The sequence below is a fragment of the Pelodiscus sinensis genome, chromosome 1 (genome assembly GCF_049634645.1).
Source record: "Pelodiscus sinensis isolate JC-2024 chromosome 1, ASM4963464v1, whole genome shotgun sequence".
In the NCBI taxonomy this organism is placed as follows: domain Eukaryota; kingdom Metazoa; phylum Chordata; order Testudines; family Trionychidae; genus Pelodiscus; species Pelodiscus sinensis.
The window spans coordinates 144,316,771-144,368,121 of record NC_134711.1 but is presented as its reverse complement, the minus strand read 5'-3'; the positions used below and the strand labels follow the sequence as shown (position 1 = coordinate 144,368,121).

General features: G+C 46.0%; 1 protein-coding gene and 1 long non-coding RNA gene across 4 annotated transcripts; one reads left to right on the top strand and one right to left on the bottom strand.

The window, feature by feature from the left end:
• Positions 1–30,333: 30,333 nt before the first annotated feature.
• LOC112547197 (uncharacterized) lies at positions 30,334–47,629 on the bottom strand. Of its 2 annotated transcripts, XR_012897250.1 has the most exons (4): positions 47,321–47,629; positions 46,322–46,390; positions 32,129–32,446; positions 30,334–30,499 (listed from the first exon to the last, which is right to left on the bottom strand). It is a non-coding gene; the product is annotated as an uncharacterized LOC112547197 (long non-coding RNA). The 2 variants fall into 2 exon arrangements; XR_012897249.1 differs by lacking the exons at positions 30,334–30,499; positions 32,129–32,446 and adding an exon at positions 46,067–46,204 and having other exon boundaries at positions 47,321–47,618.
• Positions 41,859–50,110, top strand: TEX55 (testis expressed 55). 2 transcript variants are annotated; one of them, XM_075905908.1, is made up of 5 exons: positions 41,900–42,003; positions 44,226–44,391; positions 46,081–46,536; positions 49,225–49,287; positions 49,903–50,110. In XM_075905908.1, exons 2-5 carry the CDS (start codon positions 44,275–44,277, stop codon positions 50,014–50,016), a joined length of 750 nt encoding a protein of 249 aa, XP_075762023.1. In that variant the 5' UTR covers positions 41,900–42,003; positions 44,226–44,274; the 3' UTR covers positions 50,017–50,110. The 2 variants fall into 2 exon arrangements, with proteins under 2 accessions (XP_075762034.1, XP_075762023.1); XM_075905919.1 differs by lacking the exon at positions 44,226–44,391 and having other exon boundaries at positions 41,859–42,003.
• Positions 50,111–51,351: the final 1,241 nt, after the last annotated feature.

Genomic DNA, 51,351 nt, shown 5'->3' with positions numbered 1-51,351 from the left:
AGTCAAGGTATATCACATACACTGACTTTCCCACGTCCACAGAGCCAGTTACCTCATCATAGAAGCTAATCAGATTGGTCAGGCATGACTTTCCCTTTGTGAATCCATGCTGACTATTCCTAATCACTTTCCTCTCTTCCAAGTGCCTCAAAATGGATTCCTTAAGGATCCCTTCCATGATTTTTCCAGGGACTGAGGTAAGACTGACCGGCCTATAGTTCCCTGGATCATCCTTCTTCCCTTTTTTGAAGATGGGCACTACATTTGCCTTTTTCCAATCATCCGGGATTTCTCCCGATCTCCACGACTTTTCAAAGATAATGGACAAAGTGACATTTCCCAACTCCCTCAGTACCCTCGGATGCATTAAGTCCAGACCCGTGGATTTGTGTATGTTTATCTTTTCTAAATAGTTCCTAACCTGTTCTTTACCCACCAAGGGCTGTCCATCTTCATCCCATCTTGCGTCACCTAGCGCATTAGTCCGGGAGCCCACCTTGTCCGTGAATACAGAGGCAAAGAAAGCATTGAGTACTTCAGCTTTCCCTACATCATCTGTCACTAGGTTACCTCCTTCATCCAGTAGGGGCCGCACACCCTCTCTGATCACCTTCTTCTTGTTAACATGCCTGTAAATACCTTTCCTGTTGTCCTTCACATCCTTAGCCAGTCGCAATTCCATTTGTGCTTTCGCCTTCCTGATAACCCCCCAGCACTCTCGAGCTATACATTTAAACTCCTCCCTGGTCATTTGTCCAAGTTTCCACTTTTTGTAAGCTTCCTTTTTGTGCTTAAGTTCACCAAGGATTTCCCCTATAAGCCAGTCCGGTCTCCTACCATGTTTGTCTCTCTTGCTACACGTTGGGATGGCTACTTTCTGTGCCTTTAATAAGGCTTCTTTAAAATACTGCCAGCTGTCCTGGACTCCTTTCCCCTTCGTGTTAGCATCCCAGGGGATTCTGCCCATCAGGTCTCTGAGGGAGTAAAAATCTGCTTTTTTGAAGTCCAAGGTGAGTATTTTTCTACTCTTTTTTCTTTCTTTGGTCAGGATCCTGAAATCTACCATCTCATGATCACTGCTTCCCAGGTTATCACCCACCTCTACTTCCCCTATTAGTTCCTCCCTGTTTGTGAGCAGAAGGTCAAGCTGCGCTCGGCCCCTGGTCAGATTCTTCAGCACTTGTGTCAAGAAGTTATTGCCAACATTCTCCAAAAACTTCCTGGATTGCCTGCATACTGCCGTATTGGTTTCCCAACAGATGTCAGGGTGATTAAAAAGTCACCCATGAGAACCAGGGCCTGCAATCTGGAAGCTTCTCTCAGTTGTCCGAACAAAGCCTCATCTATCTCATCCACCTGATTCGGTGGCCTGTAGCAGACACCAACCACAACATCACTGCTGTTGTTTGCTCCTTTAAACTTAACCCATACTCTCAACAGGTTTTTCTCCCTCTTTATACTGGAGTTCAGAGCAATCATAGTGCTCTCTTACATATAGTGCAACTCTTCCTCCTTTTCTCCCCTGCCTGTTCTTCCTGAACAGTCTATACCCTTCCATGACAGCGCTCCAGTCATGCGAGTCATCCCACCAAGTCTCTGTTATCCCAATTAAATCATATTTCTTGGACTGGGCCAGGGCCAGGGCCTCCAGTTCTTCCTGTTTGTTGCCCAGGCTTCTCGCATTAGTGTACAAACACCTCAGGTAACCAGTTGATTGCCCTATCTTCTCCATTCGAATCAGGAGTCCTCCTTTCTTGCTCATTCCTCTCTGCATTTCTTCCCGGTATCCGACTTTCCCACTCCCACTTCCTGGTCAATACTATCATGGTAGAATGCATGTAGCAGCATTATATGCAAAGTTATGAATTCCCCCTAGATTATGCTGGAGGCGCATATTCAACCCATGTAACTCCACTGTGGCAGAATTGGTCAGGAAGGTCTTAAAAAGCGTGTTTGCCTCAATTTATAAATGTGGTATAAACCAGTGTTGTCTTCAAGTCGTCATTGTCAAGTCCAAGTTGAGTCTCAAGTCACTACATTTCAAGTCTCAAGTCGAGTCTCAAGTCTTAATTTAAAAAATGTCAAGTCACTTTGGTACAAGCCATCAATTTTTTGGACAATTTTTTCACCAAGTCGATTTAACAAAATTAGCAAGTCTCAAGTCAAGTCTCAAGTCACAAACAATGAACCCGAGTCTAGTCTCAAGTTGAGTCACATAGGCGACTTAAGTCGGACTCGAGTTCAAGTCATGGGACTCAAGTCAACAACTCTGGAATAAACAGCAAGAGGGGAAAGACAGAAGACAAAAGGAAACTGCATTTCAGCAAACTGGTGAGACGAAACTACATAGAGCCTCTTTCACCACCAGACACTATCTCACCTTCTTCACAGTTTGAATGAACTTTAACTAGGGATAACCCTTAGGAAAATGCATTTCAAAGGGCAACAAAAATGAGAAGCAAAACTTATCTGTCTGTGTCCATTTTCATTTTCCCACCTAAGACCACCATAGGCTGTTTCTTTTGATTTTGGGAGAACAGCCTGACCTGAAATTTGGCCAGCAATGCTACTGGGAACCCGAGTAAAGACTTCCCTTTAAACCCAATCCAATTTGCTAAATGTAGAAAGCATTTTATCTTTATTTTTGTAACCATTTCAGACTTTAATGCTGCATTACTTGTATTCACTTAAAATGGCTCTCCTTGTGGTTAACTAAACTTGTTCTATTCTTCAATTAAAGCTAATCCAGTCTTGTGAATTGTTTGGGGGAACTCCAGTTAAGGGAGCAGAGAATTGTATATGAAGATTTACTACATGAAGATTTTCCACAGACAGATTAAATTAAACAGTGGGCTGGATCCAGCCCATGGGCCCTCACACTCTGCATGCTGTTTGTGAGGGGCTCCGGTTGGAACTTATAGCAGCAAAGCGCTGTGAGGCACTTCTAGTTGCAAGGCAAGGTTGACATAGCCCCTCGCAGGTCTGGATTGCACCCTGGCATGCCATCGCCACCTACTGCAGTGGTTCCTGAAGTGTGACGTATGTGAGGGGGGACATGAAGGTTTAGCTGGGCACAGGGGCATGGAAGATTACATTAAGGTTTTTAAGGTGGCTGAAGGAGACCTTAGCTTTCAAATGTTTGAGAAATGAAGCATCCTCCTTAGAGGAAGTCTCTAGTCAATGCATTAGTCAGGCTTCTTTCTTTTTAGCTTGCTTCTTTTTAGCCACGTTACCCCACCTCGAGCAAACTTTGCCCTCCAATGCTCCTCAAGAAGGAAAGTGTCCAGCGTGCAAATTACTGTACATCTGGGGGATGTGAAGGGAGAAAAGAGTAGCCTAAGGGGACAGGTATCTTGTTGGACGCAGCATGCTGGGAGGCATTGGAGCAGCCAGTGGGGATGCATAGGACAGGTATCCCAGGGGGAGGGAGCAGCTCTTGGGGAGGAGCATTGGATGCAGTGTGGCAGACAGCAGTCAGCTAACTATGGAGAAAACACATGACAGAGTCTAATCACAGCAAAAATGGAAACATTATATGAAAAAACCATTGTCTCGCTCTTCTCTGTTGTTTAACAGCTCGATGTTGCCTCTGGTACACTGCAGCCTGAAGCATTGCCTATGTGGCCCATAGCAGTCTACACCCCTGCCGCTATTTTAACCACTCCCAGCCCAGCCTCAACCCATTGCCCAGTTGAATCCAGCCAGCGGGACCCATCACTGTTCCAGCATGGCATGTCTGATCAAGTTGTGCTGTCTGTGCACTGAGAGCATTTGCTCAGCAGGGAGAAAGGCTTCACCAAGAGCCCAGAGCAAACGTTCAGTAACCAGAATGAAGGAATGAATGAGAAGCATTGTGAGAAGAGAATCAGTACTGACAGTGTTGTATTGATAAAGCGACAGCAGGGGTGGAAAACTGACCCCTACAGCACCTCTCTCATTAGGAAGAGTCAGCTTGCACCTACCATGCGAGGCACTTCAACGAGGTGCTTATCTCCTGCCACTTCTCATAATAGCCCTGCTAATAGCATGAGCTAATAAAAACACTGCAACTAAAAATCGCTAGCAATGAATTAATTTGGATGTTCTTATATGATTGTGCAGCCTATGAGAGCATGGACAATCTAAGGCACAGGTCTGGATGTCACAAGATCTTGGATCTTTCCAGAGCTGTGATTGACTTGCTGCCTGCCTTTAGAAATCATCTTCCCACTATGTGCCTCAGCTTCCTCATCCGAAAAAATGAGGAGCACACTCCTCTCACCTTTAGGGGTGATATGAACTTTATTTGGTTCATAGTAAAAGTGTTTAAGATTCCTAGATTGGACATGCTTCTTAATGGGTTGAATCATAGAAGTCCTCTTAGGGTTGTCACCCAGTGTACTGATCATTCCACTAACACTTGCCTTCCTGTCCTCTGGGGCTCCCCAACACCCTGTCCTACTGGGCCAGATCCTCTGGCATCCCCCAGTCAAGACACAGAATTGGAATTACCAACCCCCTGCAGATCAACACAGACACTTGACCAGTTCAGCTCCGGGAGGGCTCACCTATGAGGATTTAGCACTCAGGAAATCAACATCCAAAAGGAACCAAAACTCCAAATAAACCTTGTGTAAAAGTTGTACAAAGAGAAAGATTATAAAAGCAGGTCAGCCCTCTTTATCAGTGAAAGAGAGTTATGCACAGTGGTTGCACCCCCGCTCTCCTAACAATTATTTACACTTGGCTTGATAATCAACAAGTGATTTTGTTAAAGAAAAAAAGTAAGATTTAAGTAGCTGCAAGTGAAAACAGTCAGATTAAAGCAAGTTATTAAATTAAAATGAACAAAAAAATACCGTTATCTAGTTCTAATCCACTAAGAAACTAGTTACCTGTAAATTCTTATCCTCAACAGTTGTTCTTATCTCAGGTAAAGAGCTTTGAGTTAGAGTTGATCTTTACTCTGGCCCAGGTCTACAGCTTCTTCAAAGTTCTTTGTATCCTCTTAAGGTGGGCCAAGCAGTTTCAAAGCTAAAGACAAAGGATTGATGGCTTCTCATTGCTTAAATAGACTTTCCCGCAAGGTGGAAACCCTTTGTTAAGCACCCCTTCATCTCCATGGAAAAATACCAGATTCAAGATGGATTCCAGTAGTACGGGGCATGGTCACATGTCTTTCTAGGACCAACCACTGTTTGGACTTATAGGACAAATATGACCATTCACAGGTCGTTGGTTTGAATATTGAGTCATTATGTTTCCGGAGCACCGGTAATGGCTCTTGTTAGCAAATTTAGAACTATAAACAGATTCACACTTCATGTTTCTAACTTCACATTCAAGAATGAAGCATGCACAAAAATAGGATATATAGATTCAGCAGACTGTAACTGTAAAATTGACATGTTACATGAGCTATTTTGCAGAAAGCATCTTTGAAATATGCATATTCATAAGCCAATTTTCATAAAGCATGGGGGGGTGACAGAAAGTGCTCTAGAGTGTACAGTCACAAAGTGCATTACCATATCTTCCATACTGTGCAGATAAAGACCTGGGGCTGAAGTGCATGTTTTAGGCAAACACTGAGTCCCTCGTATTTGTTATTTACACAGTGATTAATGAAAACCCACTTGGTTCGCCACTGTTATTTCAAGTGGGCCTCTTCAACACAAAACAACAGATCTAGTTCTGAAAGCGTGCCCCAGGCAGAAGTCCCCTTGACTTCAGTGGGAGATCCAGGCCTTGCGGAACTAGGTCCAATGATTGGAAACTAGAGTGAAGCTCCCAGCTGGAAATGTCTCCCTCTAATTACTACTCTCAGCCTGCACATTAACAAAATCAGTGAGAGGGTTTGGAATGCCTAAGCTTGTTATCATCATTCTCAGTGAAAGTCCCTGTCCAAGAAGCACTGTAAATAAGTAAAATTTTACAAATTAACGAGCTCTTCTAATTGAAGTTATCCTAGTAAATTAATAAAATTGCAGCAACTATGCAAACACAGTGCAGGGCTTTTGGAGGGTCTGTACTAGGCAGGCATTTTTGAAGGAACCCAGAGGTATTGGACAGCCAGATATCATTAAAGTTCAGTGGGATCTTCCTTAGTATCCCTTGAGACCCCTTGTCTCTGTTAATGGAGACCACCATTATCTTCTGCCATCAAGGTCATCAATTAACTATAAAACATTATGGCAAATCTAGGAGCACTGATCATGCTGTTGACATCTGGACCCACCTTTATTTAATAAGTCAGAGCAGCATCTGTGTCTGCCCATTCATACATTCAGAACTCCCACTATATATACAGGAGGGCCCCGCCCATATTCCAACTCAGACAAGTGCCGCTCTAACTCACTCTTCCTTCTTTTGCCCTGTTCTTGCACAACAGATGGGAGAAACAATTCATTCCCTCCATAAGATACCATGGCATAATAAAATCCCCCTGGTCTTTACAGGCAATGAGGCAAATCTAGGAGCACTGATCATGCTAAACAAATACCATTTTTTCAATTTTTCCTCATTGATCATATTTTCTAGATTTTTAATAATTTTTGTTGTGCTATTCTGGACTTTCTAATTTGTCCACATCTTTCCTGAAATGTGGCACCCAGAACAGGACATACCACTAGGGTTGCCAGATGGTTGAAACAAAAATACCAAACCCCCTCCCCCCAAAATGGGAAAAAATTCTGTTGAAGGGGGGAAAAAGGGGAAGGGAGACCAAAGTTGTTGAGAAAAACATAAATAAATAAAATAAAACAGTATTAAAACAGCATGTCCCCTTTAAAAGTGAGTGCGGGGATAGGAAAAGTTGAGCACTAAGACCCAGGGGAAAGCATTGTTTCCCCTAAGTCTTTTGGCCAACAGCCATTTTGTGCTGGCACCCTTGGGGAACCAGGTAAGCATGGATGCTAGGGTCAGGGGGTGTTGGGAGTCAGGCGGAGGCTCGGGGGGGAAGCCGGGCGCTGAGTGTTTGTAGAGTTGCCAGGTGCACGGCATTTTTACCTCCTGGCAGGGAAAAATTCAGAAAATACCGGACATTTTAGGTGTCCGGTATTCTCTGAATTTTTTTTTACCGGACAGGAGCCAAAAATACCAGACTGTCCGGGTGAATACCAGACACCTGGCAACCCTACATACTACTTCAACTGAGGCCTAATCAGCATGGAGTCGAGTGGAAGAATTATTTATCATGCTCTGCTTACAACATTCCTGCTAATACATCCCAGAATAATAGATATGTTTATTGCAACAGTGTTTCCACTGTTCACTGATATTTACCTGTTATCCACTATGACCCTCCTGTCCCTTCTTAGGCAGTGATTTTCCATTGTGCTTTTGTGCAACTGATCATGAAAAAGTCAGTATTCTAGCTACACTTTTCAGTTTCTTGCAAGTTGCTGCAAGTAGTAGGCTCCTGCAATGTCCTAAAGCTGGCACTGTAATTCAAGCATGTTAAAATAAACCATGGAAGGAAGGAATGGCTAGGGTGAACGTGTTTAAATATTGCACTCACACAAAATATTTTCCCCTGCCTTTTCAAAGATATATTGGTACAAGGAAATGTAACATGGCTAAGCAGCTAAAACTTGTGCCTAAAAAATTATACACAGAACTTAACAATCATTACCATCAAGTGGCTGGATTGCTCCATGATTCTTTAAGTAGAGAAGTGGCCTGAAACAAAACCCTAAAACCAGTGAAGTTCAGATCGGAAAACAAAACACACAAGTGACTCCTTCCTCTAATGAGCTGAGCCATAATCTCTGCTTCACATTCCAAAAAAGTTCAGAGATGGATTCCAATGTTCCAAACACTGAGTTTCAAAGTTACCCCATTTCCACCACATGACAGATTAGCCAGGATTTCACAGGAGTTGATGTCCACCTTAAAGCTCTTTAGACATGTTAGTTTCAACACCAAAACCACCAAAAATGGTTCTCAGCTCTCTCAGTAAACTAAAGGTGTTCAACACAGATCAGCCTATCACTTTCACATTCTTTCAGTTTCCTTCTATTTCTCTGCTGGAAAACCAGCAACAGCAGAGCTTGGCAGTGAAAACTTCAGGAAAGTGAAACACTATACTGGATTCTCTCTGCTTTTCATGCAACTACTTGGTCTAATTTCTCCTGACACTTCTTCCGTAATAGCAACAGCAACATGTCAGGAGTAATTAGACCAAATGGTGGTCGAGTCCCAGAGGAGAACATACATCTGCCATGATCTGCTCCTACTTAAAAATCAGGGAGCCTTTCCCCAACTGAGAGAGGGAGAAGAGAAAGGAGGAAGAATGGTGGAATGACTTCCTAGAGAAGGAACCCAGTCAACAGCCCCAAGATGGGAGAGACACTATGGCAGGGGTGGGAAACATTTTGGGTCAGGGGCCTCTGACCCACAGAAAAATCAATTGGAGGGCCGCACACATGTGAGAAGCTAAATAGAAAAACCAAACCCTCACTGATGTGGCCCCTTACTGAGGAGAAAGATACTCCTCACATTTCCCTCATACAGAAGAGCCTAGGAGGGCCCAGCCTAATAGATGTTGTGTGCTCCAGCCTCAGAGTGAAACAGCGGGGGGGCTGGCATGCCAGCACAGATTCCCCAGTGCTTGGGGGGAGCCCTGAGCCCTGGGGGCCAAATCCAGGGACGCCAAAGGCTGCATCTGACCCCCAAGCTTTAGGTTCCCCACCCCTGCACTATGGCAATGAAATTGAATGGGCTAGGACTGTGTTGTTTTATTTAAATGCTCAGATCTACTCAAGCAGTGATGATAATGCAATTAATGCACAGGCAGGGAGTGCTGCAGACAGCCACGGTATGCCCCTCAGATTGGTAACAAGACAGAAAAGTCCAGCAGAGTTTCCCTATGAAGTGTTGTTAGCTTCTGTCAAGGCTGTTCCCCACTCTGGCACTCCAAGTGCAGAAGGCGGGGGCCCACAAGAGAGCTTAAATACCTTGCCTCTACAGCCTCTGCTTACAACCCCCCTTCCCCACTTCCCGAGTCACAGATTCACTGACTTTTTGGGGGGTTAGCTGCCACCACCAAATGAAATAAAAGAAAAACCTCTTTCTTCTTGAACCCAGGAAGAAGCACTTGGACTTCTTCCAGAGGGGTACCCCCAAGCTCCTTTACCACAAAAGAGCTTGAAAAGAAAGAGAAAACAACTGCAGTCTCTGGTAGCTGACCTCTTAGTCTGAGGCATGCACACACACAGACCTCCTGTACTTTCCAAGACACAAGACTCTAATCATCGCCTTAAAAAGGGTGATTTTATTAACAAAACAAAAAGATATACTTGAGAACACATACTTGGTTGCTAGGTGTTATAGAGCACTCAGTGAAACAAATTAAAACACAGATAACATCTCTTAGGGTATGGCTACACTAGCCACCCTAGTTCGAACTAGGGTGGCTAATGTAGTCATTCAAACTTGCAAATGAAGCCCAGGATTTAAATATCCCGGGCTTTATTTGCATGTTCCCAGGCGCCACCATTTTTAAATGCCCGGTAGCTCGAACTACCTGCCTGCAGCTACACGTGGAACAGGCGAGGTAGTTCAAATTAACACTCTTAATTCGAACTACCGTTACTCCTCCTGCAATGAGGAACCAGGGCTGGACGGGGGGTGGGAGGGCTGGACAGGGGGTGGGAGGGCTGGCCAGGGGAGAACAGGAGGAAGAGGACAGGAGAACCAGCTGCAGGAAGCAGGGCTGGACGGGGGCAGCTGGGCTTGACTGGGAGATCGGGAGGAGAAGGGGGGGAGCGGGACTGACATGGACACATGCAGACCCTACAGACCCTGGCAGAGGAGTGAGTCTGCCTGGGGATTTCTTTTTGGCCCCGTCCTCCCACATACCCTCCCTCAAGTAGTTGCGAACTGCCTGGCAGGTAGACACACTCAGGCAGCGTGAGCACATCTACCAACCAGGCAGTTCGCAGCTAAGGACTGATACACCTAATTATAATAAAACTTACCTAATTAGAAAATACCGGACATTTTATATGTCTGGCAATTTCTCAATTTGTTTCTCAGACAAAACCCTCAAATACCAGATTGTCCAGTACAAAACCAGATACCTGGCAACCCTACCCCTTCTTGCACCCTCCTTCCTAGACAGCTACCCTACCCCCAGTCCGCTCCTGCTCCCACCTCCTGGAGTGGCTGTGCAGCTCCGGGTCCCCAGAACCCTGGCCCAGGCTGGGCAGAGGATGCAGCCAGGTGAAAACTGAAAATTTATTCATTTTTCATTTTTTTTATATGTGTTTATATTTTTGGGCTGCAAAAAACAGTACTAAAAGAACCAGGTTCCAACTAAAGTAAGAAGTTTGGAAAACCCTGGTCTAGCCATCTTTCTATCTATCTTACAGTCCATTTATCCAATTCATATTCCCTTAACTTGCTGGCAAGAATATTGTGGGTGACTGTATCAAAAACTTTGCTAGCGCTGGCACTGGGGGCTTTGGGAGGACCAGAAACAACTTATTTGAATATTCATCATTTGCTTAATGAATGTTACTGGTCCTCCAAAAGCTCATGAATGGATTTATTTGACACGGTTCCCGTGTCAAAAAGTTTGGGAACCCCTGTCCCAGATCATGATCTGTGGCTGAGGAGTGCAGAGCATAGCTCTGTAAGAAGAAAGTCACCTTGGCATTCTTCCAATTTTGGGATGTCTCTGCACCAGTCCAGTCCCTAGATCTAACTTACTAGCTGGCTAATAGGCTGCTCCAGCAGCCAATGTGGCAGGTACAGATATTAGAGCATTGGGATGTTCTAGTTACTTCTCCCCAACCATATTTCCCATGCTAGTAGTTGGAGGGCTGAGAATTTCTAGGAGCAGGTTCTACGTTATGTAAAGATCCACATACACCAGACGATCCTCCCAGAGCTGGCTTTACCAGTTTGACACTGTGGGCTAGAATCTAGCCCTTTGTCTCTGCACTTGAACACTTGGTTCCGGAAACTGGACACCATTTTAAGTTGTGCACAATCACAGATCCACATTCACAAATAGTGTAAGTAGGTGGGTATCCATGGAAGCCAAACTATTTGCACCTGCTTAAACAGAGCCCAAAGAGGGCTCATAGTATTTTCAATAATCTAATATTATTTTCAAGGCTATTTTTAAATCAGTGCCACAAAAGAAGAAACTCTATTTCCTTTATTGTCAATACTTCTGCCTTAACTGCTAATAATTCCCCTAGCAGCCACACAAACTCCCATATATGAACAGAAGAGTTCTCAACTCCAGCTTAAATAGAGCCGTGACATGTGTGTATGTGCACTTCTAGCAATATCAGTGGGGTTATGCTCACTTTCAGCAAGTCTGATTTTTGGCTCTGTATCTGGGAGATTGTGTCAGTATTTCAAGGTAAGGGAAGTATGTTTTGCTGGAAAAACAATTCTAAATAATTTACAACCAGTGCACTGTAGGCACACTTCAGTCACTACATCCTGCACCAATTACCTGCTTCGCACACACACATGAACATACCAAATCAGGGGTGGCCAAAATACAGTCCAAATCCAGCCTGCCAAACATTTTCCTCTGGCCTGTCATGAGCCTCCCAGCCTGGGCTGGAAGAAAATGTCTCATATCCCACGGGGCATACAGCAGCAGCTGACAGTTTTAAGCAGCATGAGACCACCATGGCATGCAGGCACCATGCCCGCCTGAGTGCCCTGCTGGCTGAAATCTGCCTATGATAAACAACTCCCAGCCAGAGCCAGGGCCTGCACCTGCACTCCCCTTTTCACCCCAACTCCATGCCCTCAATCAGAACCCCCTCCTGAATCCAAACTCTCTTCCAAACCATGCACCACCCCCCATTAATATAATAGAAAAGGGTGGCCTGTGTGACCACTTACCAACATTCATGGAGTGTCCCCCCTCTAAAAATTATTGTCCACTCCTAACCTAAATACTAGTATTGGTTAAATAGCAGAAGCCCTGCTTCAAGAATCAGAGCCCTGTATTTGATTTCCTTTAGTCATAATTGCTTATTGGTATTTACAGGTATTCGGACAATCACAGAGAGGATAATCATGAAAACATCCTTAATTTATCATTCATAACTATTTGGCCGGAAAATTTACAGACAACAATTATTTGTTATTTTCCTACTTTAGAAGTTCTTGTCATCTAGTCAAAAAGCAGAAATTCCACTCCTGAGACCAAACACACCTCACAAACCACATGCACTGTTTGCAACTGACCTACTGACACCATCTAAAAATGGTCCTGTTTGGGGAAATTCTTATGAACAGATGCATTCAAAGAGATTGTTACTGGGTCCCAAACAATTAATGAACAGGAAAGGAAGAAGTTAATTTGCAAATACTAACATTCACACTGAATGATCCATATATCTCCGCTATGTATTTCCACAAAAAACTATAGCCCGCAGTGTACAGAAGGTATGACGGTTGGTGTTAATTGCTTGAGTCTTATTTGCTGCCTTTGTCATAGTTTGTATTCTTAAATCACAAAGACATTGGAGACCAAGCAGAAGTGTAGCTACTTTATGGCTTCCTTCTCTGTGTGGAAGCTTTGACTGTTGAACTCTTTTGCAACAGTCTTCTTGGCACTCCAGTCAGTCCAACTGGGAGGCCTGAAGCAGATGAGGCGATGTGATCAAGTACTCACTTCACAGAAAATGTTCAGCATATTATACAGGCACTTACGGACTTTTATGGTAATTCTGAGCATGACATTGTTACGATCAGATGAACCACAACCGTCATTCCACAGCATGATTATTATCTTAATAACTATTCTCAGTAAAGCCACCATGAATTAGAGGGCTGTTTCCAAACAGTTCATAGAATGCAAGACTGAGTCCACTTCTGGAGCTTGGCTTGCCCCACAGCTGATGAACATGTCCATGTCAGGATCCAGGCTTAATGAACAATTTTATAGTTTTAGAGACAAGTTTGCCAACTGAAAAATATTGTTTTGAACTCTGCTGGACTACCAATGACTTCCTCTCTCACAGCTGACTGGGATCTAATGGGACTACATAGCTCTCTGTGTTGAATGTCCCCCAGATATCCCCCAGTCACCATTTTCTCCTATTCATCTGTTTAATGTTCTCTCATTCCCTAGGAAGCAGTTCTCCCCCTCAAAGCAGCATGTTCTGACATGGTCTCAGGTGTCAGGTCCTGCTTCTGCTGTTGCTTTTGGGGACTTGTGAACACATGCTGTGTGTGTCTGGTGCAATATGCATTAGCTGAAGTTTAGATACACAAGATTTCCATTTGACTGCTGCCCAGAGGGGAATTCGAAGTAGGTGACAAGAGCATGCCCTGAGTGGAGAATGCTGTTCAGAAGATCGAAAGAATACTCAAACCATCACACATCCATCATCTGGGGAAACTGAAATGCAGCAGATTCCTGAGGTATGGAAGCAGCCCACAAAGCAGATCAAGTCCTGAAATAAACGAGACCATATTCTGCATGGCACGGCTGAGTGCCAAGCAAGCTGCGATCTATGTGCCAGACACCAAAAGCTGCTTTCTGCTGCCTTCAAGTTGGGTTGCATTTTTGAATTTCCATAAGACATTGCTTCCTCTAGGGTTCATTAAAGTTCCCTTGATTGCCCTCCGGACAGGTCACTTTAGAGTCTCTCTCCTTCCATGGTATTCCACAAACAAAATGCAAGAGGAATTAACACAAACAAACAGTCCATAGGAAATAGGGGGGCATGATTCCCTCTTAAGGTATGTCAGAATCTGACCACGCCTTCTCTCAGGGAGAGGCCTTCAGGCAGTGGTGGCTGAGGAAGCTCCTGCCTTTGTCATGGGTTTTGTTCTCTCTCCTGGCCTGCCATCAAGCGAGCTGCTCTGTTCCTCTCTTACAGCTCTTCCTCCAGCCAGTGCATGCCTTCCATGTGTGGCAGGGTGGAGCTGCCTGAGCTCAGAGCAACTCCTCAACCCCTTGTTGTCCAGTGTGGGGTGTGTGTACCCCAACATACTGTGTAACTTCAGAGATAGTTTGTCTTCAGTGTACTGTGCCTTTAACTACAGAAGTGTCTCCATGGTTATATGCAGGGGCTGATGGAGGCGGCTGCCATTTTGGGTTCCTGTCTGGATGGGGAAGGGTGTGCGTTTAGCCCTTGCGTGTGATCTACGGATGTAATAGTGTAGCCAATTAACTGATTAACCGATAAGCTTTAGCTATAGACTACATAAATTTCCTCCTCCCCCCTCCCCCACCAGTAAATTTTTTAGCAGGTTGGCCAGCAGCCCGACACAGTCCTGGCTCACGCCAGGTCTGGGACCTATCCCTGCTGTGGCTCTGAATTTAAAGTGTATTAGGAGCCAGGCGGGCAGGCAGAGCCCTGGAAGCTCAGCCCCAACCCTCTACCTGGACAGGGCTGCTGCCACCCCATGCTGTGCAGCAGTGCGGGGTGACAGGCAGCCGATCCACAAGAGGAACTGCTTTTTAAACTGCCTTCCCTCATAGACCAGCTCCCACTTGGCACTCCACACTGCTGCCTCTGATACAGAAGCAGCAACACGGAGTGGCAGGGGGCTCCTCGGGAGTGGGGACGGAGCACACTGGCTGCCAGCCCATCCCTGGGGACTATAAAATAGTTGATTAACCAATAAAAATTCATGAGGTTAATCGACTATTCAATTAACCGATATTTAACATCCCTAGTGTGATCTCCTTTATGTTATACTGTTGACTAGTCTCCTTAGGCAGAGATAGAAATAATCTAGATTGAATGGAGCATCGTTTGTTCCTTATGTACAGGGGATGATATAACAGCTTCCTTTAAAATGCCCATCATTCCCTCTTCACAATGTTCTTGCTACCCATGTTCCCAAGAAAAGTTACACCTGGTCCCTTGCTGCAGAATTGAAGTTGGCAGGAATACAGATCTCAGGTAAAATGTTTAATAATGCCTAAGTGTCATTTTCCAACATGACTTGGGCACTTAAGAGTCCAAGTTTCATTGGAAGTCAAGGAGAATGAGGCATTTAAATCACTTATGAAAATGACATCTAGGTGTAAGTAAAATTTTTATCGCTGGTCAATTTGTGTACAATCTGTGGAACCACCAGGGCCGTGTCCACACTCAGGGGTTCTTTCGAAAAAAGTATCCTTTTTTCGAAAGAACTTCCCCTGCATCCAGACTCAAGCCGTGTTCTTTCGAAATTATTTCGAAAGAACGCGGCTTTTCTTTCGATGGCGGTAAACCTCGTTTCACAAGGAAGAACGCCTTCCTTCGAAAGTTCCTCTTTCGAAGGAAGGCGTTCTTCAATGTAAAGAGGCCGTCTTCTAAAGAGAGCATCCAGACTCGCTGGGTGCTCTCTTTCGAAAAAGCGGATTTCCTCTATCGAAAGATCCGCCTGCTGTCTAGACGCGATCTTTCGAAAGAGGCTCTTTCGAAAGATGCTTTCGAAAGAGCCTCTTTCGAAAGAAGCCTGCAGTCTAGACACAGCCCAGTTCTTACAGGGATGGTGGTAAGTTGTTATATCCCTCTGGGGCTATGGCTAGAAAGAGTACCTAGACTACACTCAAAAAAGAGTGTCTAGACTACAACCTGCACTTTTGAAAAAGCTAGCCACTTTTTCAAAAGAGAACACCCAGACAGTCTGGATGCTCTCTTTCGAAAAAGCACAGTTTGCATTACTAGTGCCTTTTTTCAAAAGAGTACTTTCAAAAAAAGGCGTTATTCCTCATAAAACTAGTTTTTCCGAAGTAAAAAAAACCTGCAGCGTTCTTTCAATTTACTTTTGAAAGAATGCAGCAGCAGTCTAGGTGCAGGGGAAGTTTTTTCTAAAAAAGGCCACTTTTTTCAAAAAAGCCTTGTAGTCTAGACACACCATGGAAGGCAGCAAGAATACCGCACCGGTGTCAGGGAGCACTGGGTATCACAACTCATTTTCTAAGCCTTGATTTCATAGCTGATGGTGAATTGTGGCAGAAGAATTCCCCTATCCCCACATGACATTATCAGCTTGGAGGTGACCATGTTAACTCTCCATAAATAATGAATACATTAGACACTCTTTTCGTAACTAATTTTTCATGGACTTTGAAAACAGTGAGGTCCATCGGTAAAGCCTTCCCATTTGGAACAGGAGGCTTTGATGTGGGCCGTTTTTGCATGGGTGATCACTCTGGGATCAGATAAGTGATTGTGAGAGACAGTGCATTCTGTAACAGCTATTAGAGGAAACCAATTTTTAATTTCAAATAGCGTTACACAGGAGCAGGATATTTGTGCACTTTGCAGCTCCCAAAAAGGGCGAGAGAGCAGTCCAAGACCTCACTTGTGCTGCTGGTTGTAACCATTTCTGTGGCATTATAAATGAGAATCACGGAAACAGAGGTGGCTCCTGAGCTTCTTGAAAGCCACGGGGTAATACGCTAGACTTCTACAGTTCAAACCCTTGTGTTAAGATTGCTCTGTTCATAGAGACAACAGGAGTCTTTGTACAACAGCTTATGGGTGCATTGTTCAATTCTTGGCAGTAAAGCCTCTGACAAAGCTAAGTTTGCTTGGAGGAAGGGTGTGTGCGCCAAGGGAAGTAAAAATCAAAATGGTCTTCTCTTGCCATTTGACATTCAAATGTTGTAATACTAGCAGTGCTCTCCTGTATTCTCTGACTGAGTCCCAATTAATTGTGAATTGACAAGTACTCAGCCTGCTTGTTTTAAGTTGCTTTCCTTTATTCTTACTAGACAGACAATCTCGGCCAAATTCTCAGTAGAGAATTAAGGATCTGGAATTTTACTTTTAAAGGGTGCCTAAGGCCCAAATGTTCCTGGTAAATAATATTAACACTCAATCCATATAGCTGCCTCAGGAAATGTGCACCCACTGGAGTCAGTGGGAATTTTGAATGTGCAGGATTAAGTTCTAGGTATTTATATACTAAGAAAATATTAAAACAAGTGGAAAGAGAGCTCTGCCCTCTTTCTCTATTGCAAAAATCCTCGGTTGTGAGATTTGATGTGAGTAACCCAGCTAGCCACAGCAGAATTATACCTGGTAACTCAGTTCCTACCCATGAAGAAAGCACTATCAGAAGCCCTTTTTATAATGCACAATCACCTCGAAATAACATTTGTAATAATTGTTTTGCTTCTCCGCTCATTAATTCCCACCCTGCCAATTCCCAAATATCACCAGCACAGTCCTGGGAAGCATTACCAGGGTGTTATTCTCTAGAGCAGGGCTACTCAACTTTGGAAGCCCCGTGGGCCACAATGATACTCACAGCACATGCCGAGGGCTGCAACTTAAGTATGGTTGCATATACATGCAAATATGTATGCAAATATATGCAAATAGCTTCTTAAACACTGACAGGCATGAATACAAAGATTAAGTCTTAAGCTGCAGTGCCGGGCCCAAACGTGGCCAGTGTGAGCCACTCAGCACCTCTCAGGCTCTGCCCCAAGGCTAAGCAGCCAGCATTTCCCACAATGCCCTGGCGCTTCTGGCACCTCTTCTCTGGGGGCTAAAAACACCAACACCCTGTACTTGTCTGTTCCAGCCAGCCCATCTGCTTGTGTCTTTCAGTGCTCACCCCACCTGGGAGACGCCTCCCCATTGTGGAGCGTGTTCCCAGTGGAGGCCATGTTCAAAGGATCCCACCCGCAGGCCACAAACCCAACCCAAACTGCACTACAGGCCACAAACAAACAGGCCATGGGCCACATGCAGCCCATTGACCGCATGTTGATTAGCCCTGCTCTAGAGCCAGGACTATGCTCACAAGTTCCGACAAGCAGAATTTGGCTGCCTTGCAGCAAAGTGATGAGGACAATAGCATTTCATCTAGCTAATAATAAGGGCTGAACGTTGGGAATTCCCCTGCTCTTACAGAAGAGGATCTTGGCTGGAGTTTCTTGGTGCTGTCCATGACATTTCTTTGTCCCTCTTACATCTGTCACGGTCAGTTGTCAACTTCTTGACGTGATGGAATGTGTAGGGAACCACAGAACAGGGCATGGGAAGGAGCCAGCCTGCTGTTCCCTACAGATGCCACATCAGCTGTGGTAAAGTTTTAGAGGGGGAGCCGTGTTAGTCTATAAGCAGAAAAACTTCCAAAAAAAAAAAAAGAGAGTTGTGCCCACAAAAGCTCATGATACCATCTACATTTTTTGTTAGTCTCTAAGGGTACGTCTACACAGCAACATTATTTCAAATAACTAGCGTTATTTCGAAATAACTGCCTGCTCTGTAAACGTAGACTAAGTTATTTCGAAATAGTGTTGAAATACTGTCAAGCTGGAGGACTTCTTACTCCAACTCCTGTAACCCTCATTGTACGAGGAGTAAGGGAAGTCGGAGGAAGAGTGCTCTATTTCTAAATAAGTTCTATGTAGATGCTCCCAATTTCGAAATTAGCTATTTCGAAATAAGCTACACAACTGACGTACCTCCATTTGTGTAGCTTATTTCAAGTTAAGCCCGGCTGTGTAGATACACCCTAAGGTGATGCAAGATTATTTGTTGTTCTTTAAGTTTTTCCAGCTGTGGTAAAGTTTGTTTAATGGAAGAGAGAGGCATAGGGGATGCTGAGGAACCACATAGAAAAAAAGATATGGAAGAGAAAACAGGTCATTCAGCTCTTTTTGCACAGGAGCTTCGGGGAGAACCCAGAAATAAGAAATAGGGTCAAGTTGACAAATTTGGATCCAGATATTTGTCATGATTTTGAACCATATCTAAGAAAAGTGGACTTGACCTTGCCAATCAGTGCAGCTAGCAACCAAGTTCCCTCTAATCTTTTCCATCCATGTGCGGAATAAATTGTTATGTGCACCAAGGCACATACAACTATGCATCATCAGTGGAAACAAAACACTTAGTTGTGAGTGCTCTGCTAATCAGCTGGGCAGCATATGAATCTCTCCTGAGTGGCTGCACAAGAGCACAGCTTATCAGGAACACTGTTAGTGCAAAGGTTTTTGAGCATTAGTGGTGAAAAAGCTAATCTCTTTGAAGCCATAAGACTGCCATTCCTAGTGTCTCTGAGGAGTTAAGCAAGGTGAACAATGGCAACCTGGGTTCCTAGACACTTTGATAACACAAATAATAAATAATCAATAATTGTTATGTCCTTTGTGACCACCTAACATCACAGTATCTGAAACAAAAAGTTACCCCTTCATACATCCATCCCGTTTATCTTGGGCTACTATTACCAACTCCAGTTTGAGCCGCTTGATGTCACTTGATGTAAAATAAGTTCAAAGAAACTATGTGGCATTTACCTCAGAAGTTCAAAGAAATGGTGGCTTCTCCGGGTTGCGCAGGGTGGCAGTTCTAGGACACACAGCTCTCTTGCTGTTCAGGTTCTTAGTAGCACACAGCTAGTTAGGATGGGCAATGAAGAAGACAGGATCTGACAGGTTGCCTGGGTATGTTAGAGTTTTTCTTTTCCTCTCATTCCCATCTTCTCCCTCATCCCTCATGAGTCGTTGCAAAAGAAAACCTGAATTTTTTCCCTAGCATGACATGGTAAGCAAATTTCATGCTGATTAGATTCGACAAAATATGGTCACTCAGAAGTGCAGGCGGACATGATGGTCAAACTTTAGCTTCACCCAACCCAACATCATGAGCATGCAGAAACTCAGCCATTGCTGCTAATGTACGATCTTGAGCATAGTCCTCCTGCTTCCCCCATCACTGGCACAGCCACTCTCAAGACATTGGGTTAGTAGCCATGCATGCTTAGTGTAATAGCATACACATGGAGACTTCACCTCCAAGGTTGCCCATCCATCCATCGATTACCTCTGTGTAATCTCAGTCCTGCAGAAAGTGAGGTGCCTAGTTTGTCGTTGCCATGACTACAAAGCTACAAAAGTGAAAATGTCCCTCCTGACAGAAAGAGGAACTGCCGACAAGTAACACCTCCTTAATTGGTGTCAAACTTGCTGCTTCTCCAATTCCCCGCTGCTCAGTCCATCTTTTCCATGGAATGGGGCAGATGACTATGGGACCAACAGCATTCTCAGTAGACACTCAGTTTATCAGTAATCTAGAACTGAACACATCAGGTCAGACCATGGCTCCTTCCTCAACTCCTGATATTTCAGAGGAAGCCCTGCGAACTATCCAGCTTAGTCAGAAAAGCTGGAGTGTGAGATCCAAGTTGATCCTGCACCATCAAAGACAGCTTGGTTTTACCATTCTGAAAATAAATTAAACTCATCAGAATGCTTTGTCATTATTGCTTTCTTCTTCATTATTGACATGAAGATGTAACATTTTGAATGACAAAGGACTGATGTTTCTAAGCTTTAAATATCACTGGTTTGGGGAGGATAAACTTTATGTGCACACTGCTTAGGCAAAAGAAAGTTTCAGCCATGAGCATTTCTGACTTACAGGGAAGTCAGATGTGACACTTCATCCATCTTCAGTGGGTATCGCACATATGTAAGTGGCAGGATGATAGAGCATCTAGAGCTTTAAAGAGTGTATATGAACTTTAACGAATGATTGTCAGTTTTTTCTGTGATTTACCTTAACTGATCCATTCTGAACTTCCTATTTATCTTTTAGCCACCACCACATCTTTTGAATTAAGTTTTTGTAATGGATTATAGGACCTAAGAATGTTTCTTCTCTGGGAAATATTAGAGATAGTAGCATGAGAGCAATCATTCCAGATCAGACCAGCAGTTCACCTAGATGGGTATGCCATCTCCATTAGCAACCAGTATCAGCTGCTTCAGAAGAAGGTATCAGAAACATTGTTGAGAATGCATATGGAACAATCTGCCGATGAGAGGTTTCTTCTTGATGCCTACAGGTTAGGGTTTGACATATGGCCTCAAGCATGAGGGCTGAGATCCCTCATCTATCTATCTATCTATATATATATAAAGAGAGAGAGAGAGAGAGAGTTTGTCTGTTTCATCAAGAACTCCTCCTAAACAGTAAGTCCTAGGACCAACAAATTTGGTATACAGTTTCCTCTTATCATAACTTACAGCAGCATACAGGTTTGGATGTGCCAGGAAAATGAAATGTGCCTGGAAAGGGATTGCTTCTTATTGAACCAAACAAAAAAGAAACAGACTCAGCTAATCAAGTACAGCCCTCAAAAGCTTGTCTCTCACCAGCAGAAGTTGGTCCAATACAAGATATTAGTTCACTCACCTTATCCCTCTAGAGAGAGCCTGTTAACTATATAAATATTTAATTTAAAAAAATTACTAAGCTCTTGATCTCCATGCTATTTTATGACAATGAGTTCTACATCAAGGAGAATGAGGGTTTTATTACTGTTCTTTCTCATGAAAGTAAAGGGAAACCCCAAAAATTCAGTGAAAAGGGGCTATTCCAAGGTCCACATATGTACGGAGTTAATTTCATCATCATCATCAACAACAATGGACCCAACGCTCATTGGTGTCCGATGCCTCCCTCACTAGTTCCTTCCATCTTTCCCTGTCCAGTGCGGAGTGGCTTAGTTTCTGTAGACTAGCTCTGCACCAAGCTCCTATCTCAACTACCTATTCTCTGTGGGGTCTGCCTCTCCTATTCGGACCATCCATAATGCCGAATACCGGGGTCTTAACTTTTCACTCGTTGTTCATTCTGCAGATATGTCCAAAGAGCTATAACTTCTATTGTATAACCTCCTGCAGTAGGTTCTCTTTCATCTGTATCTTCCTATATAATTCCTCATTGGTGACCTTCTACATCCATACTAGTCTCAGGATCTTTCTATAACAACTCCTTTTGAATGCCAATATCCTTCTCTTCAAATCTTTCATTATCACCTATGTCTCACATCTGTACAACATGCTGCTAAATACACACATTTTCAAGATGCTCAGCTTTGTACCTAAGCTAATCACTTACTTTTCTAGATCTTATCCATCGCCTTCAAACTCGCTCTTGCTTTTGCTATTCTAGTCGCTGTTTCCTTCTTAGAGTCTAGATCATACGTCATGTTGCTCCCCAAATATGTGAACTTCTCTACATTCTCTAGTTCGATCCCATGTATACTGATCTTCCTTCCTATTTCCTTATCTCTAAATACCATTGCCTTTGTTTTATCGATATTCATAATCAGTTCATACCTCATTTAGCACCTGCACCGTTCTTGCTAGCTTCTCTTCATCTTCCTCGATGATAACTATATCATCCGAACCTCAAGTTGTTAATTCTCATCCCGTGCACTAATATCCCTTCCACCTCTTCCTTGATCTTGTCCATAACTTTCTCTAGGTGCGTGATGAAGATACTCGGCAATATCGGATCTCCGTGTCTCATACCTCTACTCATTCTAAACCAACATCCTAACTCTCTGCACGTTCTCACCACTGCCTCCGCATTATCGTTGATATCCTTCAACAACCATATCAGTCTGCCATCCACTCCATATGAATCCAACACCACCCAAGTCACTTTCTGATCTATACTGTCAAATGCCTTCTGAAAATCGACAAAGCAATTGTAGACGTTCTTGTTCTTTCGCCAAGCTGTCTCTGCTATCAATCTTAGTGCCAATATCTGCTGTATGGTACTTTTGTCTTTCCTGAATCCTGCTTGTTCATCTGCTAGATGTTCTTCTATCTGCGATCTCAATCTCTCTGTCAGTATCATCATCAGCACCTTGCCTAGATTTACTCACTCTTAATTTAATAATTAAAACTGATGTTTTGCAAATGTGAGTATTCTGAGTTAGTTGAGGCAAGAACTCCTGTTACATTTTTTAAAGTATTTTGCTTCCCTAATCTTCCACTTTACCCTCTGTGAAAGAATGTTGCTCTATATTCACATCCTACATAACAGTGTAGTAATTTTGTACAAAGACTTCTTTGTAAAATATCATTTGAAAACTCAGAACTTGCTGATCAGTAGTATCTTGATAAATTACATGTGCCAACATTGTATGTGATGTAAGATTCCACTGCATGGTGTTATTAACATGTTCCAAACTAAGACTGGCACAGGTCTGTCCCAAACAAAGGAATATGTGATGTGCTTAATTTGCATTTAAGCAGTAAGCAGATTCATCAAAAGCAGGAAAGGAAGACAAAAGGATGCTCAAATAGGTGAGAAGAAACAACAGAGAACATCCTTCCCATAAAATTTTTTTTTCTTTTTTTTTTTGTCTCCTGAATTTCAACTGGAAATGTTTTTCAAGAAAGGGACTAAAACTGTAAAAAGATGGGACAAACACCCCAAAAGACCCCTCTTTCTCTCTCTGCTCTTAGTATTCATTGTACCTGAAACAACAAAGGAAGCTTTCACTGGACTATGGGATAAGGAGTCCTGACCTAAGAAGTTTGATCAGTAAGGTTGTTTAAAGTGCATTGTGAGAAACTGAATTAAACATAGTTGGTTTAAGTGAGGCACCAGTAGCATTTTATCTTTATTTTTTCTTGTAACCATTTCTGAATTTTATGCCTCATTACTTGTATTCACTTAAAACCTCTTTCTTTGTCGTTAATAAACTTGTTTTGTTGTGTGTTTAAATGGAAGTGTCTGGGAAACTCCATTTGGTGTGACAAGTTGTAGATATTTATTAAAGAAACAACAGACTTAATATAGCTTGTATTGTCCAAGAGAGTCCAGGCCATCCATTTCCAGAGGGAAATCTAACCCTGCAGTATAATTCCGGCTGGTGAGAAGCAGAATGTAACCCAGTTGTGGGTGGCAGACTGCAGTTACACACAAACACTCAAGGTATGACTTGAATGCTGAAAGTCTGTTTGTGAGAGGCCTAGGTAAGAGCTCTTTCATCAAGGCATTGTAAAATACCCAAAGGCGCAAGGCAGGGGGGACACAGCTGCTCATTGGTCTGGATTGTCCCCTGATATGTCACACCGTCCCTTTTCAAGGGACCAGAGAACCTAAAATTCCTAGGCAATGGTATGATGGGCTACTGTATCATGGCAGATGGCCATTGCTTCTTGACATCTGATTTTTATGAAGCAATTTTACCACCCACACATTAAATCCCAGTGGGTATACCTGCATTAACCCTCCAAGCTGTGCCCTTGTGTGGCCACTCAGGAGAGATTCAAGTGCCACCCAACTGATTAGAAGAGCAGCCGCAGCTTGGCCCCTGGGATGCAGCCACTAAAGCCCCTATATGCTATGACCCTGCCTGGGGGGGGGGGAAGTGTCTCTGCATGCTGCTATTCCCCACCCCCCGCCTTCTCCTGGCTGTTGCTTCAGGCATCCCATCAATGACACTTGCCTTCAAGCTCCCATTAGCCAGGAATCATGAGGAGTGGTGCCTGCAAGAGCAGGGCCACACACAACCACCTGTCCTTCCCCTCCCCCTGGAGCTGCGCTGGGATGCACCCCAGTGCACTGCCTGCTGTCTCTCTCCCTCCTGCCCAGACCCTGCACCCCCAACCTGCTCCTGCACCTTATCTCTCTCCCAGACTCCACACCTCCAGCCTGCTCCTATATCCTACTCCCCACTCCCCACCCCACGTGCTCCTGCACTTTTCCCTCCCTCTTGTCCAGACCCCACACCCCTATCCCTAGCCGCCCCCTGCAACCTACTTCCCATTAAGACCCTGCACTCCCACCCCATTCCTTGGCAGCCTCTTCCCAACTCTCTGAGCCTCTCATTTTTGCCTCTCTCCCTCAGAGCCTAGAGGGCCATATAAATCTTCCCATCTCCTGCACCCAGAAGAGTTGACCCAGCCCTGCTGGCAAGGCAGAGACATGTGGGGAGTCACGATGCAGGGATTAGGCAGCAGGAAGGACAGGGATTAGGGATGCAGGAAGAGCACAGGTAAGGGTCACAGGATGGGCGATCGGGAATTGTGAGAGCAGGAAGGGGCAAGGGTTGGGATGAAGGTATGCAAGGATTAGGGGCACATGAGGGGAGTGAAGTGGTTAGAGGTACAGGAGGCACAGTGTAGGGGTGGGGTGCAGGAGAGGGCAGAGATCAGGGACACAAGAGACCAGGGGTTGGGGGCACAGAAGGAGGCAGGGATTGGTGTGAAAGGAGTGCAGGGACTTGGGCACAGCAGGAGAGAGTAGAGGTACAATGTAGGGATTAGGAAGAGAAGAGAAGAATAAAAGTCAAATAACAGCAGTTCCTACAGCAAAAGCAAAAAATCTTTTTAAGACTACACTTGAAAGAGAATCCTCTGAACTGTCATTCATGCTTAAATTCGACACTTTACACCTAAGTTTGAATAAAGACTTTAATTATCTTACCCATCACAAAGATAGATTCCCCAATTATCACCTCTAATATCATTAGCTTGCAGACATTTACCTCCCCCCCATCCCTCTTGTGTTCTGAAATTTGATTTGTCCTTTTCATATGTGTTCATTTTTTTAATTGTATCCTTTGGTATATATGGTTGTGACAATTTTCTTCCACTATTTGATCTGAGGAAGTGGGTCTGTCCCACGAAAGCTCATCATCTATTAAACCTTCTTGTTAGTCTTTAAAGTGCTACATAGTCCTGTTTTTTGTTTCAGCTACACCAGACTAACACGGCTACATTTCTATCACTATATTTTGAAACTGACTCTAACCTGAAGCTAACTGGACCTAACTATATAGCTCACGGACTCCTCCCTCACCCAGCAGTCTCTGCAAGGCTTAGCTGTTAACTAGGGTTAGCTGGCCTATGCCTTGGTTCTAATTTCCTGCTTCTCAGAGGTCTTTCCCCCCCCCCCCGCCATGTGACAGTCCATTCTGTCACAAACTGAAATGTGTTGAATTAACTACTTGCTGTGAATCATTCATTTGGAGGTTCCTATGGTAATACCTTCCCTGGGGTTTGCTATAAAGCTGGTTCTAATTAGTCACTTATGTGATTGCCCTCTTAGTGCCTCACAGTTATTAATGGATTTTATCCTTACCACCAAAGTAGTAGTATCATCCCCATTTCACAGCGGGGAAACTGAAAGATAGGGTAAATTAAATTACTTGACCAAGGTCACACAGCAAATACGGTTGAATCAGAATGGGAACGTGCATCTTCTCTGTTGGAGAATAAGGCTGGGGCACTAGCTCCTAACCTCCTCAAACATGGTCGCTGAATGGCTTCAAACCACAGCTCATAACAGATATGTAAGAAAGACAAATAACAGCTATCTCCGCAACTCCTGCATAGAGACTTCTTTTTTCCCCTGTCTTCCTCTCCTTCCTACTTTCCTGGCCACTAGGATAGCTTACCATTAAGAAAGCAAACCCATCACATTTTGAAGAGACAACGCCAGAGCAGGGAGGGCGGCGACGGAGGCTGGCTAAGACAATGTATTTTTAGTCATTTCAATAAATTATGGAGACGTGAAGTTGATAATTTATTGAAGAAGGGAATCGGGGGATTCTATGTAAATGTTTTCAGATGAATAATTAATGTGGCTTTCTAACATCAGGGGGTCTTTAATTAAAGCCTCTGTTAAACAAGGCAAGGCAACAGACAGGCCCATTCTGCAGCAGCTAATTGCATCTTTCCCATGTATAGCAGCAATTCAGAGATGAAGCATCATTCGCATCCTTAGAGGAGGACAGATCCCTCCTGGGGTGAGTGATGTGATATTTTGTAGGCTAGCCCAGTGGCCTGTAGGAGATCACGTGTTAAATTTTGACATATATACCAGCTGCCAGGTGCTGGGTGGGGGCTAGAGGTTCAGGACTTCTAAGCAATGCAGAAAGCAAGATGTAACCTTAAAAAATAAGGAATGCAAGTGCCTTCCCTTTCTACCTGTGTGCATTTGCCCCCCTTCGTCTGCCTGGCTACCTCCCATCCCATGTCTGCCTACACCAGTGGTCCCCAACATGGTGCCCGTGGGCGCCATGGCACCAGCCAGAGCATTTATGTGTGCCTGCCTAGTGACCCGGGCCGGCCCGAGCCATTCTTGTGCCCCGGGCCCATGCGCTGCCCCACCCATGGACCCGGAAGCCCCAAAAGGTTGGGGACCACTGCCTGGTCCCTGCCTGCTCGGTATCTGCCTACCCTGAGTTGGCTCATGGTAAGTGTATAGGAAGAAGGGAGCATTTCCAGCAACAGGGTAGGAGTATAGGTCAGGATTTGTCCTACCCTTTCCTATCCCCGGCACAGCACCCCTAATGGCCCCTCACTGAGATTACAGCTCTCCTGAACTCCTTCGGGCCTCTTTGTTCTTGAGGATTTCAAATTAGGCGCCTCTTCCCATTATTTATTTAATTCAAATACCAGCAACTGAGTTAATGAGGGAGACTCCACCAAAGACAACAAAGGAGAACATAGTGAAGCCTCCTCCCCCTCCCCACGGCTCTTTCTGTAAAGAATTGGTGGCGACTGAGTAAGCTGTCCCTTCAAGACACTCTACATCATACCATCTGATATGCATTTGACTCTGTGTCAGTCTCATGAAGGAAAACATAAAAGCCTTGTTGCTTTGGATTGAGAATAAGAATAGAAAATATATGGAATGAAAGCAGTTGCTCCATAGTTCGGGTTGCAGCTGTGTTTCCAGTATAAAACCCAGTTATGATCCACTTCTTAAAATCCACAGTGAAAGTCAAAAGGACCTCAACATTGGTAAGTTAAGTCTAAGGCCAAAGTTGAATTTTTCTGGAAAATTTGAAGTGAATTAGCCCTAGGGCTCATTCGTTTTATTATCTTGTGTGAGAAGAGCTGTTAAAAGTTTTCTAACTCCCCTTTCCCCACTTTGTAGAAAAAACAAACACCCACAAAAAGACAGCTGAAACCTACTTTTACTGGCCTCTTCTTGCTGAGAGCTAGTCCCCAGGACCAACATTTACTTAATTAATTTGAAAACACAAAAGTTATTAACATTTTCTTCAGTAATGTTGCTAGGGAACATTGGCTCTGGTTAGCTATCATGAGATAGTCCTGCAATACACAATCTGTGTTCATGAGTCCAGCTAAGGCAGAAGAGAGTCAAGAGACGATGATTCACATATGTCATCTAATTCTGTGCCAGAACAAAGACCTATTTGGTCTGCATTCTAAAATTGAAATAAGATGTAATTTGCGCTATGCAAATTGCGTATCTTACTTGTTTTTTATTTTGAAATAGGCTATTTCGTAATTTGGCGCATCTACACAGCGCCAAATTTTGAAATAAAGCACTATTTTGAGACATCCCTTATTCCTCATGGAACAAGGTTTACAGGGATGCCAAAATAGCGCATGCATTATTTCAAAAATTATTTTGAAATAGCAGACACGATCCTTGGATGCGGGGTAGCTATTTCAGGATAACTCCAGTATCCCAAAATAGCTTTGCAGTCTAGATGTACCCCTTGTGGAGAAAGGAGATGCTTAAGAGTTGCTCAGGGATGCAGGAGAGGGCAAGGGGAAGGATCAGGGCCTCTCAATCTTCTTCATCCAACAAAGCTCACGGAATTCTTCAAAAAATGCTCCCAATGCTGTGGGCTGAAGGAGTTTCTTTGGCTGCCGAAGCTGTATTTGGTGGCACTACATGCAAAGCAGGGAAACTGCTAAAGGTCGGGTAGTTTGAATGTTTCCTTTACACATTCCTAGACTTCATAAATTAGGGTGTTTTTGTCCAGATGAGTTCTGCATTTCCTGGCTTTCTTTCTACCGTGTATTTGCTGCTTGTTTGTTCACACCAATGTGCTTGAGAGAAACTATATCCGCTTGCAACCGTAGCAAAGATTTGTGTGTGTGTGTGTGTGTGGCATACATGCACTATAAAAACTATGGGAGAATATATTGTCAGACCTAACATTGCAGTTCTGAGCCTCTGCTGCTCTCTTGTGGGAAGAGCTGGAATGGAGACTGCAAGTGGATATTTTCCTATCTGACAGAAGAGTTGGGTTTCTCCTCCCACTCAGGCCCCATCTGTCCCCAACAAATAGTCACATAATTGTATGAAAACTTACAGTTCATTCCAGCCCCTGGCAATACTGTTTTAATCATGCTCCTATTGTGTTACAACCTTTCAAAAGCTATGGGGTGCACCATGCAACCAGAATGCTGTTCAGAACCAGCCTACCAGGGGAACTCATGTGGTAACATCTCTGACCTAAATCTTTCCTTCCCCTTTCCCTGGCTTCAGCATGTTCAGGTGTATTATTTTCCTCCTTGAATTTCTCCCCCTATAACCATAGGGCAGTCTCTTTCTCACCATCGGGAGCTCAGCGTTTGTATCTGTCTATAGTACTTATATTGCAGCAGCACCATAGCATTTGAGCACTTCTTATTACATATTCTCCCAACATCCCCATGAGGCCAGGAAATGCTGTTCTCCCCCTTGTACAGATGGGAAACTGAGGAACAGTGGAATTAAGGCCCAGATCCACAAAGACATTTAGGCACTTAACTCCCATTGAGCTCTTGGGGAGCTAGGTGACCAGATGATAGGTTCTTGCAAGCTCAGAGAAGTGTTTTGTGGGGGGATCTTCTACAAAAGGCATGGGAGAAGACACTGCCAGACACAACCCTATGTTTATGAGTTCAGTGGGAGAGAGGGACCCAAAGACCTTTGAGAATCTGGGCCTAAATGATACAAGAAGTCCGGGATTCAGAAAGGATTTGAAGATAGGTCTCACAAGTCCTAAGCTAGTACCCTAACCATTGTTTCAGGGTGAATGCCCTGTTTAGGAAGGGAGAGGATCAGGGTTGGATGGGGCTTTTAATGCCATGCGCTCAGAATGTTTTCAGGTTAGACTTAAGATTGTATAGTACTAGAAGTGGGAGTAAGTGATTTAATGTAATTTAAAAAAATCAATGTTATGAATGTTATGTTTTGTAAAGGGACTCTGGAGTTTGCAATGGGCATGTCTGGTGTTTGTGTTGTACACATCTTACTGCATCAACAAATTAGGGATATTCAAAGGGAATACTGTGAAAGTTATTTGTTCAAAGTCTTCACTAAATACTTTCAAACCAACTAGGGAGCAGTTTGTTCATAATTTGCTAATCAAAAAGCAGTTACATTGCTAACCATTACGATCATAATAAATAAATCAACCAACTCTTCTAAATACCAAGTGTTTGATCACACAAGGACAAATGCTAGCAGTGACTTAGTACACAGACAGGACAAAACCAGCAGCAGATCTATGGTGCAGATGTTAAAGAAGTGTCCCCGGGAGACAGAGACAGACTCTATAATGGTTCTCTGATTTCTTTGACAACCTATTTAAGTTTCAACTTAATAGTGGGAAGGATGGTCATGGCTACACCATGCCTCCATAGGGACACAATAAAGGAGAGTGTTGCTGATCTGCAGCTGGTGTTTTCTTATCTATTTCCAAGTGTTTAAGTTCCAGACCTAGCATATGGTGTGATATAAATAATAATATAATAATACAGTTTTGCTTTCTGAATGCCTGAGTAGAAAAGCCATGTGATTTATGTAACATGACCATTGTATTTAAGACATTATTTTACTTAGAATTTTAATGCATTTAAAGCACATCTTCTGGTTTCTGTAATCCGTTCTTTTGAAAGAATGAGCAGAGCAGTGATGTATATTTAATGGAGTAATTCATCGTGCTTCCTTGTACAAAATCCTAGCTTTCCAGACCCAGCAGTCAGATCTCTGCAGGAGACATAATGCTGCAAATGGAGAGATTGGTTATTTACCAATGTGGCTGAGTTGAAGAAACATGCTAAAAGTGTCACATGGGGCTCAGGATTTACAGAAGACCAGTCTCTGCTTGAGGCCTACAGGTGGCAAAGGTCTGCTCAGAATTGCATAACAATGCGAGGAGAGTGAAACTGGACTGGAGGAAATGATATTGTGGAGGAACGTGCTAGTATGCTCCATCCACAATTGCCCAATCCACCCATAAATCCAGAGTATCTGCATGTTTCGGCTAAAATGGTAATGGTAGTAACTGCCAAAGATACTACCCCACCACGTGACACAGAAATTAAGAGCTTCACCTTTCTTACCAAAATGATGTTCTTCATAAAAACAGAAGCTTCAGGGGGTAGCCGAGTTAGTCTGTACAGGATAAACTAAAAAACAACAGATGGTCTGGTAGCACTGTATAGACTAACAAAACATGTAGATGGTATCAAGAAAGCTCATGATACCATCTACATGTTTTGTCTAGAAAGTGCTACCAGACCATTTGTTGTTTTTCAGTTTATCATAAAAACAGTTAACAATGAGGACATCTACAAGTACATCAACACTGTGGAAAAAAAAACTTGTAGCAGTGAGTTCCAGGGCCTAAGATGACAGACTTGGTCTTGCAGGCCTCAAGCTATGGTGCTATAACTGGAGTTAGGGCTATGAAACCCACACTATTCACCGGGTTTCAGAGCCTGAGCAGGAATGTTCATACTGCTATTTTCAGCACTGTAGCATGAGCTCTCTAAAGATACATCTACACTACATGCCAAAGTTGAATTAAGATATGCAACTTCAGTTACATTAACTGTGTAGTTGAAATCAAAGTAGCTTAACTTGGCTTTTGGCACTGTCCACACTGCAGGAAGTCGAAGGGAGAACACTCTTCCTTCCACTTCCCTTATTCCTCATGGAAGCAGGGTTACCGGCATCGACCAGAGTGCCCTTCTCACTTCGAATTACCTGTCTTAACTAGAGAGAGCGCTAATTCAAACCCTGGAAGATCAACAGTGGCTGCTTTGATCTTCCTCTGCAGTGGTGACCTACCATGAGTCTGAGCCTGTAGACCTAGGCTCTGAGTGATGTTCTACACTAAAGGTAGGTTGACCCAGCTAAGTTTCGAACAAGCATGAAAAAGTCACACCTTGAGAGACGTAGGTAAGCCAACCTAAGGCCATATAAACAGCACTAGGTCCACCGAAAAATTCTTCCATTGGATTTATTATAGGTGGATTTATTACAGCAAAGGAAAAAAAACCTTTCATCACTGTAGTGTCTGTACTCAAGTAGACTTAAGCTGAGAATTGGGGCAGCAGTTTTGGTTTCTGTTTTATTTGCTGTTGTAGCGTAAACATACCTTATATTGTCAGCTTTAGGTTTCAAAGTGAATGCCCTCTTGCTACTAAGGCAAACATTTCACACCTCTCTCAACGCTGTTGTTTCAGAATCTTTCCTCCTTTGCAGATTTAAAGCATGGTAGTAAATTGCATTTTTTAGGTTTCCTTGGCATCCAAAATAGTTAGAAACTAATTTTTTTTTAAATAAAAGCATGAAAGGATCACTAACATCTACACAAAGAAACAAGAACCTTGGATTTTAAGGTCTACCTGTAAATTCTTATGCTTCTTCAGGTGACGTCCCAGTGGGTGCTTCACTGTTGGTGACGGGTCATCCCGGAGCTGCAGATCGGACCTTTTTTGAGCAGCTGTCAGTGGGCCACACGTGCACGGAGAGTGCCTCGCACTGTCCTCACTTCGGTGCCTCACGCATGCAGTCCAACTCCTCTTCATTTCCTTGCTTACTGCCCTCGGTCGCAGACGGAGCTCTTTGTTCTCCTCAGAATTTCATTCTCTTCACAGAGATAGTTCAAGTTACACTTACCTTTTCCTCAAGTGTTTCCTTATTAAATATTCATCTTCCAGTTCCTATAAAAAAAAATTCTGTAAGCTCCGAAGTTGCCAGCAGTACCGGCGCTGGCTTGTCCAAGCAGCTGCATAATGCTTTTACCCTACCCTTCCTCCCCTTGTTTAAAAAAAAAAAAGAACGAGGTGGGGCAAAAGGAGATAAAAGGAAGTGGAGAGTGACAATCTCGGCAATTGAGATTTTAACAGCACTCGAGCCTCACACACACCCCGCAATGCCAGGCTCACCAGGCTTTAAGAAACATGAGACATGTCGTCAGCCAATGCCTGTATCGGACAAACATTTAGTGCGCAATAGCTTGGGGGAAGCTCATGTGTGATCACTGCCGCAGCCTCATGAACAGAGCCAGAAAAGACAGGGAGCTTCAGCGCTGAATGATTTTATTCAAGAAGGCTGTTCAGCCTAGTGAGGACTCTCAATCCTCCCTGCCACCAGGACAGGCTCCTAGGAAAAGGACTGCCTCCCCGTTGCCTCACAAGCTGTCAAAAAAGAGACTCTCCCCAACAAGTTTGTTGTCCCCCACCCTGTCTCCCAGGGTGATCCAGAGGGATACACCAGGGGAGTTCCCTACCGATTAACTCATCATCACCCCCATGAAGCTGTAATTCCAGAGGATATCCCCCCTACAGATGAATTGAAACAATTCCAAGAGATTTTCAAGAGGGTGGCTGCAAGTCAAGATGTTCAGTTACAGGAGGTCAAGGAAAAGCAACACCACCTCCTCAAGAACATCCTCCCTTCTTCGCAGGTAAGGATTGTGTTTGCCCACCAATGAGGCCATCATGGAAGTTTCAGATTAAATTTGGCAAACTCCCACCTCTATCCAACCAATATGGAGGAAAGACAACAGGAATTACTTTGTCCCTCTGAAGGACTTAGATTTCCTTTTCTCACCTCCACAACCAATCACTGCCAATCCTCAGTACAGATCAGTATCTAATGACAAGGAACACAAAAAATTAGACCTATTTGGAAGAAAGGTATACTCTTCAGCCACACTACAGCTGAGAATTGCTAATTATTCCACACTATTAGCGAACCATGACTTTAATAACTACTCTAAACTTGCCGAGCGCATGGAACACCACCCAGACTCTAAAAGACCCATTCTCAAACTGATTATTCATGAAGGGCATACCATTGCCCACATGGCCCTGCTCTCCTCAATGGACATAACTGAAACAGCAGCCAGAGCAACTGCCACAGCAGTGGTAATGAAAAGAGCCTCTTGGCTCCTCTCTGTGGGAGTGCCTGAGAAGCTCCTGTTGAAGGTGGAGGACCTCCCCTTCGATAAGCACAAACTCTTTGTGGCAAATTCAGATGAGGTCCTGCACAGCAGCAAAGAATCTTGAACCAGACTTCGGACAGATGGCATGTACAGCCCTCCATACCATGGAAAATATTATACCCAGTGTAACAGAAATAAAGATAGTTATTACAACTGCACAGAGCAGAAGCCTTATGAGTACAACTGGCCCAGGCAATGATCCCACAGGAAGCGCCCACCCCAATCTCGCTCCTTGGGTTGCCAGGCAACTAAGCAGCAGATTTGAAAATTTGGTCAAGGGACTACCCGACCTCCCTGTCCATCCACTGACAACAAACCAACACCATCTGTTCACCCACAGACTCCATCCCTTTTACCACCAATGGGACTCCATAACATCAGATCAGTGGGTGCTAGAAATCACCCATGCAGAATGTCACCCCCTTTACATTGCTTCCCCCTACTTTTTCCCGTTCCCCATCCCTCTTCAGGGACCCCTCCCACAAGATCCCTCTCAGACAAGAAATCGATCACCTCCCCCATCTAGGAGCAATAGAGAGGGTTCCAGATGCATTTCGGGGAAGGGGATTTTATTCCAAATACTTTCTGACTCAGAAGCGGACAGGGGGCTGGGGACCCATACTGGATCTCCGCAAGCAAAACAAATTCCTGCGGAAGCCACGATTCAAGATGGTAACTTTGGCTTCAATTATACTGGCACTAGATGAAGGGGACAGGTTCGCAGCCCTTGACCTACAGGACCCATACTTTCACATCGCCATACATCCATCACACAGACGGTACCTTCGATTCATGGCAGGCGATGACCACTTCCAGTACAGAGTCCTACCTTTTGGATTGTCTTCTGCCCCTTGGTATTCTCAAAGGTCCTTGCTGTAGTCACTGCCTACCTCCACCAGCAGGGGATCATGATTTTTCCATACTTAGACGACTACCTTATAAAAGGCCGGTCCCACGAGGAAACGACCAACATGTTTTTGAAAACCAGACACCTGTTCAATCATCTGGGCCTCCTGATAAACAAACAGAAATCAACTCTGAATCCCGCACAGGGCATAGAGTTCATTGGGGCCCATCTTGATCCATTAGCTGCCCGAGCTTATCTTCCACATCACCGCTTCATTGCGCTATGCAATCTCGTAGCCATGTTAACCACAAGCCCTTCCACTGCAGTACTTACCTGCCTCCAATTGTTGGGCCACATGGCCGACACTACTTTCTTCATCCAATATGCACGCCTCCATTTCCATGCCCTGCAACACTGGTTAGCATAAGTCTATACGCCATTTCGTCGTCCCCTACACAAACAGGTTACTGTTCCCAAGAGGGTGCTGGACTCTCTCAAATGGTGGACACTACTCAGCAATCTCCTAGCAGGGGTACCCTTCCCCCAACCTGAGCCATCAGTACACATTATTACGGATGCCTCTCTCCTGGGCTGGGGTGCACACCTGCACCAGCATGCTATTCAGGGCAGATGGTTCCCACTCAAAACTGTACTGCATATCAACCTCCTCAAACTCAGAACCATGAGAAATGCATGCAGCCACTGCACCCCCATGATCACCAACCTTGTCATTTGCATATTTATGAACAACATGACAACCATGTTTTATATAAACAGGCAGGTAGGGTTGCAATCACTGAGTGTGGAAGCAATCCACCTTTGGAACTGGTGCATTCATCACAGGGTCACTCTGATAACATCATACTTACCTGGAGTGAACAATGTCAGAGCGGATGTCCTGAGCCACAATTTTTCCATCGACCATGAATGGGAACTACACCCAGCAATGCTTGCCTCCATCTTTCACCGCTGGGGATATCCATCAATAGACCTTTTTGCAACCCCCAACAACACCAAGCTTCTGCTCCCGGGTGGGACTGGGCTAGGGATCCCTGGGCGATGCATTCCTAACCCACTGGAATGAGCTGCTACACTATGCCTTCCCACCCATCCCACTCAATCCCATAATACTACACAAGATCCAGGCCAACAGAGCTCGAGTCATCTTGATAGCCCCATCCTGGGCCAGACAAACCTGGTCTCCATACCTACACTCGATGTCCATCACACCAACTTATCCTCTTCCATCCTGTCATGACATCCTCTTCCAGGCTGGGATCAAACTCCTCCACCCCCAACACCACACTCTTCCCCTGCACACCTAGCTCCTGTCTGGTTCCACAGATCAAAATCCCTATTCTTCTACACAGCAGAACGCTGTCCACCAGAGCCACTTACCTGGAGAAATGGAAGCGGTTCTCCTCTTGGTGCCAGCAAGCCCAAGTTGATTCTCATAGTACACCACTCAATCGTGTCCTTGACTATATATTCCACCTCAAAACTGGAGGCTTATCAGTCTCCTCCGTCAAGATCATCTGTCTTCACATACCCTGCAACCAGGAGGTTCCTGAAAGGCCTCCAGAATCTCTACCCTCTGCATAGAGCCCCAGCCCTCACCTGGGACTTGAACTTAGTTCTAGACGGTCTCATGAGACCTCCTTTCGAGCCCATGGCGACTTGTCCACTCTCGTTCTTCTAATGATGGTACTATTCTTGACAGCTATTACCTCAGTAAGGAGGGTTAGCGAGATAGGAGCCCTGATGGTCAGACCACCATATAGTCTTCACCAAGGACAAAGTGACCTTGCAACCGCACCCAACATCTCTACCCAAGGTCAGCATGGCCTTCCATGTCAACGAGCCCGTAATATTATCAACATTTTTTCCTAAACCTCACGCATCCCGCAGGGATGCTATGCTCCAGACCCTGAACATTCACAGAACTCAGGCTTTTTATATAGCTAGAACTCTATCATTTCGGAAGTCCCCACGCCTCTTCATATCCATCACAGCATTTTCGAAGGGCACAACAATTTCCGTTCAATGTATCTCCAAATGGATATCATCACATATACCAGGATGCCATTCCCTCCGCAACAAAACATTGACAGTCCCACCAAGAGCACATTCCACTCATGCTACTGCAACCTCCATGGATTTCCTGAGCAATGTGGCCCTTAAGGACATTTATCGACCAACCAATGGTCATCAGACCACACCTTTGCCAGGCACTATGCCTAATGCCTCAACTGGCAACAGATATGGTGGTGGCTACAGCGTCCAAGCAGTGACTCTGATTCCCACCATCCACATAGGGCACAGCTTTGTAATCACCAATAGTGGAGGACACATGGGGACATCACCCAAAGAAGAAAAGGAAGTTACTCACCCTGTGCAATAACAACTGTTCTTTGAGGTGTGTCCCCCCGTGGGTCCTCCACAATCTTCCCTTCTCCCCTCTCCTCGGAGTCTTAGGGTAAGTCTAAACTACTTCCCCCCTCTCCCGAAAGAGGGAATTTTCATATCTTCTTCTGATCACTTTTTCGAAAGCGGGTCTTTCAAAAGTGAAAGTAGTCTGGATGCGGGCTTTTTTTTTCCAGAAAAAATCCCTTTTTCGAAAAATCACGTAACCCCTTTTTTTTTTTTTTTTTTTTTTTTAAAGGAGGAGAGGAATTTGCATATCCTCTTTCAAAAAAAAAGTAGTTTAAACATATCCTTAGTTACTCAGGCATAGATGAAGAACTGAAGATGGGGTCAGGGCCACGCATGAGGCGCCAAAGCAAGGGCAGTGCAAGGCGCTCTCCGCACATGTGCAGCCCACTGACAACTGCTCAATAAAGCTCCGATTAGTGGCTCTGGGACAACCCTTCACCAACAGTGGAGCACCCACGTGGACACACCTTGAAGAACAATCATTACTGCACAGGGTGAGTAATTTCCTTTACCATACCCTTCACCATAGTATCTGAAGATAGGATTTTTAAAGGAGACTAAAGATGTTATGCACCCAAATTCAGTACAAGCTGGGCACCTAATTATTTTGCAATTCTGACCAAAGTGTCTTATAAAAGTATTAAACTAAAATAAGCCACTTGTTCTCTGTCTCTTTCCCTCATTCTGTAAGGACTTTGACTTGCTGGTTTGCTTTTTAAATATGTGACTTGGTTTATTGCGAGAAGGTTGAGCTGAAGAAGTGAGGTTTGCTCTGAAGGAGCTTATACTTGATGTCTTCCAGGAGTAATTTTTAGATTTATGGGCCAGTTATTGAAAATGCTCTATCTGCAGTATGCGATGCGATTGTTTCAGTGGAATAAGGCTGTCATCATCACACAATGTGAGGGCCTCTCACATTACCTACTGATGCCATAAAGGAATTTGGAGATGACGCCCAAAACCTGGAATTTGAACTTATATCCCCCCGAGCCAACGCAGGCAACAGAGTTCTGTGGTGACAGACTCTCAGTGGTCTGCGGTGTTGAGCAATATGCAGCCATGTTCTGAGTCAATTACAGCTTTTAAAAAAAATCAAATTTTGAAAAGTCAATGCACATCTAAAAATACATGCAAACGGAACTGCACAGAACTTAACTTCTGCTTAGTTAAAATGCTTTATAAATCTTGGGTCTTTCCCTTTCTCCCAGCAGCTACTACTTCAGTCTCATGCGTTCCAACCCAAACTTTGTCACACTGGAGTACGATGAACTGAACTACTTCAGAAAGCTGGTTACTGTGGTAACACAGCACAGTTTGTATCTCCATGCTTTTAATCTGTTCTTTGGGGGAAAACTGGCAATCTGTTTATTTGTGCCCTCTGAAAAGGGTCATAGAGCAATGAGCCAACTATCAGGGATTGTATAGAAAGGGACATATATGAGGGTACGTCCACACTGCACCCTAAACTCAAAATAAGATACACAATTTGCGCTACACAAATTGCGTATCTTATTTTGATTCTATTTCAGCATAGCTTAATTTGAAATTTGGCATGTCTACACGGTGCCAAATTGTGAGATAATACATTATTTTGAGACATCCCTTAACCCTCATGGAATGAGGGTTACAGGAAGGCCGAAATAGCGTGCCAGTTATTTTGAAAAATATTTCCAAATAACAGGCAGCTTGTTAAGACGCAAGGTAGCTATTCTGGGATACCTCAGACATACTTCTTTCACATAAATGTGCACTATAGGATATAAAAGGTTAACCGATTAACTGGTTACCTGGTAAACATTAGGCTTACCAGCGTGTTTACCTGGTAACCAATTCACTGGCTCAGCTAGCACGACCCTCTCCACAGTGGCCATGGCCAAAGCAGTCTCCAGTGTGGCACGGCGGGCTGGCTGTGGCAGGACCCTAGCTGCAGTAGCCCCTGCCTGGAGCAGCTCTCTCTTTGCCTGGCAGGTGGCATTCTTGCCTCACAGCCCTCCACAGTTAACCACTTAACCGGTTAAACAACTAAAATTATATCATTTAACTGTTTCAATGGGGTTTAATTTTTCATGTGCTTTTATATATAAAATCAACCTATATACAAATCATATCGCTTTGCATCCTCTACCCCCTTAGTGGTGCTAACATCCAATCTTCATTTGGCCAGCTCTCTTACAAATACTTTTATACTTTCTGCCCTACACTGAGAACGCTCCCCTATGTTGATCCGTAATATCCCCCATGTTCTGCCCCTTCAATTCTCTTGTCAAGATCAACCGCCACTGTGATACATGCCACTAATAATGTTGATAGTCAATTTAAAAGAAAAACATTGATTTTATGTTTTCTACTTTTACACATGAACTTTTCAGGGCAGGGTCTGTCTGAGAAACAACAAAATCATCAATAATGGGGATTAGGTTCTTGAATGCAGCAGACTAAATCTCCACAGAAGCTAGATCAAGACTACCAAACTCATTGATAGATGAAATAAGAATGGTCACCAAAGTCACCACAATCAAGCTAAATGCAAAATCCATCTCTTCACCCAAACTCTTCCATAATAGATCCCTCGGTCATACTACTGCCACTCCTCTTAGACAATAATATTAATAAAGAACTAATACTGCTAATAACGAAATCCAAACTTCTACTCATTATCAAGGAAGGGGTGGAGAAAGAGATTGTTGTCATGGTTTTCTTACCACTCGAGTTGAAAACTCATTTACTAACTTGAGGGGTCTTATATAGGAACCTGGTTGGATCAATAGAGAGAATTTAGTCCTAAAAGATAACTCTACCATATCCTTGAGGGTTGCACTGTGAAGTAATTTTGTTTTTATTCTGCCCTCTAGTGTCCAAAATAAAACTACACATATCTATAGAATTATTCCCAGGGAAGACAGTAAGCCAAATTCTGCTCTTGGATACAATAGTATGAATTTGGAGGCAGCAGAGTTGCTTTGGATTTACACTTTTGTTTCTGATCCACTAAATGAAGTTGTTTAGATGTGGATAAAAGCAAGGCTTTCCTGGTTTGAATCCCACAGGACACAGCTATCTCAACAGCTTTGCAATAGAATTATTTGAAGGGGAAACCACTATTGAAACACTTGTGTGTCAAAGGAGATGAAAGGTCTAAACACACTAAATTGCTTGAAAGTAATGAAATTTACAAAATAAATTAAATGTGAGCAAACAAAGGGTCACTTTGACAGGAACTAGGTTGATCTTATGTCCCATTTTAGATGGGACAATCCCCTTTTTGAGCTCTGTCCCAGACATCACTTTTTTGGCAAAACTAGGCATTTGTCCTGTCTGCTCTTGCTGTATGGAGGCCTGAAGAAACACTGAAGCAAGAGCAAATGGGACAATTTCCCAGTTTTGCTAAAACAGTCCTGATGTCTTTGACAATGGCTAAAGCCCCATGCAGCTCAGGCCATCAGTCACGTAAAGCAGGGCTCAGGCAACAGCAGGCATCTTGAGCTGCATGTGGCAAGGCATGGGCCATTGGCCCTATGGAGCAGGGATTAGGCAATGTGAAGCACCTCAAGCAAGCAGTCATGCCAGACAGCTCAGGTCCCATGTGGCAGGGCTCTGGCCCTTGGTCCAGTGGAGTAGGGCTCAAGCAAGTGGTGACACAGGTGGCTCTGGCCACAACTGTGCTGCTTCCCTAGTGCCCTGTTTTCACTTTAAGGAAACATGGCCACCCTAGCAGGAGACTAAGAGCTACAATTAATGAATACACAATAGCATAATTGTATGTACTCCCACATAGGAAGGTGCAGCTTGCGGAGGTAAGTACCATGACCATAGCATGCAATACTCCTGACAAAGTACAGAGTCCTATAGATGGCAATTTATATCAACAATGTCATGGACAAAGCCGGGCTCAGTACTGAACCAGCCAATCCTTAAATTCTACCCTGTGTCTCTCGAGTTGCCAACCCTCCTGGTTTTGCCAAGAAATCTCCCAGAATCATGCTATATTCCCCAGGGGCTACTGAAGCCAATCAGAGATTGTAGGCTGCTAAAGGACTGGCGGTGCAGTAGGGCTAAGGCAGGCTCTCCCTGGCTCTGGCTCCATGCGGCTCTGAGAAGTGCTCATCACATCCCTGTGGCCCCTGGACAAAGGGACAAAGTCGCTCTGTGCGCTGCCCCATCCCAAGCACCAACTCTGCAGCTTCCATTGGTTGGGAACTGCGATAGCAGTGCCTGCAGGCAGGGGCAATGCACAGAACCTAGGAGTCAGACATGCTGGTCACTTCCAGGAGCCATAGGGCAAGGAAAGGAGGGGAAGAGAGCCTGCCTCAGCCCCACTGCACCCCTGTACTGGAGTTACTTGAGGTTAAGCACCACCCAGCCAGAGTCTGCATCTCTCACCCCCTCCTGCACCCCAACCTCCTTCCCCACCCCAAATCCCCTCCCACACCCAAACTCCCTCCCAGAGCCTGCACCCCCATCACCCCTCCTGCATCCCAACACCCTCCCACACTCAAACTCTCTCCCAGTGCCTGCCCTCTATCACCCCCTTCCGCTCCACGACCTCTACCCCGTGCTCAGCCCAGAGCCCACGCCCCACAGAAGGAGGGGCACAGAGTGAGAGGGGGCTTAGGCATTTGGCTGCCTCACTAGCCAGCCCCCTCCTGCAGCCAGCGCCGCCCCGCGCGCCCTGCCCAGCCCTGCAGCTCGTGCCACTCCAGCCGCAGGCCCCTTCCATCCCGTCCCCAGCTGGCCGGCAAGGCCCCTAAGGCCGGGCAGCCACGTGACCGCTATCGGCTTCGGCCCCGCCCCAGTCGCCCGCGGACAAAGGGGGCGGAGCTAAAGGGCGGCTGTTTCCATGGCGACCGCCGCTAGCGTCTCTGTCGCTCTCTCTCCCCCCACGCACCCCCCCCCCCCATCCCGCCATACGGAGAGCGCCGAGAGACAGAATAGCACGGGGGCGGCTGGGCGATGAAACGCGCCTCTGCTCCGGGATGGAGGGGCCGGGGCAGGTGAGACCCCGACGGGCTGCACCTCCCCAGACCCCCCCCCGGTAAAACGCCCTGCCCCAGCCCCCCCCCACACACACACTGCCCCAGCCCCCCACTCCCCCCCCCCACACACTGCCCCAGCCCCCCCCCACACACACACTGCCCCAGCCCCCCACTCCCCCCCCCACACACACTGCCCCAGCCCCCCACTCCCCCCCCACACACACTGCCCCAGCCCCCCACTCCCCCCCCCCACACACACTGCCCCAGCCCCCCACTCCCCCCCCACACACACACACTGCCCCAGCCCCCCACTCCCCCCCCACACACACACACTGCCCCAGCCCCCCACTCCCCCCCACACACACTGCCCCAGCCCCCCCCACACACACTGCCCCAGCCCCCCACTCCCCCCCCCACACACACACTGCCCCAGCCCCCCACTCCCCCCACACACACACTGCCCCAGCCCCCCACTCCCCCCCCCCACACACACTGCCCCAGCCCCCCACTCCCCCCCCACACACACACACTGCCCCAGCCCCCCACTCCCCCCCACACACACACACTGCCCCAGCCCCCCACTCCCCCCCCACACACACACACTGCCCCAGCCCCCCACTCCCCCCCCACACACACTGCCCCAGCCCCCCCCACACACACTGCCCCAGCCCCCCACTCCCCCCCCCACACACACACTGCCCCAGCCCCCCACTCCCCCCCACACACACACTGCCCCAGCCCCCCACTCCCCCCACACACACACACACTGCCCCAGCCCCCCACTCCCCCCACACACACACACTGCCCCAGCCCCCCACTCCCCCCCCCACACACACTGCCCCAGCCCCCCACTCCCCCCCCACACACACACACTGCCCCAGCCCCCCACTCCCCCCCACACACACACTGCCCCAGCCCCCCCCACACACACTGCCCCAGCCCCCCACTCCCCCCCCACACACACTGCCCCAGCCCCCCCCACACACACTGCCCCAGCCCCCCACTCCCCCCCACACACACACACTGCCCCAGCCCCCCACTCCCCCCCACACACACACTGCCCCAGCCCCCCACTCCCCCCCCACACACACACTGCCCCAGCCCCCCACTCCCCCCCCACACACACACTGCCCCAGCCCCCCACTCCCCCCCACACACACACACTGCCCCAGCCCCCCACTCCCCCCCACACACACACTGCCCCAGCCCCCCACTCCCCCCCCACACACACACTGCCCCAGCCCCCCACTCCCCCCCCCACACACACACTGCCCCAGCCCCCCACTCCCTCCCACACACACACTGCCCCAGCCCCCCACTCCCCCCCCACACACACACTGCCCCAGCCCCCCACTCCCCCCCCACACACACACTGCCCCAGCCCCCCACTCCCCCCCCCACACACACTGCCCTAGCCCCCCACTCCCCCCCCCCACACACACACTGCCCCAGCCCCCCACTCCCCCCCCCACACACACTGCCCCAGCCCCCCACTCCCCCCCCACACACTGCCCCAGCCCCCCACTCCCCCCCCACACACACACTGCCCCAGCCCCCCACTCCCCCCCCACACACACACTGCCCCAGACCCCCACTCCCCCCCACACACTGCCCCAGCCCCCCACTCCCCCCCACACACACACACTGCCCCAGCCCCCCACTCCCCCCCCACACACTGCCCCAGCCCCCCACTCCCCCCACACACACTTCTCCACGTGTCCCGGGCACCGCCCCCCGCGCACACACATGGCTCCCCCAGTGCCCGCCCCCCATCACACACACGCTCCCCTGCAGCCTCTGCACAGCAGGAGCTCCCACCCCGCTGCCCTGTGGTGTCTGATCCCACGCGGATCCCCACAGCACCCCATGCAGCCATGGGAAACAGGTGTGCGAATTTGAGCCAGTCATTTCTCTCTCTTCTCTCCTGTCCTCCCCCTCCAGAAAATGGACACAGGGATATTCACTCCTTGTTATAATGTAGACTCCACAGGGCACAATGTGCTGCACAAGGGAGGTCAATATCATTATCCCCTTTTACCAGTAGAGAAACTGAGGCAGGGAAAAATCAAGTGTCTTGCCTCCAGTCACCCGGAGTACCAAATAGGTCTCCTGAGTCCTGCACCAAGATGCATACTAGTGATGTGAATGGGTACAGGCTGCTCTCGCTATAAGTACAAAATATGTTCCAAAAACTTGGACTTACAGCAAGACAATTTAAAGCGGAGAACTTTTTCCTGCAGCTGACTTCCATTTGCACAATTTTTTCTTTGTGCGATTTAAGACTGGGGAATGGCAGGACCTATAACACATCAGTTCCGACAAGCATCAAGGACTTTAGTGCAGAACGGCTGTATACCAGGGCAATGTATAGTGGGGACACCCGGTATCCAGTTAACCAGTTACCTGGTAAGCACCACCCATCCCCTTTTAATCAGTTAACCACTTAAACTTAATGTTTAGCTGGTTAATTAATTAAATAGGATTTTGCATCCCTGATGCACACTGCTGCCAAAGGATGAAAAGAACTATTTTGTATTAAATTCTCAGCTCTGTGGTTGTGTTTGCTTGCTTGCTTTCTTACTTGCTTGTTTGTTTGTTTGTTTGATTGTTTAAAAACTGGTGCCCATTAAAAACAGCAGAATTGCAGAGTCATATGTTGCTTAACCCTCTTTCTGAGCTGGAAAGGAAAGATGCTGAAATGTTGGTCCTGTGGAAGACAATGAGAGTTTTGTCATTGACTTCTATGGAGCTAGGATCTCACCTGTAAACCAGCATGTCTGGAGAAATTGAAGACTATCCAGAGAAGAGCAACAAAATGTTTAAAGGTTTAGAAAACACAACCTATGAGGGAAGACTGAAAGAACTGTGTGGCTGTGTCTACATTGGCATGATTTTGCACAAAAGCGGCTGCTTTTGTGCAAAAACATGCTGCCTATCTACACTGGCGGTGAGTTCTTGCGCAAGAACACTGATGTTATAATGTATGAAATCAGTGCTTCTTGCGCAAGAACTATGATACTCCCGCTCAGGAATAAGCCCTCTTGCGCAACTGTTCTTGCGCAAGAGGCCAGTGTAGACAGGCAACATGAATTTCTTGCGCAAGAAAGCCCGATGGCTAAAATGGCCATCGGAGCTTCCTTGCGCAAGAGAACATCTACACCGGCATGGATGCTTTTGTGCAAAAGCACATCTCTTGCACAAAAGCACATGCCAGTGTAGACGCTCTCTTGTGCAAATACTTTAACACAAAAACTCTTGCGTTAAAAGTATTTGCACAAAATCTTGCCAATGTAGACGTAACCTGTTTGTTTAGTTTGGAAAAGAGAAGGCTGAGAAGGGACATGATAGTAGCTTTTAAGTACCTAAAAGGATGTTACAAGAAGAAGGGAGAAAAATTGTTCACCTTAACATCTAATGATAGGACAAGAAGCTATGGGCTTAAATTGCAGCAAGGGAGGTTTAGGTTGGACAATAGGAAAAACTTCCTACCTGCCAGGGTGGCTAAGTGCTGGAATAAATTGCTTAGAGAGGCTGTCACTCACTGAAGATATGTAAGAGCAGGCTAAATAAACATCTATCAGGGATGATCTAGATCAGGGTTTCCCAACCTATGGATCACAACCCAAATATGGGTCACCATTATATTTCAAAAGGGTTGCCAAGTGTCTCCCCAGGTGGCTCTGTCCCCCCCCCCCCCCCCATCCCTCTGATTTTGAATTGCCTTGGGTCACTAAGTCTTCCTGAATTGTCAAAATAGGTCCCCATCTGGAAAAGGTTGGGAACCACTGATCTAGATGGTGCTTGGTTCTACCATGAGGACAGGGGACTGAACTTGTTGACCTCTCAAGGTCCCTTCCAGTTTGAGTAGTCTATGTTTTATACAAGGAACAGAAAATTCATATTTCCTTTTTCAGTCATGCTAAGAAAGAGATGAAGCTCATTCCAGTACCAGCCTCTCCCAGAAAGAGAGGTGGACAAGCCCTTGCTGTAGGAGCTGTAGCTACAAAGTCCTATTGTCATATAATGGTACAGTAATGTAATGTGTCTAGTAAGCAATTCTATGCATTTAACACTTTTTTATGTTAAATCTTTTAGCCAGAGCCTGAAGAAGCTAGAATGGATGAAGTGCAGGAGCTTGCGGAATCACCAGCAGCAGTGATTGAGTCATCTGTCGACCAGTCACCAGTAGTCGAATCGCCAGCGTCGGTGGACCAACCACCTATAGTCGAATTGCCAACATCAGAGTTACCGACAGATGAATTGTCAGAGTCCGTGGCCACATTAGCCATGGTTGAATTGTCAGAGTCAGATAACAAATCATCCATGACTGACTTACCAACAACTGAGGTCAAAACACCTGTGTATGAATTGTCACCATCTGTGGTCAAGCCACCTGAGGCTGAACCTGCAAAGACAGTAGTTGAAGCACCTGAGGCTGAATCAGCAGAAGTGGTCAAATCACCTGAGGCAGAAACGCCTGTGGTGTATGAAGATCCCTTTGAAGTTTCCGTTAGGTACATGGAGAAACATAACATTCTGCAGATATTTCAGGTGAACTTTTCTGTTCCATCTCCTCTTCTCCTAGTGACTCGCTTGAGAAACAGAACCTCCCACATTGAGCCAGGAAGGAGCATATCCTTCTTCCTGTGGATCCTACTGGGAGGCAGGGAGGCAAGGCAGTGAGTGTTTTTGAGAAGGGTGGAGGGCTGAGTTCTTCATCTCCTTTGACTACTGCAGAGGAAGGGACCTGGCAGTATTTTTCTTTGGCTACGTCTACAGTGCAAGTTTCTTTTGTACTAAGCTTTTACAGCGGGTCCTGCCTCACAGGTCCAGAGGTGCCGAAGGAACCATGCTTCTCACCTTCCCGACCCACATCCCACAGTCAAGCAGGCAAGGGAAGCTTCCAGCCACACTGGGATCCCATGGCCAGGAGAGGGGCTTCCATCGGGGCCCCACACACACCTGCGCCTGACAGCGCTGTCCCCGGGAGCAGGTGGTGCCTCGAGCGTGCAGACATGCCCGTGTGCGGCACTCCTCAGTCTGTGTATGGGCATGTGTGTGCCCTTGTCCCCAGCTTGCTTCCAGCAGTGGCTGGTGGTGGGAGGGCATCCCTCTCCAGGGGTCAGACCTGTGTGTGGCCTCCCCAAAGCCTATGAACAGGAACCCAGGGGAGTCCAGGGCTGCCTTGTGGGGCTGAGTGCTGCAGACTGGCTCTGCACGTGCATCCACATGCGCAGACTGCAGTGTGAGGGCCAGGCCGAGAAGGCCAAGTGACAATAGCACCTCAGTGCTTGCCACCTCCACATTGTGTGTGTGAAAAACTAAGAGCACTCACCTGATAATCCCTCCCCAACCTCAGAGGATGCCTGGGCGACGTCCTGGCCCTGGAGTACCAGCTCCAGGCTTAGGGTGATGGAGCTGGCCGTTTCCTCCTCTTCCTTCTCCTCCTCCTCGTCCTCTGGGACCTCTGCCCAGGCAATGATGGGAGTCTCCAGCCCCGAGTCCACAACAAGGGGTGGGAAAGGGGCTGCACCACTGTGATGTAGTGTGGGTACCTTGCTGGTTGCTAGGCTTCGGCTGTGGGCGACCCCCACTGGCTGCTATCTGTACCATGGCCCAGCAGAGTAGCTGATGGGACAGGGAGGTAACCTGTTCTACCAGTTACCTCCCAGGGAGAGGAACAAAGGAAGTTGAAATGCCGCCCCTGGCTGGGGGGCAGGGCTGGAAGGGATAGTTAGTTAGTGTCTGTCTGGAAAGCAGGGGAGAAGGAGCTAGGGAGGGGGCTGGGATTGTAGGGCCCAGCCACCCCCCATCTCAAGGGGGGGCACTGAGGCCTCCTAGCCCCAGTTCCTGTAATCAGATTACATCTGTGCTGTGCTATATCCTGGAGAAGCAATAAACTCCCTCTATTCTACTGGCTGGTGGAGTCTGTTCGTGCCACTATGGGGGTGAAGGAGGCGGGGGACCCTGATGTCCCATCACAACCACCCCCCAGGATGTGGTAGAGCTTGCTGGAATAGGGGCAGGAGTGCGGTTCTGCGCTGGAGTGAGAGTTGTGCTCCCTGGCCCTGGAATAGCCCTGCCACAGCTCCTTAACTTGGCTGCACACCTGTTCAGGGTTCCTGGGGTGGTGGCCTCTTGTGGCCAGGGCCTTGGCCATCCAGCCATAGATATTGGCGTTGTGCTGTCTGGAGCGGAGATCCTGGAGGATCTTCTCCTCACCCCACACCTCCAGGAGGGCCAGGATCTCCACCCCAGATCATGACGGCACATGCCTTTTTGTGCTCCTGGGTGCCCTGGGCATGCTTCCTGTGAGGGCCGGTGGGCTCTCGGGGGGGCTTGTGGCTGGGACATTGGTGTCCGCAAGTCAGGAATTGGAAGCCGTGCAGTGAGGTGCAGCTCCCAGGGCCAGCTTACTGCTACAAGCCTTGTCCCAGGTGCCTGCGGCTTTAAGAGCTACCTGGAGATAGGAACTATAGAGTTGTGATGAGTTTGGATGGAGTGGCCAGCAGGGCACCTGTGTTATTTCCTGGAGGCCTCTTTTTTCCAAAGAACTCCCTCTTCTGCATCCACGCACACCTTTTTCCGAAAAGGTGTTCTTCCTTGTAGAAAAAGGTTTTTACCAATGTCGGAAAAACCCCTCCATTCTTTTGACTATTTGTCAAAAGAATGCAATGGCAGTGTGGACAAAAGCATTGTTTTTCTGGAATAGCGCCCATTATTCTGGAAAAATGCTACAGTGTAGACATACCCTTTATCAGCCAACATCCTGCTCATGGTCCTGTTATGCTTCAGTATGTCTACTGCTAAAGACAATAGATGAAATATTTAAAATCCGGGAACAGAAGTTAGATTTAGTGGGTGGCAATTATCTGGATCACTCTTCTTTCCTTTTCAGCAGAGCAGTAACACACTCAACCCTTTGTGCCTCCACCATTTTTCAGGGGTTCTGAACAATAATTGCCAGTGGTTGCATAACTTAATAACCAATTCCCATGACATATTATCCAGTCCAGCTCTTTTGTATTTGTTTGCATTTTCCAAACATTCCTGTGTCTGTTTCTATCATTACCAGTATTTACCAGCCCCTCGTTACTTGTTACACTGCTTTATTTTCATGAACATTAGTACCACATCCCAAATATTCTGGAATCTCATCCCAAAGGACAGGGCATCCCTGCCCTCCGCAGAACTTACCTGCCTTCATCATGAATATAAAGCTCTCACTTTCTCTCACAGGAGATCACTGAAAACTTGGTGTATGAGAAACCAGATGACCCCTTGCAGTTCATGTTGCTGCAGGTATGGAGGATTTTTGGGGGTGTTTGTGTGGGGTGTATGTGTGGGGTGGTCTGTAGCAGAATCCTGTTGTGACTGAGCAGGCTGGAGCTGCCGTGAAGCCATGAATGTTCCTATTACCATGGGTCTTGGCACGCTGAAGGGGCAGGTTATGACTGGGGAAGAATGCCCTGGACAACAGGGTCTGAATGTTTTAAAGGAGTCAGGTTGGGGAAACAAGCCTGGAGGATAGAGCTGTTGTGCAGAAGGGAAAGATATAGCAGGAGACCATGTCCTACAAGACAGCGTCTGTAATTGTGAGGAGATCATAGGCAGAGAATGGTCTGTCAGCAATGAGAGGGTTTTAAAATACAGAGAACTAAAAGCTTGTGGCGCAAGAAGGAGTGAAAATGGGGAGAGAAGGGGGAGTACAACAGGATATATGAGGGGATTACAGTAAAGACAGAAGATAAATCACAGAAATAAGATCCCTTCCATCACTCCCCTCCTCCAGGGAGACACACACCTTGTCCTGTGTACTTCAGATTTCAGAGCTGTCAAAAGTGGTTGAGATGCTATCTCTGGGCTCCAGTGTTATGGCATCGGAAGGTGACTTGATCACGGTCTTCTTCTCCCCAGGTGCAGTCCATGATGAACCAGCACCTGGAAAAGGAGGAAGAGGAAAAGGAAGAGGAGGAGCTGGGTAGTGACAGCTTCTACAAAGAAGAGGACTTTCCTGGTGTCCACCAATGACCTTGCAGCCTAGTTATTGGCACAGGGCCTCTGGCTAGCACTGGGCTCTTATGCTTGGTGGAAATGGTTTTGAACAGATCTGACGGTAACTGTTTCATGGCTTCTCTTGTTCTGGATGCTGTGCTTCCTCCTGCTTGTAAAGTAGGCAACTGCGTGTCATTATCAATACACAGACCTAAGAAACCTGTATAAATACACACACACAATGTGTGTGTGTGTTATGCATGCAAACGCAAGTGTTCAGATTCCACAGTTTGTACACATAGAGGCTACATTTCGGCACACACAGACCCTACAGCTCTGATTGCACATGTGCACAGACCATAGCACAAACCCACAGTAATCAGACTTGATGGACATATACCTAACCAACCCTTGAACACTTACCCATGTCTCTACTTTCTGTGATCTTTTGTGGTGACTGGTCTATCCCAACCTGTCATATAACAATCCACTATAAAACAGTGTGGAACTCTAGTGTCCACAGTAAGGGTGGGGTGGGGAAGGAGCTGTCTCTGTACTGTACCCTTCCAGAAGCCCTTGTGCCCCACACTAGAAGGGGTTATCATTATGCTTCTCTCCAGAGTCCCCCAGCCCCATAATCAAATGGACAGTTTCCCCCTCTGCTATCGGTGCTGAGTTCAGATTACTCTGTCCTTTTGTACTCTGCTCCCTGTCATGGCATGTACAATTCCTCCACACACACATCTAGGAGGTGAAAGTCTCAGGGGACAGCCAAGTATAATGAGCTTTCATGGGCAAAATCCACTTCCTCAGAGGAGAGTCATCTTATTCTCTCGTCTGAGGAAGTGGGTTTTGCCTGCAAAAGCTCATGGAAACTAGGAGGTAAAGTTAAGGTTGCAGGCACATATAAGTGGCTACAGAGCAAATCATCTCTTGAAAATGCTAGTTGAATAAAAACCAAAATAAGTGTTAGAAACCCAGAAAATTCAGAGTTAAAGGGTACTTCTCAAACAAGTAACTCAAATTACTGTTATCTAGCTATCAATCAAGTTACTTATATATTCCTCATCACCATAGTATCTGAGTACCTATCTCCGCCCCCTTAGAAATGTCTGCCTACACTGCATGACAAAAAAGATGGTATTGAAAATGTGCACTGTGGAACACAGGCATTATCATTTATTTCATGCATACCTGTCTCCTGTACTTAGTGTACTGTTTTGGCACCACACTGACTTTTGTTCTTTTTAGGTAAGTGCTTTAATTTAATTTAACCTAAGTCTTTGAGATTTGTATATAGTCACATGCTAGCTCTGTAGCTAATGACACTTGAATAGATAGATAAGGCCGGTGCTTTCCACTCAAGCATCT

Bases quoted from the DNA above. Each gene is read 5' to 3' on its own strand.
- TEX55 (XM_075905908.1), top strand. From the start codon at position 44,275: ATGGCAGGACCTATAACACATCAGTTCCGACAAGCATCAAGGACTTTA. The intron at 44,392-46,080 runs GTAAGCACCACC...TAAATCTTTTAG, and splicing joins TCCAGTTAACCAGTTACCTG to CCAGAGCCTGAAGAAGCTAG. The intron at 46,537-49,224 runs GTGAACTTTTCT...TTTCTCTCACAG, and splicing joins ACATTCTGCAGATATTTCAG to GAGATCACTGAAAACTTGGT.